This window comes from Eptesicus fuscus, chromosome 9 (genome assembly GCF_027574615.1).
Source record: "Eptesicus fuscus isolate TK198812 chromosome 9, DD_ASM_mEF_20220401, whole genome shotgun sequence".
NCBI classification, from domain to species: domain Eukaryota; kingdom Metazoa; phylum Chordata; class Mammalia; order Chiroptera; family Vespertilionidae; genus Eptesicus; species Eptesicus fuscus.
Genome location: NC_072481.1, coordinates 19,726,779 through 19,787,759, shown reverse-complemented (window position 1 = coordinate 19,787,759; position 60,981 = coordinate 19,726,779). Strand labels below are relative to the sequence as shown.

The window sequence follows — 60,981 nt, the reverse complement described above, 5'->3', positions numbered from 1 at the left end:
AGAACAGGCTCCGGACTCTGCGCTGGGGCTTCCGTCCCGCTTTCACCTCCGTGGGGAGAGGGCTGCAGGCGGACCCCGAGTCTGGCGGCCTGCTTCGAGGCTGGGGGCCGGTCAGCCTGACGCCCACCCACCTTTTGGCCCTAGTCCAGCGGCCGCCAACCTTTCGAACCTCACGACCACCAGTGGTCCGCGGGCCACCGGCTGGCGACCGCTGCGCGGCTGGTGCACAAGCCCCTCGCCTTTCTCTTGGGCAGAGGAGGCCCGGACGGGGCGTTAGGCGAGCTGTTGCTAGGGGGGCGAGGCCGGCGGTTGCTAGGCTCGGTGAGCTGTTGCTAAGCAACGCTGGGCGGGGCTCACGTTGCTAGGCCAGAGTAGGAGTCGCCTGGGACTCGAAGGGCTCCCCAGCTCCCCTGGGTTTTAGCGGAAGGCGCCCCACGAGGCCGCTCTCCCCGCGGCTTTCTCGGGCTTCAGCACCGGCTGGACGCCGCCGGCGCTGCGGGTCCTTCCGGTTCACGCCCTCCGCGACTCCCGGATCCTCTGGGCTCCGGAGCGAGGAACCCCGGGTCTTTGTGCACGTGTCTGTGCGATTGCTGGTGCCGCGAGGTGTGTGTGGGGGCGCTTTTGGGTTTCCATAGAAACTTGTGTGTCATCTCATTGCTTCCCAAGGTTTGAGCAGTTGCTTGTGCACATTTACATCTATCTGCATGTCATTAACATAGAGGCGGGGCCGGCACTGGTTTGGGCAACTATCCCTGGACAGTGGACAGGTTCCCTTTGCTTCTTACCCTGCTGGATGGGCACCAGGGCTGCGCATGCGTAAGCGGTTCTAAAAATTTTTATTTTTTTTATTTTATTTTATTATTTTCTTAATCCTCACCTGAGGATAATTTTTTTTCATTGCTTTTTAGAGAGTAGAAGGGAGGGAGGGAGGAAGAAAGGGAGGGAGAGGGAGACACACACACACACACACACACACACACACACACATTGGTTGCCTCCCGCAGGCACCCCGACTGGAGAGGAACTAACAGGGAATCGAACCCGCTGACCCTTCAGTGCGCAGGCTAACGCTCTAACCACTGAGCACACCGCCAGGCACATTTTTCTTACTAATGTTCCCAGATTTGGGTCAAGTGGGTAAAATGTAACAGTGATCACCGATTCCAGCCCTGGTCACCTTATTGAACCATTAGGATGAACCCATCGCGATATCACTGACCAAAGACATGCAGGCAATGGTTGGAATCCCAGTTCTGCCCTTTCCTGGCGGTGTGGCCTTGGGCACGTTTAGTTTCCCTCTCGCTGGCTCAGTTTCCTTCTCTGTGAGAGGCATACTAACCCCTGACTCATCAGGTTATGTGAGGATTCCGTGAGATGCCACCTCTGCATACACTTATTGCTGCTTCTGACACACAGTAGGCGTTTCATGGTAGTTCCCTTCATCCCTCCATAGAGCCCAGCTTCTCGCAGGGCCCCACCAAAGCTCAAGACCTGACAACTAACATCAGGATAAACGTTCACATGTCAGGGCAGACTGGATTCCAGGCACAGGATGTGGACTATGTTGGTTTGCTTGTTTGTCCTTCTTGGAGGCTGGATACCAGGTTGGTGAAGCATGGACCCTCCCGCCCATCTCACCACCACCACCACCACCACCACCACCACCACCACCACCACCACCATCACCACACGTGAACACATTTAACATACTTGTCTCTCTCAGGGGTCAACTGTTTCCAGAAACCTTGCATTCCTGTTTCAAAGGTGCTGGAGCTTGAGGCAGCTGCAGCAGTGGCAGCTGAGGTTGAGAGGCTTAAAGACCAAAACTGAGTCCAGCTGGCGTGGCTCAGTGGTTGGGCGTTGACCTATGAGGCAGGAGATCACAATTCAATTCCCCGTCAGGGCATGTGCCCGGATTGCAGGCTTGATCCCCAGTGTGGGGTGTGCAGGAAGCAACTGATCAAGGATTCTCTCTCATCATTGATGTTTCTATCTCTCTCTCCCTTTCTATCTGAAATCAATAAAAATAAATATTTGTTAAAAAGATCAAAACTAAGAAGGTGGTGACTGAGAAAGTCCCCTCCAGGTCTGAGATGTCTGGGATGGAGCAGGGTCGAGGGGGATGTTGGGGGCAGAAACTTTGCTTGGATACTCACATATCTGAGCCCTGGCCAGAGAGGATTGGGGGCCCTGGAGTCATTCCCTTGCCCTGTCTGGGCCTCGGTGTCCCATTTTGGACAATTGGGATTCCTCTGCTGTGCCTTGGGTAGGGGAAGGCAGAGGTCCGCTCAGGAGGGAGACCCTCCCGCTGCTGCAGGCGTGTAGCGGTGCCACAGGGAGGTAGGGGCTGTGAAAGCAGAGGCTGAGAGGGACCCCTTCGGGGTGGCTGGGATGAGCAGTGGCTCTCCTCCTGGAAGTTCTTATTCTTATTTGGACTCTGATGGTTCCAGCTGGCCTCTTGAGAAGCTGGGAAGTCCTTCTGGTCTAACTGCACTTTCTTCTCCGGCAGAAGCTCCTTCAGCTGCCCTCCTTTCTCCCAGTGTCTCTGTTACCTTGACAGCCTTGACTGCCGGGATCAGAGGGGAGGCAGGAGCAGTGCTGGTCTCTTAGTTCTCAGTTATGTTCAGATAATTAAAAGAAATGAGGTTGGCTCCTATCCCGGGAAGAAGAAGGTTGCTGGTGATGAGAGGGAGTGTAGGAGCTGGATTCTAATTGGTTGGTTGGCTTTCTGGAGGAGGGGGCCATAGCTTGCAGATGTCACTCATTGTCCTACGCTGGTCCACCTGCCAGTGGATGGCGATGGGCCAACTCCTTCTCTGGTAGCAACCTGTGCTCATAGGTAAGGGTTCCAGGGACAGACAGGCTGAGAGCCTGGCAGTGCCCGGGGCTGGCCTGCTTGTGTCCCACTCTGGGGGCCAATTAAGTCTCCATCCCTAGTGGCGCCGATTAACAGTTAATAAGGCAGTGAACACCTGCAGCTATAGAGGCGAATTAAGAGCAACAGTCGGCATAATACACAACCCGATAAGTGAGCAATTAACAACCGGAGAAAGATTAATAGAAGCAATTACGTCCTACTCGGAGCTCTGTAAATACGACTGTCAATGGCTGAGGGATTCGGTGCTGTCCCACCTGGCCTCACCCCAGGCCACAGCCTCTGCCGGGAGGGGAGCCTGCCCAGCTAGATGACTTCTGGGCCACAGAGCCATGAACACATGAGAAATGCACACACATGCAAACATGCACATAGACATACATATACAGACTTGCTCAGACAGTCCGCAAGATGCAGCCGCACAGATAAATACATTACCCACTCTCACCCACACTCCTCACGTTCACACAAATGAGTACACACAGCTACACATAGGTCCTGCCCGAAATACACACAGACATGCACGGGAAAATAGCCGGTGTCACAAAGAGACACTTCCCTGTTTTGCACAGAGTCAGAGCCGCATAGACTACCAGACACAGTGACAGCCACACGGACGCATTTGGACGTGTAGACACACACAGCTACCTGCTCAGAGGGTCTCCTATGCGTATGGCATCTGCCCTCCTTTGATGCCCACCTGGGAATCAAAGAGCCGTCCCCAGGTGAGAGTTGCAGCAGTGTGTGGGACTGAGAACTAGAGTGAGGGTGGGAGGGGCAGAACATGTGTGAACACACATTCAAGCATGCCTGCAGGCATGTCACTCTAAGCATATGTGTCCTTGCAAGAGTATATTTTACCAACATATGGGCATGCTCCTGTGTGTAAAGAGCCATGTGCCTGTACATCTGTGTCCCTGGGTGAATGTTTGTGTGTCATGATGTGTGCACGGGTAGATGTACCTGTGCTTGTGGCCACAAGATCTGTGACTATACATGTGGGTTTCTGGTTCATGTGCGATGCTGTGCCAGTGCACACGTGTGGGTAATTGTGTGACTGTACCTCAGAGAGGCTTCCTGTGTGTCCTGTCTGTGTGTGGGGGGCAGGTGAAGGGAGAGCCTACAAGGTGCTCTCAGGGAGCCTGGCATTCTGCGGGGGCCTGAAGCCAGGGTCTACCTCCAGGTACAGGGCCCGGGCACAGTCAGGGTCCTCTCGGCCTCGTTGGGCCACCTCATTGGTTTCCCTCACAGGGACTTCCAGCCCCTCTGGTGGGACTCAGTACTATGGGGCCTCAACAGGAGAGATGAAAACAGTTTCTGAAGAAATGGACCTGGAGGTGAATTTCTCCTAAAGCTGGGCCAGGAATTCACTGAGGATGGGCACTTCCTCTCAGGCCACAGCTCCAGTCCCCACCGGGCCTGAGTCCTGCCCACTCCTGCCTCCACCGCAGAACTGCCACGGAAAACCCCCAGACCCATGCACTTAGCCCGACATCTGGGACGTACCGTCATGTCCAAAAACCCCAGACCCGAGACAGTCATGCAGGCACGCATAGACAGGCGTGGATACAAACACATAAAATCCTACTCAGTCATACCCAGACCTAGTCACCACACACACAAAACCTCTCTCTTCCACACACAGTCTCTCTCTCCCTCCCTCCCTCTCTCTCTCTCTCTCTCTCTCTCTCTCTCTCTCACTCACACACACACACACACACCAGCACATCTACTACAACACACACTCACCTGTGCTCCCACATGCCCATACTCTCATCACTCTTGAGATGAGCCTAGTACCAAGCCTGGGGGCCCAGAGGTCCCCCACCTTCCCCAGCACTAGCCTAGCCAGATGGCGGAGGTCCCCAGGCCCCGTGAGAGCTCTCCATCACCAGCCAACTCGCCAGCTGACAGGCCTGCGCACTGAGCTCTGGCTCTGCCAGCGGGGGCGGGGGTGTGTTGATAAAGAGGTAATGAGGCTCACCACCACTCCTCACCCCAGACCCTTGTGGGGCGTGCCCCAGGGCCTCATTATTGGGCAGGAAGGAGCTTCTGAGCAGGGACACACAGAGACGCTGGGATTCACGTGGAGACACCCACCCACACTGACACAAAAGGGCCCACTTTCAGGCAGGGACCCCCCTCTAGCACTCACAGGCACAGGAACCTTCTCCCAGGCGTGAGCTGCTCACCAAAACCAGAGCCACCTTTCAGAGAGCGTGGCCGGGCCCCTCAGCCACTCTCTGCCCAGGAGCCCCAGAGCCAAAACATCTGCTGGTCCGCCTTCTTTCTGTTTGACTTTTATTCATTCACTCTTTGTTATTCATCATTCATTCATTCATCATTCATTCATTCATTCATTCAACCAACAATAAGAACATTAAACAAATCATTACATTCAGTTCAACAACCTGGCTGCCCTCTTGCCATCCTGGCATCCTGGCCTGGGGCGCAGTAGCTGGGGAAGGAGAAAGGGGAGCCTGAGCTCTGAGGGAGGATGGGGAGGGAGGGAGGGTAGGTCCCCTTTCCCTACCTTTTCCTCAGTCTCCAAAGCCAAAGGCAAGGTGCTTCTTCGGCAGCAGGAGGGAAAGAGCCGAAGCCCAGAATAATAGATAATAATAGCAACGCTTACTCTGTGCTTAACGTGAACTAACTCAGTTCATCCTCATAGCAGCTCTATGAGGCAGCGACTATTATTACCCTACTTGGGGGCACAGGGAGGTTAAGTAACTTGCCCAAGGTCACAGCTTGTCAGAACAACTCAAATGTTTAAAGAGCCTAGGGCAGGAATGCAAAAGGGGCTCCTAGCCCTTCCCCTCCCCCCCCACCACAACCCCTCCCCGACCCCTTCTATTCCTCCATCCCTGGGCTCTAGGGGGCTGCGTGAGGGGCCTGTATGCAGTCCTGGGGATGCCCCAGCACTCGGGTTCCTGCTTGGTCCACACCTGGCATATAGCCACCCCTCTACCACTCCTAGAGCTTCAGGACAAAGGACATGGGAAAGAGGCCACCCAGGCCCTGGCAGCTGGCTCGGGCCGTCTGCACAGGGAATTCCAGGGCCTGGGTTGGGGTGTGGTCCAGAAAGGGGCTGGAGCTCCAGGTGGGCACAACCCTGAGCCTGTGGACCTTCAAATTCACCCCGTGCAGAAGAGAGCCAAAGTGGTGTCATCTAAAGTGGGGGGTCCGGGGCAGGTTCCTGGGTTGCCCAGGTCTGAGAGTATTAGAGCTAGTAAGTGGCAGATCCAGGATATGACCCCAGGCACTCTGGCTGGAGTCGGCTCTTAACCAGACTAGGGGCTGCTGAGGGGGTCAGCTCTTAACCAGACTAGGGGGCTGCTAGGTTTTACTTCCCCACCCCCACTCCCAACTCTGCCTTTAACACATCCCATCCGTGGCAATGCTCTTTCCCCAGCTCCAGCAGGGTGCCAGGGGCTCTCCAGGGTGACCTGATTCTCAGTCTTGTCACCCCTCCTACCCATTCCCACCGACATGCCACCCCTGCTGCACCAGGGATCAGGGGAAGTGGAGGCTCCTTGGATTGAACGGGGACCACAACTGTCAACACATCCAGCTCCTGCCTCTGTTTCCCTTCCCCCAGGGATTCTGCTGGTTGGTCTCCAGAGGCTTTTTCACACAATTACCCAGGCTAGGAATTTTGATCTCTGGTGCCAGTCAGGCCCTTCTTATGCAAATATAGGCAAATGAGATGCAAACAGAGCAGTCCCAGATTAACAGAGAAATCCCCAGCAGCTGGAGGAGTCACCAGAGTCAGCTCACTGGAGCTTCCCGGAACCCTTCTCATCCAGCCTCTGTCCACTGGGATCTGTCTAGTTCTTCCCTGTCCTTCCCACCACTCTCCTGCTCCCCCCGCCCGCACCCCACCCCCGGCCTCCCAGCGGAGCTATCTGCTCAGACATGAGGGTCTCGGGGAACACCAAGGCCCAGGCCCTCCTAACAACCTTCTAGCTTGAGATTTCTGCCCTCACCCTCACTTTTAAGAGACCCAGACAAGGGCGGCGGTCTCGGGTGGGGGCGATGAGTGGGGCTGTGGAAAGGGAATTCACACAAGCACACATGTACTCATAGGCACAAGAATTGTGATGGGGAGCCCTGACCGATTTGGCTCAATGGATAGAGCGTCGGCCTGCAGACTGAAGGGTCCCAGGTTTGATTCCAGTCAAGGGCATGTACCTTGGTTGCGGGCACATCCCCAGTAGGGGGTGTGCAAGAGGCAGCTGGTCAAAGTTTCTAACTCTCTATCCCTCTCCCTTCCTCTCTAAAAATCAATAAAATATATTAAAAAAAAAAGAATTGTGATGGGGAGAGTCTCCCCTAAGATGCACACACGTATACACTCATTCAGACACAAGCCTCACACACACCACCACACAAATCTGGAAAAGCCCAGCCCCCCGTGTCCCCCAATACATCATCAATTAAGCCACAGACATCCACAGGCTGTAGTGGGAAGGCAGGCTGTGTCCTCATTCTGGGGGCCTGAAGGGTGGGAGGTACTGCTGGTAGAAGGACTCCTTTGGGTAAAGCTTACTCATTCTGAGTCTCACTCAGCACAGGTATCACCTCCACCAGGAAGCCTTCCCTGACTGCCCCCAGGCTGGGTTAGGAGCTTCTGTATTCTTAAGGACTCCTGGGATCCCTCCCAACCCCCACCAACACACTCTCACACACACTGAATGCATTTCTAATGACTTTCCCCCTCCAAAATTGTAGAAAATTTAGAAGAAGTAGAAAATGCTGCCCAGGACATGACTCTGAGGAAGAAGGCTGGAGCCTGTGGAAGAAGCCTGGACATGGACAGTGCCCACCGGAACCCCCTGGGGCAGGGGTTGAAGCTGGTGTCTATGCCCTCAGGTACTGCCTGGGGGAGTCTGGCCCACTCAACCAGCCCAGGCCCAACTTCTAAAGATAAGAGAAGAGAATCTAAGCCCCTAGTTGATTCTGCAGAAGCCTGTTGCCTTGGCAACCCCTTCTCAGAGGTCTCCCTCCCGGCTGCCCCATTTGGCTGCTGGTCCCTGTGCCAGTTCCTTAGGCTGGCCCCTCTGCCAGCCTGGTCCTGTCCTCCTGGGTGTGGGGCTGGGGGTGGAGCAGCTGGGTGGGCCTTGGGGGATCCAGCTGAGCACAATGGCCTGAGTGTGAGACCTGTGTGGGGCTAACTGTGCTGGAGGCTGCCTCTGTGTGTGTGTGTGTGTGTGTGTGTGTGTGTGTGTGTGTTACAGGGCCTGTGTCTGACGGCCTACACCAGGCTGTCTCTGTATACATCTCTGCCTGTGCCTGACGCTCAGCATCTCCATGGGTGACTTGCTCGCTCTCTGTGGATTCAGGTCCATGTGTGAGTGTGTATCTATGTCCTGAGGGAAGACCTAGCTGTGGCCGTTCCATGTCTGCCCCTGCGCATACCCCCCTACCCCCAGTGGGCTTTCCCCTAACCCTGCCCACTCCCACTTCCCAGAGCTGCAGGCTGGGAGGACAGGGGAGCTCAGGGTGAGCCAGAGGTCAGCTTCTGGCTGGGCCAAGGTCAGCTTCTTCCACGGTCTGCAGCCAATGTCACAGAAGCCCCAAATGTGCCTCTTTGGAGGAAATGGGGGAGGGGGACGCACTCCTGAAACTGTGCCATCTAAACCTCTCAGTTTGAGCATGTGCATGCATCTGCTGTAGTCGCTGTCAGAGGGGGCCTTCCCTCCCCACCCAGCCTCCCCTCTCCCGTTAATCACCAAGTGCTGTCACATCTGACAATCACTGCTGCGGGTGGCCCCTCTGCTCCTCTGCCACTACCGCCCAGCCCAGGCCAACCCCCTCTCTCACCCAGAAGATGCACCAGCCCCCTAGCTGCTCTCCCCTGGATTCTGGGCTCCGCTTCTTGCCTCATGTCATCTCCTCTGCCCCTATCCCCTCTCCATTCTGTGGCCAGAATGAGCTTTCTAAAACGTGAAACTTGGATCTTGTTACACCCCCTGCTGAGGACCACTGATGCCGAACTTTGTGCTCAGGGCAAAGCACCAGCTCCTCAACCTAGCCTTCCTGTCTGCTCTGCTCACCACCTGGGTTTACCTGTTGCCCTTGCATCCAGCCACACAAGCTACTAAGAGTTTCCAGAGGGGTCAGAATCCCTCCTTCCTCTGTGCCTTTCCACATACTGTTTCCTCGCCTAGAACCAACCCTCCTTTGGGTGAATCTTACTCATTCTGAGTCTCAGCCCAGGTATCATCTCCACCAGGAAGCCTGCCCTGACTGCCCCCAGGATTCTCAAGACCTCCTAGGATCCCTCCCAACCCCCACCAACACACCACAACACACACACACACACACACACACACACACACACACTGCATGCATTTCTAATGACTTTACTCCCCAAAATTTGTAGAAAATTTAGGAGAAACAGAAAAGTATCATTTGAAACAAAAAGGTCACCCACAATCCCCTCAGATTAACTTTCAGTTTATTTCCTTCCAGACTTTCTTTAAGTGAATTGATTAAATATTTTCTTTATACAGTTAAGAAATCCTCTATGTATACTTTTGTTTCTCGCTTTGTTTCACTTATCAGTATACAGTGAGCATTTTCCCAAGTTATAAAAAATTCTTCAAGGACATGACTTCTCATGGTTGCATAATATTCTTATATATGGATATATCATAATTTATTTAACCAGCCCTGTATTGCTGGACATTTATGTTGGTTGTGATTTTCCACAGTCATAAATAATGGCAATAAACATCCTTATGCATGGTTCTTTCCCCACATCTTTGGTTATTTCTTGGATGGAACTCCTAAAAGCAGATTAACAGAACCAAGGGGTCAATCCGTTTTCCGGAGCTGTTGACACCATGGCCCCGTGGCCTTCCAGAAAAGTGATTTTAATTTACCCGTCCATCAGTGGAGCCGGAGAGAGCCCCAGATTTCAGCCCTCACCAGCACTGGTGCTGCCTTTTACAAAAAAACAACTGTTTTCAGTTCAGTAGGCAAACCCACATCAGATTGTTGCTTTAATTGCATGTCTTTGATTACTGGTCAGGATAAAGCTTTTGTATCCCCTCGTTGGTGCCATGTACGGATCACACTGAGCTGTAATTATATTTTTACGTCCTGCCTCTCTCCCGACCTCAGCTCCGGAGGGCAGAGCCTGTTTGGGTCCAGTTCTCTGTATCGGGAGCAGGGACAGAGGCCCTGTGCCCAGAGGACAGCGTGGATTGAATGGAAGACTCTGTTTTCAGCCTGAGCGTTGACCTTGGGCAGGCCTGGGGTCGAGCTGAGCTCTGAGACTCGAACTTGCGAAAAGCACTCCTCCTCTCAGGGCCTCGGTGTCCTCGTACAGTGAGCGTGTGTTTGAGGATTAAACACAATGAAGAGTGGGGAGAGGTGTGTAAAGCGCTGAGAGCTGCGTCCATGCAGGGCGCTGGCTCTGCCGAGGCAGGAAAGGATGCGCAGGAATGGCCGCTCCCCTCCCAGAGACAAGATGGTGACCAGGTGCCTCCTGGTCTAGAGGTGGGCAGGGAGCTCAGAGTAAAGGGCATGGACAAGGGCTGTGTCAGTGGACAGGCCTGAGTTCAAGTTCAGCTGAGACAAGGGGGTTTGTGTCCTTGTGTAAGTCTGGGAAAGGAGCTGCTGGCTGTGTTTACATCTGCCAGCTGTTTGTGTGTTGTGGGCGGTTACCTACGTCCTTGTCTGGCGTGGTTGCATCACCGTCAGGGGTGCCCGCTGACCAGAGAGGGAGAGCGCCTTCGCCTGGTGGCACAGCATCTCTTCCCGAGATTGGCCCTCTGCCACGGGAGCCTCTTGGAGACAAACCCTGGCGGGGGTGCCCTCTCCCATTCTGGCTCAGGACATGTTCCAAGACAGACACGCACAATTTCTCTGCACATTACCAGCCTAATGATATTGTCATTTGGAGTCTGGAAATGAGGAGAAATCGGCTTTTCTTGGTAATTAACGTGAGTGATGGGCCTTAAGGTGGAGTGACAGCCGCCTAAGTGAGAATCAAACTCCCAGGAAAGTCAGCCGGGTCACCCCCGTGCCTTTGGGAGGGTGTGTGTCCCATCCCTGGCCGCTGCTTGGTCTCCCCTGGATAGGCCAAGCTCACCGCCCTTCCCACCGGTCATTCCTGTAGGGAATACTTTAGGGGCTGAGCCCTGATGGTCAGGAGGCTCCTCCTTGAGTCTGTCTATAGTCCTTCATGTTGCAGTTCAATTTGCTGTGCCATTGCCCTCATGAGAGCTGCCTTTACTTTTAGGGGATCCTGAGCTTAGTAGGGGTTTTGAAAAAAATCTCATTTTTTTTTTTGAAAGGAGAGATGAAAATACCTGGGTTAGAGTGGGTTGAAGTGAGGTACTGCAAGCATTGTGAGGGTGTTCAGGAAAAACCCTGGAGGGTGGGGTAAGGCTTGGCTCCAACGGACGGAGAGCTGCAGACCAACCCAGCTTCCTTTCTAAGTGAAGCATTCACCAGACGTACGACTCTTTCTCTGGGTCCCTGCCTCAGTTTCCCCACCATCCTCAGGGGAAACTGTTTTCATTCCATCCCTTTTTTTCTCTCTTCGTCCACTTTGGGTGCTGGATGGGGAGACAGAGTCGTCAGCTCCAGGCCCTGCCCACGAGCAGCTCTGCGCCCAGTGGGACGGGCGGGCGCTGATGCCAGCAGCTCCTGTACGGCGTGAACAGTCCAGCAGAAGGAGGAGGTTCCAAAGGGAGCCCCGAGGCGAGAAGGACGGGTGCTGCCTGGGGGAACTGGGAGGCAGAGGAGGCGCCTGGAAGGTTGCATTTGGTAACCAGGAAGGGGTGTTAGGAGAGCAATCGAGGCAGAGGGAACAGCATGGTCAGAGGCTGAGAGGAGAGACAGAGCCTGGCACGACGAGGCCGGACGGTCAAAGACAGTGAATGCTGAGGCAGGGAGTCCCAAGTGCTGGAGAGCCATTGAGGGTTTAAGTTGGGTTTGTTCTTTAGGGTGATCACGTGGGGAAAATATGGACAGGGGATGGGGGCAGGGCTGGCAGCTACTGTTATGGTCTCTGTGGTCCTGAACAGGGCAGTGGGTTCCAGAGGCGTTCGGAGGGGAGGCCAGATGGGACCCCAAGGCAGCCGTAGGTGGGATAGGTGGTTGCTGGTGGTCAAGGCCAGGAGCCCAGGATGAGTTCGGCCTAGTCTCTTCCACTCACCCTGAGTGCCCAGCGCTCCTGAGGCCTCCAGGAGAATGTTTAAATTCCCTAGAACGACAATCCCAGTCTGGCCCTACCTACCTCTGCTGCCTCAGCTCCCCCCACCATCCTGTGCTCCCCCCACCATCCTGTGCTCTGGCCCAACTGGTTTCTCCATTAGTGGTGAGCTCACTTGACCCATTCCAGCATTCACTACTGTCCCCCTACATCTTCCCTCCTCGCCTCCCCAAGTCTTCTGTACCTTCTCAGTGAAGCCAGCCCTGTCTGCCTTAGCTCCTCCTTGTCCCCTCAACCCACCTTCCCTCCCTTTCCTCTCTACCCTTCCCTTAGCAAAGGCCTGGGCAGACCATGCCATCAGCATAAACAGTGGCTTAAAGATCCTTAAGGGAGAACTGCAGGCTTTGGCCCAGGTCAGGCTGGAAGCGGCTCCCGTCCTTCAGGAGCGCTGACGGGGCCAGGCCCGGTGGACAAGCCGAGCCCGCAGCTATCTCACTTTGGCTAAAGGAGCTGTAGTCATTGCTCCAATTTAGGCACCAATTTGCCCATGTAATTGTTTGCTAATTGACCTGAAATCCTAATGTAATTAGTTGGGCCCCTTATCAGAGAGCCTGGGGAGCCAGAGGTGGTAGGGGGCCGCTGGAGCAGGGATGGTGGTAGAGGCTCGGGAGATGTGTCTGACAGAGGAGGCGCTGAGCTGTCGTCAGGGCTGAAACCAGGTATGATAGAAATGGCGGGCTGGAGGCCAGCCCTCGCCTTCTATCGCAGAGAAGGGGAAACTGAGGACAGGGAGAGGGAGGAAGCTCCTGGAGCTGGTGGCAGAGCTGGGCCAGATATCCAAGTCACTTGTCCACAGAGATCACAGCTGTGGTCTGGCCGTGGGTCAGGATGGCATGACCCATGGCTGTCTGTCCTCTGTTTCCAAATCTAAGAGCCCCTTTGGGGGGAGGCAGGCGAAGTGGGGCCGCCGTGGGGACCAGCCCGCCTTTGAGCAGGAAGTACAGTGGGGAGAGGGCCCAGGAGGGTGTCAAAGGGATTACGTTGGAGGTGCAATGGGGCAGACAAGAGGCTCTGAGCCTCTCCCTGGGGAATGACGTGGGTGTGGAGAGGGAAGATGGGGGACGAAAAGCCCAGCTTTTCTCCCTCCTCATCCACAGGCAGCTCGACACCCACAAGCCCGCCCCAGGCTTTCTGCCTCTGTCTCTCTGGAAAGGGTCTGGCAAAGGTGCTGGAGCCGGCTCATCCCGGCCTGTGAGAGCTGACTGTTAAACGTTTAGGAATTTTACCAGCCAGCTGACTCCACCTGGGTAGTTTAAATGGGCCATTGTGGGAGGATTTACACCCTGGAAATTGGCAAATGCCACAAATAAGGCTACTGCTCCCCACGCCCCACTAAAGCCAGTTGCTGAGCGGTTCTCGGCAGTTCACCCAGAGACCATCTGAACTGTGATGAGATTTGTTAGGGCTGGAAAGTCCTGTTCAGGTGTTGCCTCTCCAAATCCTAACACCAGGGGGAAACTGAGGCTCAGAGGCCACCTAGGAAGTCTGTGGCCCTCCAGACTCTCAGTCCAGGCTCCCCACTCGCCAGGACTGAGAACAGCAGAGGGTGGAGGGGTGTCACAGAGTGACTTGAGGATTCCGCCTCAAGCTAGAGGAAGGAAGCACTAAAGGTGGACGGGCTGGCCCTGATGACCAGGATGGGGGCAGAGGGAGCCCTGGGGACCATGGGAAGGCAGGTAGAAAGGGCTCCTGTCAGCCACCGCGCCTGTTTCCCTGGCTCTCTCTCAGGCAGCAGAGTAGTTTGGCAAGCGAGGAGAGGCGGTGGGCCCAGGCAGGACCGGGAGAAGGGGCAGCTAGAACCAGGGCCATTCTGGGGATCCTGTTTGAGGCCCGTGGTCCCCACCCCCTACTCTCCATCTGCTGCGTCAGTTCCCAGGGTTCCATTCTCTCTGATCCCTATCTTTATCCAGATCTCTCCTGTTTTCTGGTCACCATCCCTGGATGTCCTGAAGGCACCTCGATGCAGCATGTCCAAAATAGAAATCATTGACTTCCCACGAGCCTTTCCCCCTCTGAGCAAATGGCACGCTCCCCCTCAGGGCCTTTGCACCTGCAGTTTCCCTGTTTGGACAGCTCTTCCTCTAAACATCCCTCACCCCCTTTAGGTCTCTGCTGAGACGTCACCTGCTCAGAGACATCGGCCCTGATCCCCTCACTCCTGCCCCCTGGCCCGACACCATTTTCCTTCTTTGTACTCAGTCATACTAACATTTCATACATTTATGGATGTGTGGGCCTCCCCTCCGCCACCGGAAGCAGCTCTGTGGTCAGGTTCTAGGAGTTCCTGGGGCCCCAGATTAGTATATATTTGTTGAATGAATGAATGAATGAATGAGCCTCTAACCAGTCCCCTTCTCCAGTCCTGACTCCTCAAATCCACCTTCTAGTTGCTCCAGTTGTCTCTTTCCTTAAACAAACTTGACCGTGATTTTTTTCCTGTCCAAAACCCGTATCTCTGTTGCTTTCCGAATGAAATCTACCTCTGGTTTAGCTTCAAGGCTCTCAGTGGTGTATTTCCAGCCTAACCTCTGGCTTCACATGTCCTCCCCCAAATATCACCACACACACACACACACACGCGCGCGCGCGTGCACACACACACACATGCACACACACGCACGCGCACACGCACACACACACGCGCACACACACACACACAAGCACAGGAGCATGCACAGAGCCTGGATATACTGTTTCTCCCTCTGTATGTTCCCATGGGGAGGCAGCTCCTGGCTCTTGCCCGCCTCTGGCTGTGGGACGGCACGTTATGGGAATGACTGGGAATAACCGGATTTGGGGGCTTTCCCCTCCCACCCCCTGCTCCAGAGCTTCTGGGACACGGGACGCAGGGTGACCTCTTCCAGGCCCCCAGGGCCCAGCGGGGGCCTGACAGCATAGAAGGGACTTCGAGTGACTCAGGCTGCCCCTTCTCACTGAGACTTCTGAGCCTCAGCCCACTTCGCACCAAAGGGTCCAAAACTCAGGGAGGGTAAGGGTGTTCGAGTGAGTGTGAGATGTGCACATGAACTTGCTCCATCTCTGGGTTAGTGTGTGTGTGTGTGTGTGTGTGTGCATTCCTGGGTATGCACCAGTAGGCTTGCCCCCAGAGCCCGGGGTCAGGAGCCTGTCCCCCACTCCTGTGTGTGTTACATGTGTTTGGGAATGTGCCCAGGTGTGTCTGAGTTAGGGATCATGCGTGTATGTGCAAGTGAGGAGTCGGCACTGCCTGGGGACCAGGCGGTCCTTTCTGTGCTCTAACTTGAGCCTCCTGTGCAGCCACATAGACACCAGGCACACAAACCCACCAACCCACTTGCACACCCACGCAGGTTCCCAGCCCCACAGAGACGGACTCATTTCTACAAAAACATGCCCATGCAGATTCACAGATGCCAGCGCCCGTCCACATGTATGCGCAGACACAGGGACGCACCCTCACACCCCTGCGCACGTCCCCTCGGTGACACAGACGGCGAGCATCCAAACACGTGGACACCTGCAGACACAAGCAGGGCCTGGAACACAGCACACCGACAGGAAGCTATACAGACTCACCCTAAAAATACACACTCGCAGATGCAAACGCTTGGCCACAGTGAGCACGGACGCGCCCGCATGCTCTTGTGGACGTTCACGCAGTGACAGACACCCCGAATGCTGGGCTCCCTGACACACTTCCAGCCCGCCCAAGGGTGTCCCAGAGGCACAGTCACAAAATAGTCACCCGGACACACCACACCCGCAGGCGCGCAGTGGCAGACACTCGAGAGCTGCGCACACACAGTCGCACAGGGCAGACACACTTGGGCCCCAGCTACCTTTGAAATTCAAATCTGCAATCCCTTCAGCTGCTCTGCAGCCCCCACTCCCTGTGGTCCATGGGGCCCTGCGCCCTCACCCACCACTCCTGGCTCAGGGGACTCATTAGGGTCACCAGGTCCTAGAGAAACACATTTCAGGGCAGACCTGGGCAGGACGCAGGGCGCGCGCAGCCTCCGAGGTCCGGCCCTTCGTGAGATGGGAGCCGTGAGCGGCACTGCGGGAGAAGGGGCCCCGTGCTTCCTGCTGTGCCCGGGTGGCCAGGCGTCTCTTGCTCTCCAGGTCAAGGCAGGGGCAGAGCTGACCAAGCTGGTTGGGAGTGGAGATCATGGCCAAGGTCTCAGCCTGGGGAAGGGGCGGGGCTGCCTGGAAAACATTAGTTCGAAAAATCTCCAAAGACGAGAACCACAACGTCACATGTACATACTCAGCACGCTAATCCACACCCCTTGTCTAAGCCATATATATAGATGACACCCAGGCTCACAACTACCCACAGACACACACCAAGTGGTATCACACACCCCCCCCAAACTTGAAGGCTGCCCACATCCCCAAGCACACACAGGGGCACACACCAGAGGCTGGCACAGATACATACCAAACACTGACACACAGAGACAGGCACACACAGGCCTGCAAATGCCATCTACCCTGACTCACACCCCTGCCCAGAGGCACAGACACACACAGGCCTGAAAACACTTTCTCCCCCCCACCCCACGCACACAGGCACGCACACACACATCACATTCAGGCTCAAGCACACACTGAACACAAAGAAACACCACATACTCTGGTTGTACACGGACTCCAACAACAGGCAAATGCATGCAAAAGGCCCACACCCTGCGTACAAACACACACGCGCACTCAGAGCAGAGATCCCCAGAGCCAGGCCCAGGCTTCTGTGCAAGGCCTAGGCAGATACACACAAAACCTGCACACAGACACACCACAGACTTCCCCCACACACTGACGCACACAGCCACCCACACCTGTACCCGAGCTCAGCCCCACTCACTCCCACTCTGACACACAGAACACTGGCTTGGCGATGCACCCCGGGGCCTCTCCCTTCCAACCACAACGTTCAGGAGCCTTCTCTTCCCACCCCTGTCCCATCCACAGGCCTCGCCCCCAAGCCTGGGCCCCCTCAGAGGTCAGAGTTGTGCCAGGGTTGGCAGTGAGATAGAGGCATGATTGCTTTACTGCCAGCGTGAGGTCGAGTGTGTTCAGGGAAGAGGGATGACCTCCTGAGGTATGTCAGCGTGCAGGGGTGTGACTGAGGAGTGTGGCTGTGCCTGCCAGGGAGGTATGTGGGTGTCAGTGATCCTAGTGTGAGGCCCTTCCCAACACCCTCAGAAGTTCTGGTTGCCTCCCCCCAAATCTGGGGGTCTAGCCCCAGCCTCTCCTTGCAGGAGCCAGGCCCTGGGAGCCAGACCCCCTTACGTCTCTCATCCTGAGGGAGCTGGTTTCCTCTGGAATAAGTTGTTTTCCAGGGTTGGCATTTGGTCTGTCCTCAGGGGGTGGCAAGGAGGACGGGGATGAGCCAGGACAGGCAGGGTGCCACTGAATGAGGGGGGCCACGGGTTCTGGCTCTGCCTCTCTCTAAGCACAGTTTTCTCGTCTGGGAAATGGGGAAGGGTGACCGGATTACTTTAAGTGGTTGTTCCGAGGGCTAATTGTGACAATAAGTTAAAAGCAGCTGGCACAGTGTCAGACTCACAGAGAGGCTCAGGAGGATGAGCCGGTCCCTCTAGACCTCTAGGTCACCCCTGCCTGCTATGTCCATTGTGTCCTGCTTGGCACAGCCCAGCCCAGCACGATCCAGGTGGCACAGAGCCCAGGGGAGAGAACCCGGGGCATCCCAAATAGTGGGAACACACTGGGCCCCCACTGCCAGTGTGCCCAGGCCTGCCAAGTGTCCCAGGCCCTCTCCACCAGGCAGGAAGCTGAGATGACAAAGACTACCCCCCCTCCACCAGGCAGGGAGCTGGGAGCCCCTCGTCTGAGGCACCCCTGCGTGTCCACCGGCCGGGGGTGTGGAGACGGGGTATGGTGCTGTCATTTCTGGGTGTCTCGAGTGGTGGCCAGGGCTCCTGGCCCTTCAAGCCTGCAGCAGTGGGGTGTGGGTTAGATCTCCGGGAGAATTTACCAAGGGGAATGCCTGGCTGCCTGCTGTCAACATGGAGGGGCTGTGTCTGACCTCAGCCTGAAGCAGGAGGTGACAGGACTGATAGATAAGCCAGACAGGTTGGCAGTGTGATAGAGGCCCAGCCCCTCACCAGCATAATTGCTTTACTGCTGGGTGAGGGGGCTGGGCCTCTATCTCACTGGACCAGAAAAATGGAGGGTGCAAAACAATAAAAAAAGAAAAGAAAAGAAAAATGGAGGTGGTTGTGTCCTGGGGTTGAATGTGTATGTGGTTATTTATATACCCGTGTATCCCAGCGAAGTGTACACGTCTGTGGGCCAGCGACTGTGTAAGTGTGTGGATATGGGTTTGTACATGCATCCGTGTAAGTGCGTGTTTACACAGACAAGGAAGGCAGGAAAGGAAGAGGGTTTCCAAACAGGAGAGGAGGTGCTGCAGAGAAGTGGGTCCAGGGTGCGTGCACACACACACACACACACACACACACACACACACACACACACACACACACACACACACACTGTCCAGGTCACACCATGGCTCCTGCTGCTGCCTTTGCTGCATGATCTCAGCAGATAACTCCTGCTGGTGTGTCTCTCTCCTGGGGCGAGGGAGGGGGTGTGGGGGTGGAGAGGGGCAGCGGGGAGGGAGTGGCCAGGGAACCCTGGGAAGGCCTGAAGGTCAGGGACCCATTCTGAGTCATCGCCATGACCCGAGAATCTCGAACAGCCTGCAGCCCTGAGTAAGCCTGAAAGGGCGCACGTTCACGCAGGTGACACCTCCCTGGGTCTGGCACTGGGAGAAGCACTGAGTCTTTGTCATCTCATGTGACTCAGCCAGGTCTGCCAGGTTAGGATCTTTACTTCCATTTTACAGACGGGAAAACCAAGGCTTTGAGAGCAAACGTGACCTGTCCAAGGTCACACAACCAGTGAGGGACACAGGCCGATGTCTGGGTCTGTGTGATTACAGGGCCTGAACTCTTTTTAAAAAATATATTTTATTGATTTTTTACAGAGAGGAAGGGAGAGAGAGTTAGAAACATCAATGAGAGAGAAACATTGATCAGCTGCCTCCTGCACACCCCCTACTGGGGATGTGCCCGCAACCAAGGTGCATGCCCTTGACTGGAATCAAACCCGGGACCCTTCAGTCCGCAGGCCGACGCTCTATCCACTGAGCCAAACCGGCCAGGGCGGGGCCTGAACTCTTGCTGCATCGTCACAGGAGAAACTGTGAAACACTGCTTTACTGGACAAACTTCGGCCAGGGATCACACACTGGGGGCTCTGGGGGCGCAGGGCCGTTGTTTGCCTTTCACCATGCATGCAGCCAACAAATACTTGTTAGTACCTACCACGTACCTGGCATAGTGCTCTGTGCCAGAGGAGCCGACTGCGAATGGATGGACAAGGTCCCTGCCTTTACAGAACTCACAGTCCAGTGGGGGAAACAGATGGCGTAGGTAAATAACACATTTTCAGAGTAGTGAGTGTTAGAAGAAACTACAAGGCCATGGGAGGAGCAACTGGGTGCTCTAGGAATTTAATCAGGGGAGACATCCTAGAGGAGGTGATGTTGGAACTGAGATCTTCCTGATGAGGGGTCAGCCATGGGAAGTGCTGGGAGAAGGGTTTGGAGTTTTCCAAGAACAGTAAGGAAACCTGTGCTACTCAAGTCTAGTGTGGGGTGGGATGAGGGTGGGGAGGGCGATAACTCTAGAGAGGCTGGTAAGGGTAGTGGGGAGCCATTTGAAGGGCTTAAGAAATGGTGCTGATTTACACGTTAAAAAGATAGCTCAGTGGGCTCCAGGAGGACGGATTGGGGTGGTGAGGAAGAAGCGGGAGCCCAGAGATTAAATAAGGGAGAGTTTAGGCACCAGAGGATGGTGGTGGCTGGGACTCTGGTGTTGGCGGTGGGGGTGTGACGAGTGAATAGATCTGGGATGCTTGGGGAGACAGAGGCGCGGGATTTGCTGATGGCCTGCATCCTCACTGGCACGGATGCCTAGAACAATAGTAAACACTCAGTATTTTTTTAATTGAATGACTAAAGACACCTTTTCAGTGCCAGGCTCTTATGCCCACCCTCCAGTACAAGGCCATGCATATTAAGATCACTCCGGACCTTAAAGATCTTTTCCACCCTTTGCCCTACGGACCAGGGGCCAGAGGATGCAGGTACTGACCTTCTGGGAAGATCCGGGTAGGCAGCGTGTAGGCCTCCCTTCTCTCCCTAATCTACATCACCAAGGGAGTGACAGACACGCAGCCTGGGTTGCCCCCGGCTTCCCGGCATCTGCAGCAGGAAGGATGGAAGCTAGACATGTAGGACTTCCCCAGGCACAGAAGGACAGTCCACCTTTTCCGGAATGCCCCTCCCGCATCCGTGACATCAGAGCAGTGAGGGTTTGTCATAGGAGCTCTGGGACAGACCTGGTAGAAGACCATTACACAAATTTGGGTGTCTTTGGGGACATGTTGGGAGCTCCTGAGAGGTGCCCGGGGTGGGAGTGGGGGGCTGAAAGGAGATCTTTGAACACAGAATTCTGGGTGGGTGGGTGCCTGGCTGAGTGGCAATGGAGGGCAGGAATTGAGGGAGGGGCGCTCCTAGGTCCCACCAGCTGGAAAGAAAGCTCAGGCTCTGGGCAAAATAAATCACTGGGCAGGGAAGAACATTTTCTCATCTGTTTAAAGGGCAATGAAGCATAGCGGTGGCTGGCCCAGTGGGAGGCAGAGCTGAGGTCAGGCGGGTAAGGCTGGGGTTGCTCCCCTCTTTGACCTCCCATCCTCCCCTGAGCTGTCCCACTGACATCTGTGCTGCCTCCCGACTGGGCCCCTGGTGGCTGTTACTGCTAACAAAAACACGAATTAATTGGCAATAAAAAATAATTCCAGCCCTGGATGGTGTGGCTCAGTCAATGGGAGCATCATCCCGTGCACAGAAGGGTCGTGCGTTTGATTCCCGAACAGGGCACACACCTAGGTTGCGGGTTGGATTTTTGGCCCCCGGCAGGGTGCGTGCAGGAGGCAACCAATCGATGTTTCTCTCTGTCTCTTTCTCCCTTCCCCTCTCTCTAAAAACCAATGAAAGAAATGTCCTTGGATGAGGATTTAATAATCTTCTATAATAATAAAAGCATAATATGCAAATCGACCAAACGACTGAACAGCAGAACGACCGTCCTGTCCGGACGACCTTCTGGACGACCACACTAAGACATGCACTGGCGCCAGGCCAGCCAAGGCGAGTGCGATGCGATTGATGGGGGGTGGGGGAGTGGGGGGGCAGGGAGCACCATCACCCCACGATCACCCCGCAGAGGGAGGCCCAGGCCAGCCAAGCGATCGCACCCCATGCCTGTTGCCTGCAGAGGGAGGTGACCTGGTGGTGGCGGATGGGGGGGCAGTGCTGCACAGATGGCAAGCAGTGGCAGCGGCGGGGCCAGCTGCCGGCAGCTGGGGAAGGAAAGCCCTGATAGGCCCTGATCACCGGCCAGGCCTAGAGACCCTACCCGAGGGGTCCCCGATTGCGAGAGGGCGCAGACCAGGCTGAGGGAACCCCCCTCCCATGCACGAATTTCATGCACTGGGCCTCTAGTAATAATAATAATTTAAAAAGACCTTTTTCAGAGGTGTAACTGTTGCTAATCCATATCTTTTACCTTACTGAAGCCATCAGTTAAACCCAGGTGAGATCATTTATACCATTTCACAGATAAGGAAACAGAGGCTCAGAAAGCTAAAGGGACTTACTCAAGATCACCTAGCATGGCAGTGTGAGAGCACAGAAGAGAGCCTGACTTCTACTTGCCCTGTGGGATTAGACCCCTCCCACCCACCAGAGGTTCCAGAGGGCGACCCTATGGGGGAAAGGGCTGGGGTCATTGTCCTTTGCCCAGTCTGTGCGGGATGTCCCTCCACTCTGCCCAAGCCCTTTGTGCTTAGCTCTGGCTGGTGCCCTTTCCCGTGCCTGGTCTCTGCTCCAGGCTCCCTGGAGGCCCCTCCTGGGGCTAAGACTTGCTCTTTTCACCCCCGTCTGGGCTGTTGGAAAAGTAATTTTTCTTCAACCAGCTGGATTTGAATATGGAAACAATTTGTAATTACTCTGAGTCCTCCTGGGTGGCATCATCACCAGAGTGAGCCTGGAAGGGCAGGGGCTCCTGGGAAAGGAGGTGGGGAAGCCCTGATGTGGGGATGCACTGTTGGGAGGGGTTCCAGAGGTTTGCCCTAATCTAGCCTGCTTCTGCACAACCCCTAGGGGTCCTGCTCTCTCCACCCAGTTCCCAGAGCCCTCCTGCCTTGCTGATCTCCTCACTCTGCCACTGTGAGCCCCTGGTAGGTGGTGCTGTCTCTGTCAGTCCTTCCCTCTGTCTGACCACCTGTCTTTCCTAGGGCATACTTTTTTTTGTGTGTGTGTGTGGCTGAAAGAATGGGGTCAAGAAATCAAAGGACTAGCAAGGAACAGAGAAACAGACAAAATGCTGCTATCTCTCTGGACCCAGCCCCTCCTATTACCTCGCACGCAGCTGGATTCTGGGGGGAAGGGGAGGGCCTCAGGGATCCAGCTGCATCACATCTGCAAGAGACCTGCCGAGTTTCTCTGGGCTCTGGGTCTCTAGTATGCTGTCATGAATATTCATAAAGAGGGAGGCAGCTCCCTAGGAGTGGAAGGGGCTAGAGCTCTGTAGGATAGAGTTCTGGAGGCTTCAGAGGGCCTGCTCCTACATCCTTGTGGGTACCCCATGTCTCAGACATTCTCCCCACCTTTGCCCACCACATTAAGGCCTCAATCCCAGCAACCGCATTGCCCCTCACAATGCCCAAGTAAGGAGGCCTGGCATCTTCCCTGCCCGTGGGGCGGCTCTCAACACACCAAGCAGATAGCAAGCTGCCTGGCTTGGCTTTCACAACAGGGGCTGAGCCTCAAAAGCCAGAGACCTGGGGTGTGTTTGGGGGGTCCAGAAGGACGCAGGTGCCCTGCCTGCCAGCGCTGGGCCCAAGGCACAGGCCTCCTTGGGCTCACGCTGGGAAAGGAAAGGTGCCGGCCCTCCTCCCTGCCTCACACAGCCTCATAAATCCCCTTAAGGTGACGGGTGATATTCCTTCATCGCCCCTTATTACCTCCTTCCATTAAAGTCGATAATCTCTCACAATCATTCACAACAAATGTCACTGAGGCTGCTGGATGGGGGAGGGACTCGGGGAGGAAACAAGGGGCTTTTTCTTTCTGCCTCTTCCTGGTCCTACCCTGGGAGAGGTGGAGTCTTCTCATCCTACCCCCGTCTCCAGGGAGACACAACTCAAGGGGCTTCAGTGGAGAAGTGGGGTTGGGATTGGGCGGACTGGGGACTTCCTTCTTCCCACGTTTGGTCCTTTCCTGGCCAGAGAACCTTTAAAAAGTAGGGTTCCATCTCACCCTCACTGCAAAGTTGCCTCCCTGCTGGCTTGTCCTCTGACCAGAGACATCTGATTAACCTACGTGTCTTTGGCCAAAGTGGTGTGTCCCTGGTCTGCCCATCTTCCTGGTGGCAACATGCCCAGGCCACAAACCACCCAACCAGGGCCCAGAGCCACAGGCATTTTCCTGGGTGCTGCCTTTACCATGCGGCCTCTGGCCCAACCCAACTGTCCCTGGGCACAGTGCCAGGATGGGGAGGGGGTGGGTCTGTACATTTCTGCTGCTTTTACACAAACAGATGCAACATGGGGGCGCCCCTGGCACAGGGAAAGGCGCTTATGGGAATAGACAAGGCAATCAGGAAAACATGTAACACACTGCACACGTGTAGCATCCCCATGCCTAGGGACATGCAACATTGCAGAGTTTACACCACAGTATGCACCGAATATACCACACTGCAGTGTACATACGTGGCTCCTACGTACAAGTGACTCACAGCACTCAGCACATATGTGGCACTTGTAAGCTTGCACACAAATAGCATCTCTACATACAATAACAAGCAACACGAATTCAGGACCTGAGCATATGTAAACACACCGTGCATGTGTGTAGCAGTTGCATGCACAGAGCCAGTGAACATTGCAGTGCACACATAAGGCACCTGTATGCATAAGCATATGCAAAGTTCAGCGCACATGAGTGGCACCTGCATGCACCGGGACATGCAATTTGCAATGCACATGGGGGCGGGGGTGGAGGGTGAGCAAATGCTCCAGTCCCCAAGGCCCCTGAGACCCTGGCTGACTGCGATGCCTCGAGCCTAGGGGATCGCTGGAGGGGCGCCGCGGATCGCCTCGTTCTGCTGGTTGGGGAGGCCCTGGGCGGGGCGGGGGCTTACCCTGGGCTTCTCCCGCGCCGGCGCCTGGGGCTCAGGGCGGGGAGGGGAGGGCGCGCTTGGCTCGGCTGGCGCTGCTCCCCCTGTAACAGGAGGCGGCGTACGTCGCCCCCGCCCCCCGCCCCTTCTCCCGCGGCTCCTAGCGCCCGGCGCGGCGCGCGCCCCCTCCCGGGTCCGGCCCGCGCAGGCGCCGCGTCCCGCCTCGGCCGTCACTCGGCCTGGCGCGCGCTGCGGGCAGCGGCCGGAGCAGCCGGAGGAACCCGGTTCGGCAGCGGCGGCGGAGGCGGTGGCAGAGACAGCTGCGGCGGCTCTCGGAGACCGAGGAGGATGCGGCGCCGGCTTCCAGAGTCCGGGGCTGCAGCCGCCGCCCGCAAATAGGAGGCGGTGCGAGACGCGGACGGTGATCCGGGCGGGGGAGCGGGGACCGGGGGTGGGGGGCGGCGGCAGGAGCCCGCGCCTGGCCGGGCGCCCGCCCGCCCGCCCCGCGCTGCTCCGCGGCGCCTTTTCTGCACCCGCCGCTCCGTGGATCGGGAGCCTCGGCCCTCCGCGCGGCTGCTACGAGCTGCCCCGCGCTCGGCCAGGCCCCCGCCTTAGGGATGGCAAACTTGTGCCCCTGGGTCGCCTCCGCCAGCGCCGGCCCCCGCTCCTGCTGCTGACGGCGCCCAGGTGAGTGCTCGGCCCCAGACCCCGACGCGGGCCCTCCCCGAGCCCTCCCCGCGGGGTCCGGAGTTTCCGCACTCGCCCGGACTCGGGGCGCTCCCCTACCCATCTCTGCTGATTTCTCCCCTGCCCGAACTGACTTCATTCGGCACCTACCTACCACTCCCCTCTCTTTGAGAACTTACGAGCCTGGGGCCGAGGTCCCCTTGATCTCTGCTGAGTCCCTTTCCTGTCCCCTCCCCCTTACCCATCTTTGCTAAAGCGCCCCCCCCCCCCCCCAATCCTGACCCAGACCTTACCCCATCGCTGTCTCCAGTCTCCCTATCTCTGCGTGGATCCGGGCAGTGCGCCCCCACCTTCATCAGAACCCCCTGTCCAACCTACAGCTCGATTATGTCACTCCCTTTAATCCCCCCTCCTCGTCTGGATGCCGGACCCTGCTCCTCTCCTCCATTTCATCTCTGCCCGGAGTCCTTCCTGTCCCCATCTGCCCCGCATCGGTGCCCGACCATGCTTCCCCTCTTATTTCTGTCCGATTGCCCCTGCCCCCCCACATCTGTCCGGTGTCCCGCCACCCCTCGCCAATCTCTGCTGCAAGTCCCCTCCCCCTCAGCCTGACTTGGGGCCGTGTCCCCCACGTCTGCTCAGACCCCCCTCCTCTCCAGCCAGGATCTCGACTGGCCCTGCATCCCTGGCTCCCGTGTCCATCTTTGGCTGGAGTCTGTCTGTCCGCCCTCCATGCCTCTCCTCCCACCCCCGGGGCATAGAGCCAGGGACCAAACGCTCTCTCCCGCAGCCCCGGGGGCTGGCAGGGTGGGCGCGGGAGGGGGCTGTAGGCTTTGAAGTTGGCGGCCACTCCCGCAGTCGGCTGGGTCCCAGGGAAGTCCTCCCCGCGGCGGGTGTGGAGCGGGCGAAGGGTCTGGCGCTGGCGGGGGGAGGGGCTCCCGGGCCCAGAGACACTGCCCGCCAGCCCGTCTTGCCAGCTGCCGGCCGGGGCCCCGGGACGTCCTCTGGCGCCCCCTGCCCGCCGCCCTGGACCCACCACCCCCTTTTCCATTAGCCGGCAGCCCCAGATTTCCGCAGCCGGAGCAGCAGCGGTGGCTGCGGGATTAGCGCTGGGCAGTCCCTGTGGAGCGGCGGTTGGGCGAGGCTGGGTGCTCCCTTGTGCTACCCCAGCCCAAACTGCTCTGGTCCTTCAGACCGTGCACTTTAGGGGGTTTTGGGGGTGGGGAGAAGGCTCATCCTAGTAGCAATTCAGGAGTCCCCTGAGCACAGACCAGCAGGACTGGCCCCTGGATGTGAGATGGGCTTGTCTGGGCTCGGGCAGTTGTCCCCAGGGAGCCTCTGTCTACCCGAGGGCGGTCCCCACCAGGTGGGAGGTGGGCGCGTAGGTGGACTCTGTCTTGCTTGGGCATGGGGTAGGCAGGGGGGGAGTCCACTGGCCCCCTGGACCAGCAGCCACCTGGGGAGTGTCCCCCACGCTGCCACAGTGGTGGGGGTCAGTGTGGACTCTGTACAGGGTATGCCCAGGTGGTGGTGGGAGCATGAGAAAGGTCTCCCCTGGACCAAGATTGACGGAGATTTCCCCCTCTTCGTCCCTTCTCTTTTTCTCTTCCCCTCGTCTGCACCCCCTTCCCTCCCCCACTTCCCCCACACTCTTTAGGAAGGAATAGGTCCAGGTAGGCAACAAAGTGAGGTCCTGACTAGTCTCTGCCCTCTTTCCTCCCTTCCAACCCCAGGTAATGGAGCCGAGTAGGTAGTTAGGAACTCAGCTTTTGGTCAGAGGACCTGGGTTCCAAAGGTGTGTGACCTAGGCGAGCCACACAACCTTTCTGAGCCTCAGTTGGCCTTCTATAAAATGGGTCAATGATAACTGCCTCATGTAGTTGCCGAGAGAATGAAGTTAGATTGTTTGTATAGAGTGTCTGGCATCTAATAGTGCTCAATGATAATAGGTGTGCTGGGCTGTTTCTCTTCAAGGCCAAGGTCAGGGCGCTGTCTACCCCACTCCTAATCCCAGAGGAGAAATGCAGACTAGGTCCTAGTGCCTTCACTACAACCCGCAGGCTAAGGAAGCCAGAAAACACCTCAGCCACCCCACGTGGGTCCAGGGAGCCTTGACTGTTGTTCCCCTTCCTCATCCATCCTTTAGCGCCCTGCCGGGCCGCGCAGGGCTCAGCTCTGCTCAGGGTTGCTGGGGTCCTTGTTCAGGTGTAGAGGCTGGCAGGTGAGATAAATACAAAGAAACCCAAGTCAAGGTCCCCAAAGATAGGCTGCCTTTAGGGGGGGGGGGCCCACGTGGGAAATCAGTCACAGAGGAGCACATGGGGCACAGAGACGTCTCCGCCCCCCACTCCCCAGGTCAGATGCCATCAGTAACTTTCCAGGGCAGGTAGCCCTCCAGATCAGAGTTAGGGGGCCACCTGACCCGAGGGCCCCAAGACTTGGAAGAAGCCTGGCTTTGGCGTGAGTGAAGGGCTCTGATGTTCTGTTTGGCTGGAAGTCCTGCAGGCGGTGTGGCCAGGCCTGGGTCCCACCTGGGAGTGGCAGCCTCCCTCTTGCCCTGGCAGCCCTGACATTGGGGAACAAAAGCTTTCGGTTCCTGTAGCAACGGCGGCTCCAGCTGCTGCAAAGTTCCGGGGAGGCGGGCGGAGGGCGGCTGAGTCACCGCCCCCTCCCCCGCCGCCCACGCGGCTCCGCCCCGGGGGACTGGGGGCCGCCCCTCAACCCCCTCCTTACGGCGTGCTGGAGGCTCCCAGGAGCCCCCCTCCGGGACAGAGAGACCCTCGCGCGAGAGGTGGAGCGACTCTCTGCCAGTCTGGAGGGAGGGGCTGCCTGGGGGGCGATCCGCCCCCTCCCTCCGGTTCTGCCCACCAGCTCCCGAGGCTGGATGGAGGGTGTGCCCCCTCCTGGATGCCAGAGCTCAAGGAGAGGGGGCCCTTGAGGACCCCGCCCCTCCCGGTCTCCCTCCCCTCCTCCCCCCGCCCCCGCAGGTGCGTGGGCAGGGGACTCAGCGGCCGGGACCGGGGGTCTCTGCCCGCGCGTCGGCCTGGGTTCGCCCGCAGCGAGCACCGGGGAGGTGGAGGGTGAGTGACAGGCGGGCGAATTGGAGCTGCCGGGTGGATAAATTCGACCGTCTAGCGCTCCGCCGCGCCCCTCCCCCCATCGCGGCCGGGGCTCCCGGTTCCCGGCCACCCAGCTTCCCCTGTTCCTAGCTGGCCGGGCGGAAAAGGGTCGATCCTGGGGGTCCCTAGAGACCCAGTCCTTGACTTGAGGTGCCCCACCCCGCCGCTCTGCTGCCCACCCACCCCGAGTCCTGTCTTGGTCCTTCCAGCCGCTGCCAAACCCTCTGACTCCCTCTTTGGTGCAGAAGGGAAGCCCGAGGCTGGGCAGGCCTGTGGGGTCTGGGAGCCAGCGGGCCTGAGTGTGCTTGGGCAGAGGATGGGATTCCTAGGTTTGCTGGGAGGCGGCAGACAGACGGTGAAGTTAGCCTGAGGAGGGTGGGGGTGGGGTGGGGGTCCCTGAGACTAAGATACTCCCTCCAGCCACTCACCCATCTCAGCCCATTGAGGTCCTGAGGGAGGAGGCCTTTTGATTATTCTCTCCATTAACTTCCAGACCCAGGAAGTGCTTCCTCAGAGCTGACCTCATTGCCTTTCCTGTTTAGTTAGTTCTTGTGCATGGAGGGTTGTGGGCTTACAGGTGGCAAATTGTGGTTCAACCCAAAGAACCTTCCCAGAGGCAGCAGTTGACCTCAGCAGGAAAGAGGGGAGAGTTTGTGAGGTTCTGAGAAGGAGGGCAGGAGCGGGAGGGAACTTGTGAGCCCTCTCCCTGTGCTGGCCTCTGTGAGGCTGACGGAGAAGGTGCATGCAACCCGGAGGGCAGGGATCCGTGCTCAGGGAGGCCAATCATGGCTAATAACGACTTAGGCGCCTGTGAGGCTAGGTCCCCGCCCAGGGGGGCTCTCTCTGACCTCGCCTGGAATTGGGCTCCTTGCATTATTTTGTGTGTGGAGAGGGATATAAAGAGGGGCCCCTAAAAAGTCATATGCCGCAGCAGGAACAGTGAGGCTCATACATACGCAGGGTGAAATTCTGGAATTGGTGTGAAGGGGTGTCTGAAGGAGACTGCGCAGAGGAGGGGTTTGGGCGGGTTAAGAGGTGCCTCAGTCCTGGAGAAGCTACACTGTGGCTCTGAAGGATGTGGACCTAGTGCTTCTTGGTGGGTCTGGACTATGGCATAGGGCGCAGTGGAGGCCCCGGAGGTGGGGGAGCTGGGACTAAGGAGTAGGTAGCAGCGGGGACCCAAGAGGCTTCCAGGGACAGGAAGGAGCAGCAGGTCAGCTCCTGCCTGACACTTAGCTGTCATATCCTGAGCCTCAGAGATCCCAATACCTGTGTGTGTTCACACTGGAGAGTACATTGCCTCTCTGCCTCTGTGAACAAACGTTTGGCTCTTTATACCCTCCTACATGTGAATGTGCACAGTCCTGTGTGCGTGTGAGTTCCCACATCAGTGGTCTACACTCATCTATGTGCATATGGATCGTTGTACACGCAGAACACCTGTGATCACCTGTCTAAATATGCATCCATGCTTTTGTGTGTATGCCTGTCGGGTCCAGGGATGTTCAAGCTCATGTGTGTTGGTGGTGTCTGTGTGGGGAGATTTCCCGCCTGCTCTAAGTGGGGGAGGCGAGGCCAATTATAATGAGCTCCCACCTCCCCTCTGCTGAGCCCCAGCTATGGCCTGAATTTTGCAGCCTGCTTAAAAATAATTGGGGGCAGCGGGGGGGATTGGATGTCAATCATTATCAGCTGCTGGCTTTGCTGGTGCTGCAGCAGGCTGGGCGGGCTGAACAGTTTGGGACAGGGATGACGCAGGGTGGGGAAGACCAAGAGTCTGGTTCCTTGTTCTGGGGCGGGGGACAGTGGGGACATAGCCTTGTCTGACTTCTGCTGAAAAACTCCAGGAGGGTCTCTGGAGGAGGGTGGGGTAGCTCCTCCCCAGTAAATGGGGCTGCCTAGTGCTTGCCTGCCCCCACCCCTCTCATTTGTGACTAGGGCTTGGGCCTGGCTCAGAATTGTAGCATGTGGGATCTGGCGCAGCGAGGAGCTCCCATCTATACAGGGATGGGAATTCTGAGGTTCTAATTCCTGCCCAATCCCCCAAACTCCAGCCACGATTTAGACTCCTGAACAGCTGAGGGGAAATCTCTCCCTGGGGAGCAGCTTTGTCTCAGGGAAATCTAGCCATACCTGTGAATATTCCTGTTTGTGATTCAGTTCCCAGAGATAACGGCTTGTCCATCAGGCCTGAAGCCTGAGCAAGGAAGGGGACTGGGCAAGAGGCTATTGGTGGATGAGAGAGAAACCCACGCTGGGGCCGCAGGTCCTGAACTCCAGTTCCAGCTTGGCCACTCTTGTGTGATCTTGAGCAGGCTGCCTCCCCTCTCAGAGCCTCATCTTTTTTCCTCTAATGTGGAACAAGCAGGCTCCAGGGGCCCATCCAGTGCTGTGAGCTATGCTGTGGACACGGAGGAGGAGGCAGTGTGGATCGATTTGGGGGCAGGGCTGGAAGTGGGCCTGAGCAGGCTGTGGGCAGTGACTGTGTCCTGGCTAGTGAGCGGGGCTCCGGCAGGGGTCCCGTCACCAGCTCTTGTCCACTCTGGCCTGACTGCCTGGTGTGTCTGTCAGGGTTGGACGTGGGTCCTGTTGCCCTCCCACACCTAGAGGATATTCACACTTGCTGGGAGCTCAGCTTAGGGCAGCATTTGGGGGGGGGGGCGGTGAATGTGGAAATCAATGAACTCTGGTTTCCATTCTTAGGACCCTGAAGACTCATGTGATTTGAGCCAGCCTTGGGGAAATAGCAAGGGACAGAGGTCATGATTGGGTGGTGTGGACTTTCAGGCCAGGGCTGTGGGAGCTAAGAGCAGGGAGATGGCATGGTGGCCTCACCGGGGGTAGGCCCTGAGCCAGGCGTCGGAGGATAACCCAAGACGGGAGGGGAAGATGGGTTTGTGGGGAATTATTGCACCCATTTTGCAGATGCCACTCCTCGTTTCCACCAGGAAATCCACAGCAGCAATACTGCTGATGTGCATACGTGTGATGTCCTCCCAGGGGCATGGCTCGGGTTGTACACAGTCTCTGGCACACTGGTGGTCACGCCACCCCCCCCCCCCCTTTTTTTCCTCCCACTCAGTAAAGCAAGGGAGTGAGAATGACCTTGTTCCAGGAATAACCTTGAATCGCTTTGATTTATAAAAAAGCAAATCATCCAACATTGCTACTTTGACAATTACTGCTGGATTACGCATGACACACTGTGACTGGGAGCAACAGTTCTGGAGAATACAAGTTGGGTGGTGGGGGTGGGGCTGGATCCTACTGTCAAGCTGAGATGCTTGTGGTTGATGGGACTGACCGAGGACCATAGGATAACAGTAACAATGGCAACGAATGTTTAAGTGCGCGCGAGATTCCAGGCACTCTCCCCTGTCTTCGTTCTATAGGTAAGAAAGGGAGGCTCAGAGAGGCCAAGTCCCTTGTCTGAGATCATACAGGTGGTCTTAACCACGAGGCCCACCACCTGCAGCTCAGCCACAGGAGACTCAGAGCTCATGTTGGCTGTGCCTCGAGCCACTGACACGGTCTCTCTCCACAGGGCAAGGGACATAGGATGACCCCAGCCTGTCCCCTCTTACTATCTGTGATTCTGTCCCTGCGCCTGGCCGCCGCCTTCGACCCCGACCCCAGTGCCTGCTCCGCCCTGGCCTCCGGCGTGCTCTACGGGGCCTTCTCACTGCAGGACCTCTTCCCGACCATCGCCTCGGGCTGCTCCTGGACGCTGGAGAACCCCGACCCCACCAAGTACTCCCTCTACCTGCGCTTCAACCGCCAGGAGGAGGTGTGCACCCACTTCGCACCCCGCCTGCTGCCCCTGGACCACTACCTGGTCAACTTTACCTGCCTGCGGCCTCGCGCGGAGGAGGCGGTGGCCCAGGTGGCGTCGGAAGTGGGGCGGCCGGAGGAGGAGGAAGCAGCCGGGTTGGAGCTGTGCGGTGGCTCAGGCCCCTTCACCTTCCTGCACTTCGACAAGAACTTCGTGCAGCTGTGCCTGTCGGCTGAGCCCTCGGAGGCCCGGCGCCTTCTGGCACCGACAGCCCTGGCCTTCCGCTTCGTCGAGGTCTTGCTCATCAACAACAACAACTCCAGCCAGTTCACCTGCGGCGTGCTCTGCCGCTGGAGTGAGGAGTGTGGCCGCGCTGCGGGCAGGGCCTGTGGCTTTGCCCAGCCGGGCTGCAGTTGCCCTGGGGAGGCTGGGGCCAGCCCTGCCACCACCACCCCTCTAGGTCCCCCTGCTACCCACACCCTGTCCAATGCCCTGGTGCCCGGGGGCCCACCCCCATCTGCTGAGACCGATTTGCACTCGGGGAGCAGCAATGACCTGTTCACCACCGAGATGAGATATGGTGAGTCTGAGCAGGGCCTGGGTGGGGTGCCTGTGTCCAGGGGACTGATGGTGCCGCCTGCTGGTGCCCATCCCGGCAGATCCATATAGCTGTTCACCCATGTCCCCTCTGTGCCCAGCCTTGTCTAGATGTTGGGGTCATCAAAATGGGTTAGGGTTACACCTCCCCGTTGAAGAGTTTGCAGTCTGGGTGGATGAGGGGGGTCACCGATCAGACAGTGGTTATGATAAACCCAGGGAGGGGACTGCCTAAATGGGCAGTCAGGGAAGGCTTCCTGGAAGAAGTGAAAAGGAGCAGCGATCTGAAGGTCAGGTGGAAGCGAGCCAAGCCAAAGGAAGGCGTGGTGAGGGCATTTCAGGCCGAGTGAGCAGCGTGTGCAAAGGCCCAAAGCTGGGCGTGGCTGTGGAAGGCCCTGGCATGGCAAGTTGACCAGTGTGCCTGGAGGCTGGAGCCGCAGGGAGCCGGGCTGTGTTCCTGCCCACATGGGTCACTGATAGTTGGCGGTGGCCCCAGGGTCGGGGCAGAGGGAGCTGCAGAAGAATGTGCCTGGGTGGAGAGGCCCGAGCTTCTAGGCCGCCTTGGAGGGCTGGGCTGGCTCAGCTCCCAGCATCCACTGTCTCCCTGCTCTGGGCCCAGGTCTTCTGGGACTGAGGCCTCCAGCTGCTAGAGCTTCCTGCTGACTGGGCAAAAGCCCTCCGAGCCCTTGAGTCCTGCCTGCTCCTGCTCCCACTCCAGCTCCCCTCTGCCAATCCTTCCTCCCGCTGCTTCAAGGCTCCAAACTCCTCAGCTGGACCCTGCGTGCCTACTGACCAGTGCTGGGCCGGGGCCTGGCCAGGGGCCTGGCAGGGAGTTGGGTGGGAGGGAGGCAGATCTGGGATCTGATTCTTAGCTCTGGTACTAATGGAAGTTCCCTCCCCTCTCTGGGCCTCAGTTTCCCCATTTGGGATCATAGGTGTTGCCCGACTATCATGAGGATGTCACTCAGGGATGTAAGTCAGAAGGGGCATCTGGATCAGACAGAGAGGACCACAGGGAAGCAGTGGGGCTCGCGGGAGGGCTGCTAGGAGTATTGGAGGAGTAGGCTCTGTCCCCATCCCCGCTTTGGAGGCCAGAGGCATGGAGTTGGGCACCGCCTTTGACTGTTACCTGGAGTGGACCCCCCCTTTTTGGCACCAATTTCTTGTCCGTGAAATGGGGAGATCTCCCTGAATTAATAAGAGGGTGTGTTTATCACGACAATCCTTTTGGGGAGGGGCTTCTCAGCCTCCCCCATGAGACATCTGGCATCGTGCCCAACTTTGGCAAGTGCCCCATGGCCTTGCTCTGGCCTCTGTCCTAGGCCAGCTTGGCCTCTGAACGGTGGTCAATGAAGCTGTCCCAGTGACAGCTAGGCCGTGGGCAGGTTGCAGGCCCCGGAGGCCGGCCTGGGATTTAGTGCCTGCAGGAAGAAATTGAATTTCCCCTCTTTGTCGAACATCTGTGGAGAGTGCCAGGCATATATCAGGAGGTTTATGGCTCTCCCTGCCTGGCCGCCGCTGCCTGTCACTCTGTGGGGGCCGCCCCCCTGCTCAGCAGAGGGTGAGTTCTTTTGTCTGGCTTTCCCTGTGGCCCATCGGCCCAGTGGTCTGTAGTGGAGGGAGCACGGCGCTGCCCTCCTGGGCAGGCACCATCTGGGCAGGCTGCCATGTGAAGCACGGAGCCAGGAGCAGCCAGCTGGGCTTGGTTGGAGCCGGAAGCAGGGGTTGGTTGGTAGCGAGGGTGTCTTTGGGGATCAGGGGGGACTGGTTATAGGAAGGGCACCATCATCCCAGCCTCTGCCGCAGCCTCTGGGACGGAGGATGGGTGGAGGTTGGATGCTGATTATCCTTGGACGCGAGGCCTGGTATCCTTGCTGAGCAGGGAGCCCTGGGCTCCCAGCTGTTCCCAAGCCTGACTCTGTTTATGCCCCTTGTCCTGCTTGGCATGCTTCCAGGCTGCTCCGTGGGCTCGCCTGCGGGAAGGCCCTGCGGGGAGTTGCAGGGAGTGATGGGCATCAGCCACCCTAAGTGGGCTCACACAGCATGCTGGGGCTCACAGCTGGGCCGGCACAGCCTCTTTCTCTCCCCTGGTAAACAAGAGACTCTTCCTCTCTGCCAGCTCCTCCCTCTTGCCACTCTGGGGCAAGACTCAGTTTAGTCCACGTGGCAGGGAGTGTCTGAGGGCCAGTGATGTCATCAGGGCCCAGGGCACTCTGTGCCTGGTGGCAGCACAACCTATGCCAAGCCCGTGGCCTCATCTCCACGCTCCTCTTCACCTCCTCCCCACTGGCCAGCGGGACACATGTACCAACTGTAGGAGGACCGGCTGGCACACAGAGCTGCCAGATTGAGAACAAGATTGGTGGGGATGGTGGTGCAGCCAGGACCCTCCTCCGGGCCCCTTTGCCAGGGACTGGGGCCGAGAGCTGTGCTCCCCTCCTCTGGCACACCCCGAGTAGGGTCAATGGCAAGGCCAGGTGGGGTGGGGCTGTGGGTCCTGGAAGAGCGGTGAGGCCTGGAACTGGTAGGCAGTGGCGGAGCGGAGTGCCAGGGCTCGCCTCAGAGCTGAGTGCGTTTGACAAGAGGGTACAGGCGCCTGTTAATTTCACGCAAACTGCCTTTGATAGATCTCTTGTTATTTTTGGTGAGTTGAGCCATAAATTTGTGCCATCTTGCTGCTGCAATCTGTTAAGTGGGGGGAAAGGAAGAAAGGGAAGGCAGGCAGGAAGGAGCTTGGGAGAGGATTGGAATGGAGGCTGGTAGGAGCCGGGGCAGGAAGGTGGGTTTTAGAGGTGGTGCCAGCTGCAGAGTCCAGCTCCGGGGGGGCCGGCCACCAACCTGCAGTTCCTGCCCACCGACCCTCCTGTCCTGAGGAGGCATCAGCCAATGGATAGCTGTGCAAAGTGACACCTGAAAGAGAATGTCTTTCACTCTTAGCACCCCTCTCCCTCCTCTGCCACACTCCCTGCCTCCCCGCAGGGGCCCTGTCCCGCCCTTGTCTCCCCATGGTCTGGGTTCCATTCCTAAGTCATGGCTACAGGGTGGGTATGGGGTCTCCTGAGCATCCTGCCAGGGAGGCGAGATCGGGCTCAAATCCCCTTTCTGCCACTGCTGCTGTGTGTTACTTCCCTGATCCAGCCCCCAGTGACTGTCCTTAGTGGCCCAAACTCCTCAGCCTGGCCTTCTAGCCCCACCCCGGACTCAGCTGCCACCTGCTTTTCAGCCTGCCCTCTGATTCCCTCCTACTCCTTCAACCAGGGCTCCTCACTGGCCCCTGAACGCCCTGCTTTCTGGCCTCCCTACCTTTTCTCGGGCTGTGTCCCTCACCTGGAATGCCCTCTGCCCTTGTTTATCCCGAACTTCCGAACCCTTCTAAGCACAGCTCAAGCCCCGTCTCCTCTGACCTGGCTTGCCCAGTCCTGGATTGGCCTTTCTCCTCTCAACACTCAGGCCCTCCTCTTGGCCAGCCTGGTCGGGTGGCAGGAAGTGGGGCCCGACCTGCCTGTTTTGGGCTCAGACCTGGGGGAGGCAGAGCCTCTCTCTGGGTGGGGTGGAGGAGACCTCGCACATGCAGTGCGTTTCCTGGAAGACCCTTCCAGCCCCGACCGGTGCTGCTGGAGCTGTGTGTGCTCTGTCGCGGGATGCAGAGTGGGGCACAGACTCCCCCCCCCACACCGGCCCCGCACATCTCAGCAGGGGCCGAGCCCCAGCCCATCCATCACACACGTCTTCATGTCTTTATCAGAATGCAGTTGGTGCCAGGCCGTGGGCTGCCTCAGACTGAATGAGATCCAAGGTAGACCAGACACCCCTTCTGCCCTTTGGTAGGGGAGAGTGACCACTAGGGTACTGTGTGGTCAAGGCCACTGGCTGAAGTTGCCCAGCCCAGCTTCAGTTCCTGACCCCACCACTGATTAGCTGTGTGACCGCGGGCAAGTTTCTTCACCCCCGTAAAAGGGGGGTGGTAGAGCGGTTCCACGGAATAACAGGATTAAGCAAGAGAATGTGGGTAAGTGCTTAGCACAGTGCCTGGCACATGGTTCGTCCTTACTGAATAGTTGACTGTTGTCATCATTTAGTGTCAGGTATGATGTACATGTGCTGATGTCCAGGGGGAGGGAGAGTAAGGGACTAAACCACAAAGGGATGAGAAGGCAGTTTAAAGAAGGTGATTCTGAGTTGGGTTTTGAGGAGTGAGTAGGAATTCGCTAGCTTGTGACATTTTCCCTTAAATTGACAGGCTTTTAGAATTCTTTTTATTAAAAAGAAATTTCATATCATAAATGGAAAAAGTGCATCACTTCTTTGAAATAGAAGATACCCAAAAACAACCACCGTGTGAACAAAACGACGTTATCGAATTCTAGCGAAATGCTTGTCCCTCCTCTCAGTTTATTAGAGAAATGAGCATGTGCGGGGGAGGTGTTCAAATCTTCGTCTTTCATGCACTAGGAAGGATTAAAAGTAAGGTGACCACATAATTCATCATCTAAACCGGGACCGTGTGGAGGTTATAGAGGGGGAAGAGGTGCTGTTAATTACTTCCGGGCAACGGGTGCAACCTGGACTATCCCAGGCAGATTGGCAAAAGTCACCCCAATTAAAAGAGACCTGGAAAGGGGACACATTCCTCTGTCCATGATCCGGCGCTACTTCATGGCACTTTTGTGAGCCACCCCGAGTCATTTCCTGTTCATGCTTTGTGAAACCCTGTAGGAGAAAGGGCTTTCGAGGTAGAGGAAACAGCCTGTGCGAGGGTGTGGAGGTGTGGGCGTGCCAGGTATGGGGAGATGCACAGGCTGATGTTACTGGACAGTACTACCTCCCCCACAGTGGTGGGAAATGGGGCCAGGGCTCTGACTGCCATCTGCAAACCCTGGGACCTCCCCCTGTTGGCCGAGGGCTTTAAGTAAGGCAGCGAGGAGTTGGGTGTCATGAGGGAGGCAGCGTGAGTCAGATGTGGTCTCTGCTCTCGAGGAGCTGCTGGCCACGTGGGGCTGGTGGCAGGGACCCAGCTCTCTCTGCTGGGAGGCTGGACGGGGAGGAAGTCATTGGAGGGGGGTTGGCACTGTGGCCGGGTTTCTGGTCTCAGAGGGACACCCAGCCTGAACGGTGGAGGGAGAGCCTAGAGGTTTCAGAAGCCACCTCCCTCTGCCCTGCACCCCTGGGATTCTGACGCACTGTGGGGTACAAGAAGCACTGCTGGGGCTGGGGAGCCGCCTGTCACGCAGGTCAGTTGGTGCCTCCTCAGGGCTGCGGGGTCAGCCTCAGGGAGGATGCCGAGCGCCTGGCGACGGCTTTGTAAATCGCACCGCTCTCTCTGTGGAAGTGATTATTACCGTGGTTATTTTTAACAAGTTCCTGACAAAAGAAGCTGAGGAGGCTGGACTGTGTGGACTTTGGGGGACAGAGTCTGCAGTCCTGCTCAAACGGCAGAGAGCTTGTGCCCACCCTGCCTGCCAGTGCCAGAGGCGAGACCAGAATGGCTCCTGGAGGGATGGGTGGAGGAGCCCTCAGAGATATCTGGCCCATGTTTGCCGAGTGCCTGTCTTGTGTCTGGCTGCTCAGAGCTAGGTCCCCTGTATAAGATGGGCAAGGGAGATTGAGACCCTCCCTCAGGGCTCACGAGAGGGATACGTCCCGGATACTCAGCTGCAGCAGGAGGCAGCCTGGGGTCCAAGTCACAGAGAAGGGACCAGCATACCCAAACCCCTGTGTGGTCAGCCTGGGAAGGCTTCCTGGAGGAGGTGGCACTGACATGTAGAAAATGTTGGCAGACTGACGTGGGAGAAGGGAGGGGAGCATTTGTATATACAAGGGAAAACAAGAGGGGGTGGCAGCTCCTTTTCATGAGAGGTTGTTATACTCTACGTGAGCCCTATCTCTTGTTTCCTTTTATTCTCACAATGCACCTGTGATAGAAAGTGTCATCTTTATTTTCAGTTGAAGATTTTTAAGCTCAGAGAGGTGAGGCGACTTGCCCAAGGGCACACAGCAAGACTGTGGCAGAGTTGGGAATCAGACCTACATTTGCCTTGCTCCTACATCTATGTTCTTCCCACTCTCCACATGGCCTGCCAGTGTGTTTGGCTGCCTCATGGGGAGGGGAGAACAGGACTGGGCAGGCCAGGAGGGGCCAGAACATGCCAGGCTCAGAGGTTGACCCAGTGGCTGTAGCCCTGGGAGCCACTGAAGGTTCCTCAGCAGGGGAGTGTGTCTGGAGCCAGATTCCTAGACCAGTGGTTGGCAAACTGTAGCTCGCAAGCCACATGCGGCTCTTTGGCCCCTTGAGTGTGGCTCTTCCACAAAATACCACGGCCTGGGCGAGTCTATTTTGAAGAAGTGGCGTTAGAAGAAGTTTAAGTTAAAAAATTTGGCTCTCAAAAGAAATTTCAATCGTTGTACTGTTGATATTTGGCTCTGTTGACTAATGAGTTTGCCGACCACTGTCCTAGACAATCACTTTGGAGCCTGCAGAGGAGAATCAGGCTCACCTTGGGGGGTGGGGGAGGGGGTAGATGTGCAGAGGAACAGTTAGAGAGTGGTGAGAAACAGGATCATAGAGGCAAGTCTGAGACTTGCCCCTCAGACTTGGTGGGGCGAGGGAGTGACTTGGGGTCCCCTGGGAATTAGGAAAGGTGTCTCGGAGGAGGTCCAAGTGGAGTTGCATTTTGTCAGAGCCAGCGCAGTTCAGTGGAAAGAGCGCGGCCTCTAAAGTCAGGCCTGGGTTCGAATCCCCATCAGCCTCTCTCCAGTGAGAGGCTTTGGAGGCTCGTTCCTTACTAGGGAATGGGAGAAGCCGTCCTAACGAGGAGGAAATGAGCTGATGAAGAGGGCACGGCGACTGGCACGCAGCAGTTGTGTCGTAAGGGTTATACCTTCTTCAGAACAAAGCAGAACCGGTCAGGAGTTGATCCGGAAGCCTGTCCCAGGCAGCAGGTCTGTCTGTGCCCACGTTAGGCAGCCAGGTGGGAACACTGATAGATGGCGGGTCTGTGAGCATCGGAGTCCCTGGTCCAGTAAGGCCTCAAGCTCACTGGGTGGGACACGTGGGAGTTTTAGGGGTGCTCGCACTCCTTCCTAGGCCCCTCCTTGTCTTCTTGGCTCAGCTTCCGCGCAGACTCCCCCTGTTCTGGGCCCAGAGCCAGGCTGGCCGGGGCCTGCACGTGGTAGATGCTGAATAAACGTTTGTTTCGGTAGGTGACACCTCTCGCCCTATCTGTCTTCTTCCCCCTTAACTGGCTCTCACATGTGGGGGAAATAAATAGCTGGCCACTCCTCCGAGGAGGGTGGGATGGGGGTGGAGGGAGGGCAGTCGGTGTGGGCCCCTGCTGTGTGGCCTTGGAGTTCCTTCCCCTCTCTGGCCAGCCCAGGAGGCTAGGAGAGGGACTCAAGCTGGACCTGGGACATGTTCTGATTTCCAATTGGGGTGGGTTCTAGCGAACACCACCATCATGTCTGGTTCTCTTGCGGGGCTGGCCTGCACACGGCTGGCGAGTGCCGAGCAGAGGACTGGAGACCACGGGAAGCAGTGAGTCCAGGACAAGCCGGTCAGGCTGCTCTGTCACTTTTTCCTGCTTGATGGTCTTCCCGGGTGCCAGGCTGGTGGGGAGTTTTTGTCACAATGATGGTCAAGACACCAAAACAGAAGCTGGATAAGGGGATTCTTGGCTCAGTTTGCAACAGATTGAAGGCTTCTCTAGAATGCTTATTCATAAATGGGTGTCAGGTTCATTAATAAATAGGTGGATGGCTGCTGGGCAAAGCTGATATAAATAACTGTTTCCAGTGACCCTGCCATGAGGTGGGGGGAGGGAGCTTAGGAGCAGCGTGTTTATTGATATTTCCCTGGACCGGATTCTGTGCGGGTGTTCACTGCGGCCAGGGAGATGGCTCACACACAGCTTTCCTTCAAACGGCTCGGGGGTGGGAGGAAGTTCAGACAGTCAGAAGATGGAATCATCTGGGAGGAGAGGGCACACCGAAGAGGGGGCCGCCCATTCTGCCTGGGAAATGGGGGACAAAGAAGACTTCACAGATGAGGGATCATTTGAGGTGGGTTTTGAAGGTCAAGTAGGAGTTTTCCAGGCAAAGAAGGTCGGGAACAAGCAGTGGAGGTTTGAGAGGAGATGATGATCCTGTTTTGAACATGCTGAGTGTGAGCCCTCCCCCCCACTGTCGGGAGACCTGTTCAGGAGGCAGCAGACTAGACAGGAGTGAAGGGGAGGGGGGAGAGGAGCTGTCTGGGATAATGGCTTGGCAGCAGCCATTCAGAGGGGTTAATGAAGCCTGGAGCAGGGACGCAGAGTGTGCAGTGAAAACAGGACAGTGTGGATGCCTGAAGCAGCAGGAAGATGGACCAGTAGGCAGACTGGGCCCGAGGAGCCAGAGAGGCAGGAGGAGAGCAGGAGGGTCAGGGGAGGGAGTGTTTCGAGGCAGGAAGAATCAATGGGGACAAATGCTGCCCAGGGGTCAAGTGAGACGAGGCCTGCGACGTGTCCATAGGATTTAGCAGCAAGGAGGCGTGGGTGACTTTGTCAAGAATGGTTTCAGCAGGAAGATGCGGTCAGAAGCCAGACTGCAGTGGATTAGCAGGCGAGGTGACATTTGAGCCAGGACGTGAGTGGCAGGTGAGAAACTGGAGTGCCAGCTGTGACCCACTCCTTGATGGCGGAGAGGAGGAGGAGGGCCGTGGCCGGAGGAGGATGGAGGGCCAAAGGAGGTCTCCCCGCAGAATGGAGGAGGCCTGGGCACATTCCTGGGCTGCGCTGAGGAGAAAATGCTGACGGAATGCTGAGGGGAGAGGGGAAATGGATGGAGCCCTCCTGGGAAGAGTGGAGGAGTGGGAGGCGGGACCAGCCGAGGGGCTGGCCTTTGTGAGGAGAAGAGCTGCAGGAAAGTTGGGGGGTGGCGGGGTGGGGCAGGACGTGGGTGTGAGGGGGTTCTCCTGTATTATAGCATCTGCTTTGTCTGTAACGCGCTTGTCACCGAGGGAGTGGGTGGACATGGGCTTGAGGAGAGAGGTCAAGGTCTGAGACAGCCAGCGAGGTGGGGAATGGGGAAGGCAGGGAGCCGAGAAGGGCTGCTGAGAAGCCTGGGTGCCCAGCGGATGTGCAGCCTGGATCTGTCCTGGTGCCAGTTGGCACAGCTGTGGGTCTCTTCAGCAGCCCGGGGGTGGGTGTGGAGAAGGCGGCTTGTCACACGGCTCCGGGGTGGGGGACTGGCTGAGCGGGTGTGGTGGGAGGGCTGGCTGAGCAGATTCAGAAGCTGGCAGGCGTGGCACCAACACCTTCTCAGTGGTCCCGATGGAGGTAGGGCCCAAAGGGAGGCCAGGAGGCCCCTCAGATACTGTTCAAAGGGAGGAGGCCCAGGGACTGAAGGGTGGCATGTGTGGGTGAAGAAGAGGGGGAGATGATAAAAATAAACCAGACAGTTCCTGCCTCCTGAGCATTCGCCATGTGCCAAGCAGTGTGCCGAGGGCTTCGGGGCCTGCTGTGAGGGAGTATTCGAATATTGTGTCATATTGTGTGAAAATGAGGTCAGAGAGGCAGCGGCACGTGCCCAAGGTCACACAGCTGGGCAGTGTCCACACCCCAGTCGGGATCCAGGCCTGCCTGACTCCGAAGATGTTTGTGGGTCCGGAGGCAGAGAGGGTGAAGTTCGGGGGACGATGCAGAGCAGGTTTGAGGACTGGCAGCTGCCGTGGAGCGGAGGGCCTGGCGCTGATGAGACTGGAAGCTGGGCCGAGTGGCCACTGAAGGCCCCCTGGACAGCAGTTTCCTCCGGGTGGCCACTCTTCACGCCCGGCCGGGAAGAGCTTCTCTCTGATGCAGAGCCTGGACTGGGTACCAGGGGCCGGGAAGAGCACAGCCCTCTCGGGTTCCCTTAAACACAGCGCCTGTTGTGTGCTGACGAGGCTTTTAGAAACAGGAGGGGGCCTGGGGTTGGGGAGAGGAGTGCCTTCTGGTCTGCGGGCAGCGTGGCTGAGCCCTGTCCCCAGATGCTGTTCCAGTTCCACTTGCCCAGCAGCCTCTCCATGAGCTGGGTCTTCCCCCTTTGCACTCACGTCTGCCCATCCTGCCACCCAGCCTGTGGGCAGGGCCTGGAAGAGCTGCTGTCTGAGCAGGAGGAGCCAGCTCTGGAGCACGGAGCCCCCAGCCCCTCCTCCAGCGCTGGTGGAGCTCCAGGCCTAGAGCCCTGTGAGGCCGGGGCCGAGGCAGCATTGCCTCTGGAGGGCCTGCTGCTCTCCTGGCCGGAGGGGCAGTGGGAAGGAGGGTCTCCTGGATGTGGGCACCTGCCCTCAGCCCTTGAGTCTCAGGGGAACTGCCTTCTGACCTGGGCCTTCAGGTCAGTCCAGTGCTGCGTGGGGAGCCAAATCCAGGCCCAAGACCCAGCCCTGGCTTGGGGTGAACCGTGACCCCGAGGCAGGCTTGGGGGTGGTCACAGCTGCCTGGCTGGGTGTTTGTCAGCCCTTGGAGTCAGCCGTGTGAGGGGAAAGAGCTTGGGTTTCAGGCTCACCAAGTTGTGTGGTCTTGACAAGTCACCTCTCCTCTCTGGTCCTCAGTTTCCTCATCTCTAAGCAGAGAGGGGGTCCCTACTTCCCTGGGGAGGATTAAAGAGATGGGTGCGGATAGCGCTGGGCATGGAAGTCTCCCAGAGCTCATTAAGGAGTGGCCACTCCCCTCGATGCTCCCCGGTCTGCCTGAGGCAAGAGGAGGAAAAGGAAGGTGTGAGGTTATGGGCGAGTCCTGTGTGGCCTCCTGAGCCTCAGTTTCCTTATCTGTAAAATGGTGGTGGTGGGGCAGGGGGCAGGACTTGATGCTCTCTCAGCATCGCCTGCAGTTGGTTCCAGACCCTCAGGCTGAGGGCGAGCGAGGCTGCCCTCTCTGTGCCCCTCCGGCAGGACAGAGCTGGCCTTGGCTAAGCCCCTGCCACCACCTCCGTGTTCCAGGTGAGGAGCCGGAAGAGGAACCAAAGGTGAAAACCCAGTGGCCAAGGTCTGCAGATGAGCCGGGGGTATACCTGGCACAGACAGGTAACGCGGGCCCGCCTCCCTCCCTCTACGGCGGGGGCCCGACTGTGTGGCATCTGGTGGCATGTGTGCTTGGCATGTGCCCGTCCGTGTCTGTGTTCTGGAGATCAGTCGCCTCTTTCTGTCACGTGAGGCCTGTGGGCAGGGCTGGGTTGCCTCCTGGAGGGCTCGTCACGTGGGGTCAGGGCCGGAGGATTCCGATGGGACGGAATGCTTGGACGGTGCCCGCTGCCGCCGACGCTGTCCCTCTCTTGTAGGTGACCCTGCGGCTGAAGAGTGGTCCCCGTGGAGCGTGTGTTCCCTGACGTGTGGGCAGGGTCTGCAGGTGCGGACCCGCTCCTGTGTGTCCTCCCCCTATGGGACCCTGTGCAGCGGGCCTCTGCGGGAGACCCGGCCCTGCAACAATTCAGCCACTTGCCCAGGTATGCCCATCCTCCCCGCCCGGTCTGCCCGCGGGGTGAGGGCCCGCCTGGGACTTGGGCAGGTTCATCTTCCTTTCATTCAGCAAATTTGATTGTCCCCCACGCTGTGCCCAGCCCCGCCCAGGGCACGGGGGACACAGATGGAGCAGACCAAGGCCCACACCAGTGGGCTGGGTTCTGGGCACATCACTCCCCAGATGCCTGGGGCCTGGTCGTCAGCTTATCTCTTTACCCTCCTTGCCCTTCGTGTTCCCTGTGCGCTGACCACACCAGCACCCCTGCACTTTCCCACTGCCCTGTCTTTCCTTATTCTCATCCTATTCCCCACCCTCCCCACCTGGACTATCAAAATTCAGCCCGTCCTTCAAGATCTAAGACAAATGCCCCTTAAAAAAAAAGAAAAAAAGAAAAAGAAACCTTCCCCGATCATCCCTTCCCGCCTCTGACTCCCCACCCCACTCCCCAGGGAGCCTCCTGGGGCGCCCCGGAGCCTTCCCTGGTTCAGCATGGAGTTGAGTGTGCATGTGCCTGCTGGGAGGGGGAGTCCTGGGCTGGGGCACCTTCTGCAGTCCTGCTCCTCGCGCCCCGAGGGGAGTGCAGTGGTGCCTCGGCCCGGCTAGCTCCTGGCTGTGGAATTGAAGCAGGGCTACCTGGGAAGGGGTCTTGATACCTGGGAAGGGGTGTGGCAGGAGCTTGCAAAGGGCTGGGGCAAAGCTGTGTTCTGGAGTGAGCTCTTGTGTCAGTGTCCGTGTAGAGGTTCACGTCTATTTGTGTGTCCATGCGCTTGGGGTCAGAGGGCACGTCTGCTCCAGGCCTGCTGTGTTGGCTTCTTGCTCTGGGTCTGGGGGAGGGGAGGGTGGGGGGATAAAGTAGGGTAGGGTACGTGTAGATCTTGAGTCTTTTCCTGGTCTTCCCTGTGCTCCCAGGAGAGGACCCCCCTCCTCCCCTTCTGGGCTGATCCTAGGCTCCTGTCTGGGTGTCCTGTGTGACTTGGGACTGTAAACTGTTGTCATCCACACCTCCCCGCCCCCCCCCCCCCCGCCAAAGGGTGGGGCCCAGGACAGAGCCAATGAGGAGTGGTCGCAGAACTGCCGGAGCTCCTGATTGGTGGGTGGATGGGCAGTGGGCGGGGCCAAGGTGCAGCCTAGCCCCCAGCCACGTGCTTCCTTACAGTGCACGGCGTGTGGGAGGAGTGGGGGTCCTGGAGCCTGTGCTCCCGCAGCTGCGGGCGGGGGTCCCGGAGCCGGATGCGGACCTGCGTGCCCCCCCAGCACGGCGGCAAGGCCTGCGAGGGTCCTGAGCTGCAGACTAAGCTCTGCAGTATGGCTGCCTGCCCGGGTCAGTAGCGCCCAGGGGCTTCCAGGCGGGCGCTGCCCAGCCGGGTGGGGGTTGGGGTTGGGGTCGGGGTCGGGGTCGGGTTCGGGAGACTCAGAGGAGGCAGGCATGTCCCATGCCCTGCCTCTGGGGGCCCCATGACCAAGCATGGGGAGACTGCCAGCGTGGGAGGTGACCTGGCCCAACCCAGTTGGAATTGGCACATGGTGACCCCATCCAAGGGGGGTCTGCTTGCCAGTGCCCTTCCCCCAAGCCCTGGGCTACCCTTGCTGTTCATAGCACTTCGGTGCTCACGGCCTCCTGGGCTGTGAAAGGACACCAAGCTGGGCCTGAGTTAGAGAAAGATCAGTCCGAAGGGGACCCGTTTCCCCAGCCAAATGAGAACGTGTGCCTCCTGCTGAGTGGAGAGGTGCCTTGTGTCCCTGGAGCGGGTGAGAAGCAGGCGGTACCCGGCCCAGGCACCTCCTGCTCCCTCCAGCCCCCTTTCACCTTCCGCTCCCCCCTCTTCATCCACCCCTCTCTAGTGGGTTTGGCCTGACTCAAGTACCAACGCTTAGCAGGCCCTGCCACCTCCCTGCGGTGCTCTGGTCCCCACGCCCCTCGCTCAACGGCCACCCCTGCTTGTGTCTCCCCATGCAGTGGAAGGTCAGTGGCTAGAATGGGGTCCCTGGAGCCCCTGCTCCACGTCCTGTGCCAATGGGACCCAGCAGCGCAGCCGGAAGTGCAGTGTGGCGGGTCCGGCCTGGGCCACGTGTCCGGGTGCCCTCACGGACACCCGCGAGTGCGGCAACCTTGAGTGTCCTGGTGAGTGCTTGCACGGATGGCAGGTGGCCATGCTGGCCCGGGGGGCCCCGGAGGCCGCTCAGTGCACCCCCTCTCCTGTAGCCACAGATGGCAAGTGGGGACCGTGGAACTCGTGGAGCCTGTGCTCCAAGACGTGTGACACAGGCTGGCAGCGTCGCTTCCGCATGTGCCAGGCCACGGGCGCGCAGGGCTATCCCTGCGAGGGCCCCGGGGAGGAGGTGAAGCCCTGCAGTGAGAAGAGGTGTCCAGGTATTGCTCGCAGGACCCTGGGGGTTGGGGCACAAGCACGTGGGCCTGGCTGAGCCCCGTCACTGTACCCGCAGCTTTCCACGAGATGTGCAGGGACGAGTACGTGATGCTGATGACGTGGAAGAAGGCGGCTGCTGGCGAGATCATCTACAACAAATGCCCCCCCAATGCCTCAGGTGAGGGCCAGGCGGCTCCCCCGCAGGCCCCCACCCCTGTCACTCCTGCTGCCCCCTTCTGGGTTTCCAGCTTCTTGGATCATCCTGAGGAGCAGGAGGAAGTGGGTGAGAGCTCAGCTCCCACACCCAGCCCTCTGTCCTGTCCCCTGCAGGGTCTGCCAGTCGCCGCTGTCTCCTCAGTGCCCAGGGTGTGGCCTACTGGGGCCTGCCCAGCTTTGCCCGCTGCATCTCCCACGAGTACCGCTACCTGTATCTGTCCGTGAGTGTTCCCTGCTGGGCTGGGGCCACACGAGATCTACCCCAGACGCTGGGAGGGGGCGGAGGGAGTTTAATTCTCACACATGCCCATGTGCCTTGGCATATGTATGCTGTGCTCACTTCTGCCAGGCTGTGCCTCTCCTTGTCTGGCAAACTCCTACTCATATCTCAAGGCCTAACTCTCAAGAGTATTCCCTTATCCCTGGGCCTGCCTCTGTTCCTACAGCTCTTCAGTCATTAAGTGTAATGAGTGCCGTCCTGTTAGACCGGGAGCTCCTGGATGGCCAAGGGACAGAGCTGAACTTATTTTTATGTCCCCAGTGCCCAACTTAGGGCCTGTCTTGGGATAAGAATGTTGTCAGTGAATGTGGCCTGTGTGTACTTGAAACTTGTATTTGAGAGAGAGAGAGAGAGAGAGAGAGAGAGAGAGAGAGAGAGAGAGAACGAACGAACATGAATGAGCTACACTGCATGTGCACCTGACCCTTTTGGGATGGGGGACACCCTATTCCTGTATCATGCTTTTCATCTTTATATGTACATCTGAGCACCTTCCTTCACTAGCTATTTCTCTTTTAGCCTTTTAAAAGCACCTTTAGAGATTCTCTCTATGGGTCTCTTTCTCCAACTCTGTCTCTCCATGAGTTCCTTTGAGCATCTCTGCCTCCCCCTCCATCCCCCAGGCCTGCAACTCCCCCCCCTCCCTTCCCTTTCCTCCAGATGCAAGGAGTGGGCGGACTGGAGTGGGATGGGCCAGGGGTGGTCCCAGCTCCCAACACTCCGATGACAGTAGCCCACCTGTCACCTGCAGCTTCGGGAGCACCTGGCCAAGGGGCAGCGCATGCTGGCGGGTGAGGGCATGTCACAGGTGGTGCGCAGCCTGCAGGAGCTGCTGGCCCGGCGCACCTACTACAGCGGAGACCTGCTCTTCTCTGTGGACATTCTGAGGAACGTCACTGACACCTTCAAGAGGGCCACCTATGTGCCCTCCGCTGATGATGTGCAGGTACCTCCCTGCCTTGCTGGAGGGAAGGAGGACCGAGGGTGCAGAAGCGCCGGACTGAACGAGTCTGGGCCCCTATGGCAGCGTCTGCTGGGGGTGGAATTGTGGCTGTGATGGCGACGCTCTGGTCCCTGGGGCTGGGGCTTCCTGACAGTCACTGCTCGCTCCCCAGCGTTTCTTCCAGGTGGTGAGCTTCATGGTGGACGCGGAAAACAAGGACAAGTGGGATGATGCTCAGCAGGTGAGGGGCTAGGCTTCTGGTTTCCTCCCCCATGGATCACCTCCATCTTGGACCCTTACATACCTCCTGTCCCCAGGTGTCCCCTGGCTCTGTGCACCTGCTCCGGGTGGTGGAGGACTTCATTCACCTGGTGGGCGATGCTCTCAAGGCCTTTCAGAGCTCCTTGATTGTCACGGACAACTTGGGTACAGGAGGCCGGTGGGGAGGGTGCTGGCTGTGGAACCCAGGCCCCCGTGGAGGAGGGATGGTTTCTGAGGCTGCTCCTGTCCCTCTCTCTTGGGGCCCTGTCTTTTCCATAGTTCACTCGTATTTGTATTTTTCTCTCCATGTTCCTTCCCCTCCTTCGTCTCTGTGTTGTGTGTCTCTGTTTGGGGGTCTCTGCACCTCTGGTTGGTACCGATCTTGGTGTCTGCATCTGCTTTCCTGCTGTGTGTCCCCCACATGTCTCTCTCCTTTTGTGTCTGTCCTCCATGTGTCCGTCTGTCTCTGCTGTCCCCCGCCCCGCCCCCCTGCAGTGATCAGCATTCAGCGAGAGCCAGTCTCAGCAGTGTCCAGCGACATCACATTCCCCATGCGGGGCCGCAGGGGCATGAAGGACTGGGTGCGGCACTCTGAGGACCGCCTCTTCCTGCCCAAGGAGGTGCTCAGCCTCTCCTCCCCAGGGAAGCCAGCGGCCTCTGCAGCATCCAGCAGCCCTGCCAGGGGGAGGGGCCCAGGAACAGTGCCCCCTGGTCCAGGCTACTCCCATCAGCGCCTCCTCCCGGCAGACCCCGAGGATTCCTCCTCCTACTTCGTGATTGGTGCTGTGCTCTACCGCACCCTGGGCCTCATTCTGCCGCCCCCCAGGTGAGTCCCTGGGAAGGGTGGATGGGGCTTCCGAGGGACCAGGGAGTTCCAGCTGAGAGAAGGTGGACCGCGCCTGTGCGGGCCACAGAGAGATCCAGCTGCACCCTCCTGCAGCCTCAGGGACCCCTCGCCTGGCTCTGGATACAGGTGCTTCTCAAAGGTGTCTATGAAGCTCCCGGAGGCTTCCCTGGGGTTCAGGGGGTGTTGGACTGAGCTCCAGACCTCACCCGAAATCCTGGGCCCCCCTGAGCTCTGGGTCTCTCCCTGGACTTGACCCCTGGTAGCCCCCTCTCCCCATCCAAAGCACCTTCGGGGTTCCTGACTGGGTGTGGGCACCCGCTGGCAGGAGCTGACCTCAGAACCTGTCCCCAGGCCCCCACTGGCTGTCACATCCCGGGTGATGACAGTGACTGTGCGGCCCCCTACGCAGCCACCAGCTGAGCCCCTCATCACAGTGGAGCTCTCCTACATCATTAATGTGAGTGGGGGCTCAGCGGGAAAACCCCAACGTGGGCGGCCAAAGGCCTATCTGATGGGGAGGTGGTGTGCACAATGGCAGGCTGACCCTCTGGCCCGTGGGGCCTGTGTGGCAGGGGGCGTGGTGGTCAGGGTGGTGAGCCCCCAGCCCACACTGCGCTCATGTCTTCTGCTCCCCAGGGCACCACAGATCCCCACTGCGCCAGCTGGGATTACTCCAGAGCGTGAGTTGGGCAGGGGCTCTGTGTGGAAGGCCAGAGGGCTCCTTGGTGCCATCCTTGGCCTAAGGGATGAAGGACTCTCCGTGGCCTGCCGTGTGGGTGTGGCCTTGCCCGGATTCACCTCTTTGGGCAGAGGCCAGTGGGATGGGGGTGGGGCCATGAAGCTGGGCTGGGGCTCATTCCCCCTCTCCCCCCACCTAAGCGATGCCAGCTCAGGGGACTGGGACACCGAGAGCTGCCAGACCCTGGAGACCCAGGCAGCCCACACCCGCTGCCAGTGCCAGCACCTGTCCACCTTTGCCGTGCTGGCCCAGCCGCCCAAGGACCTGGTGAGTCGGGGGTGCCGCCTGTGACAGTGTCGGAAGGGACCGGGTGACCCCACATGGGTGTCTGAGCAGCTGTACTTCTGGGGCTGCAGATGGAAGTCTGTGCCCTTGGGACGGTGCTCACAGTGATGGCATGTGCCTGGGGATGTGTGGCGGTGGGCATTTGTGAGTGTGAGCACACGTGTGCGTATCTGGTTGAATGCACAAGAGCGTGGGTGACTGAGCATAAACATGCCTCCACGTGTGTGACTGGGTCTGCTCTGTGTACCTGTGAGGACCGTGGTGAGTCTCCTTCTGTGTGTGGCTGTGACAACGGCACAGGCGCCAGTCCCTACCAGGCAGGGAGTGGGGGTGGAGGTGGAGGGCACCCCCTTCACTGCGGTGACCCATCTGAACCTCCGATCATCTTCCCCAGACCCTGGAGCTGGCGGGCTCCCCCTCGGTCCCCCTCGTGATTGGCTGTGCTGTGTCCTGCATGGCGCTGCTCACCCTGCTTGCCATCTACGCTGCCTTCTGGAGGTAGGTGGGATGCTGGGGAGATGGGATGGGAGGTGACCAGTCATCCCAGGTTGGGCTGGGACAGCCAGCTCCTCTGTCTCTGCCTGCTGTCCCCTCAGGTTTATAAAATCTGAACGCTCCATCATCTTGCTCAATTTCTGCCTGTCCATCCTGGCGTCTAACATCCTGATCCTGGTGGGCCAGTCGCGGGTGCTGAGCAAGGCAGGTGCAGGCTCACGGGGTATCAGGGAGTGCGAGTGGGGTGAAGGGGGTGAGGGTAGGGAGTGTTTGCAGGTGATGGCGCGTGCGTTTGTGTGTATGCACCTAAGTGATGGATGTTTCTATACACTCCAGCTGTGTGTTGGGTGAGGGTGTGGGAAATTGTGTGTGAGCATACGTGCAGGCGTTGGAGAGGAGGGGGTGTGTACTTGAGTGATGTCTGTGTACATCTGTGAATGTCTACGTGAGTCAGGCGCCTGTGTGCACATGTGTGGGCGGGTGACGTTTGTGGAGCCTGAGCCTTCTCATGTCTGGACATGTAAGAGCCTCACAAGGCCTTTGGTGCCATCTGCCTGTGGATGACCTGGGCTGGCTGTCCCTTATGCCCCCCTCGCCTTCTCTGCACAGTGCCAGCACTGAGAGTGCCAGGTGTGGGGCCACCCGGCCGTGACGTGGCAGGTGCTCCTGTCTGTCCCCCTCCCTGCCAGCCCCATCTGTGTGTGGGCAGCCTGCCCGACCGCCTCTCGGATGCTGAATGCTGTGTGCATGTCACCAGGCCTGTGTCGTGCTGTGTGTGGGTGCAGGAAGACGGGGGTGCCTGGCAGGGCTCTGTGGGGGGGGCGGAGCTCGGGTGGGCAGCTATGGCAGCCCAGCGCGGGGCGTGGGAAGCCTGGCGCCTCCCACCCTGGCTGCTGCTCAGGGCCACTCCCTCCTCTTCCCTCTCCTTGTAGGGTGTGTGCACCATGACAGCCGCCTTCCTGCACTTCTTCTTCCTCTCCTCCTTTTGCTGGGTGCTCACTGAGGCTTGGCAGTCCTACTTGGCTGTCATTGGACGGATGCGCACCCGCCTTGTTCGCAAGCGCTTTCTCTGCCTGGGCTGGGGTGAGCAGGGCCTGTGCTGGACTCTGCCAATGGGCGTTGGGGGCAGGGGCAGCAAGATAGGTTCAGCTTCGGCCACGGCCCCCTTCTGTGGGCACGAGAGACACCTGGGCTGGGGTCTGGGCGGATGAGCGGTCCCTGAGGGCTAGCCGTCTCAACCGGGCTCCTCTTCTCCCCCAGGTCTGCCTGCCCTGGTGGTGGCCGTGTCTGTCGGCTTTACCCGCACCAAAGGATACGGTACATCCAGCTAGTACGTGGGCAGTGGGGGTTACTGAACCTGCTAGGGCCCCAGACTGGGCCTCCGGCCTTTCCAGGCTATACCTCTGGCCCACACCTGCTGTGGGGCTTTGGGCAAATCCTTCCCCATCTCAGAGCCTCAGTTTCCCTGGTTGTAAACGGATGTGCTGGGATTGTAATATCTAAGAACTATTTAGTTCAGGGGTCTGCCTTGTTTGATCCCCAGGGGGCTGGGGCTTGATGGTCTTCACTTTTGCTAGAGGGGAAACTGAGGCTTGGCTAGAGCCAGTGGCTCCTCTAACCCTGTCTGGGGCTCGGCCTCATTGCTGATGTGGGCCTGGCAGCTCTGCAGGCTCTGAGGGATGGCATTTTAGGGTGGGGAGGAGCCTGCTTGGGTGTCTGATGCTCTCTCTCCCCCCAGCTGCTGGCTCTCCCTCGAGGGGGGCCTGCTCTATGCCTTTGTGGGCCCTGCAGCCGTCATTGTCCTGGTATGTGCCCCACTCAGTGTCCCGGGAGGGGTGTGGCCCCGGGGGTCGACTCCTCTCTGCACTCCAGCTCCCACCTGGGGCTTTCCCTGCCAGGAGGGCACCTGGTGATCCTGTCTCCCTCACCCCACTCCACGGGGCCCCCAGGTGAATATGCTCATCGGAATCATCGTCTTCAACAAGCTCATGGCTCGAGATGGCATCTCGGACAAGTCCAAGAAGCAGAGGGCCGGGTAAGGGGGCGTCTCTGTGACTTGGCCTTGTGGGAAATGGTGACGGGAGGGAGGGCTCTGGGCACTCTCGGAGTCAGGGCTTGACAATGCGACTGACCGGGGCTCCCTAACCTTGGTGCGTCAAGGGTGCAGGCAAGGTGGGCACTCGGAGTGCTCAGCTGCAGCCCCTCGCCCACCCTAACCCACCTCTCTCTCTCTCACCTGCCCTCCCCTCCTACCCTGCTCTGGGGCTCACACTGCCCCTCTCCTCCCACTTCCCATGTGTCTCCCCCCTTCTCCCGTGTCTGTGCTGCCCCCGAGGTCGGAGCGGTGCCCCTGGGCCAGCCTGCTCCTCCCCTGCTCAGCGTGTGGAGCGGTCCCCAGCCCCCTGCTCAGCTCAGCCTCGGCCAGGAATGCCATGTTAGTTGTGCCCCACGGGGGGCGGGGAGGTGGGTGGGCAGTGACCTTGGTGGGGGGAGGAGGGATATCAGCCCAGTGCCCTGGAAAGCTTGGTGTCCAGATGGCAGAGGGTATCGGGAGTGAATGTCTGTGCTTCCTTGGAAAATGCTGGGTTCCTGTGCCCACCCTCTGCTCCCACCCCTGTGCTCACTGCCAGCTTAGGTTTTATCCAGGCCCAGCTGAAGACCCCCTTACACCTCCACCTGCAGAAGCTTATAGTCCTTAGAATTCTTGAGGCCATAGAACCTTAGAATTAGAATGATAGAATCTTAGAATAAGACAGTCGGAAGCTAAGAATGTTAGCATGTGAATCACATATAGCCTTATCGTCTGTCATGGAATCTGAAAGGTAGAATTTTAGAGGTATTGAATCTCAACCAGTTGGGAGATAGAGAATCTTGGAGGTAGGGAATTATGTCACTGAGATACCCCTGTCCCTGGTAGCTGAGAATCTTAAAATTTCAACCATGCACAAATCCACAAGGGCCTCAGGGCCAACCTCCTGCCCAGGGCCAGGAATCCATCTCAGCCTCCCTGACCGGTGGGGTCCAGCTTTATCTTGCCCACTTCCAGGGTCAGGAGCTCACTGCCCCTGGAGGCGGTTGGCACCATTTCTGGGAAGCTCCGTGGAGTAGGAAGCTCGCTGTCCCGTGGGCTGCCAGCTGCCTCTCTGACCCAGGCTGTCAGAACTCGCAGATAAAAGCCTGGGCTTCGGAGGCAGCCAAACTGGGTCTGCATCCCAGCGTGGTCTCTCTGCCCAGCTGGGCGCACTCCAGTTTCTTCATCTGTAAATTGGGATAATAATCCCTGTGGCTGTTTGTTGGAGTTGTTTTGATTACAGTGTGAACTAATGTATGTAAAGTGTTCCGTGTAGGGCCTGGCAGAGAATAGGTGGTTAATCAATGGTAGCTCTTATGACTGCGATTAGGCCCTCTCTTGGCCTTGGCTCTGCCCCCGGGGGCTGTGGAGACCACGGCGCCTGCCCCCACGCCAGGCTGAGCAGCTCCCCACCGCTCTTCGAAGGACAGATCTTGGCCCCTTGCCCCTCTTTCTGCCTTGTCCAGAGCTGTGTCCCCGCCTTGCCTGACTCTCCCACCTGGGGTGTTCATGAGGCAGAGGGGCTGGGTATGGCATGGCACCTGGCCCAGAAGGGCAACACTGCCCTCCTCCTGCACCCAGTAGGGCAGTTGGCACTAGTGGCTGGATGCAGGGCCCATCTTCTGCCTTTTCCCCTCTGCCCTCCCCTGTTAAGGAGGCGAGGCATGTGTGGGTTTGGCCCTGATCCCGGCTTTTATCCCCAGGCCTCTGAGCAGGCACTGGGGGCCTGGGGCCCCCTCCTTGGGGAATTGAAAGGGAGGGGAGCCTCTGATGCACTGGCCCTGGCCCCCATCTTCTCCCCACAGATTTGTGCTCTGTGACATCCTCTGTGGCTGTGCCTGTTTAATCTTTCTGACTGTGTGTCTCTACCTGCCTCAGTCTCTCACCGTGTCTGCCATCTCTCTCTGTCCCTGTCCTCTTCTTCCTCTCCCGGAATCTCTGGGGATGTGGCCCAGGCTGTGATTTTGTACAAATTGGAGCTGAAAGTCACAGCAGTGTCTCCCTTCTCCTCCTCTCCCTCCGTCCTATTCCACCTTCTCCGCCTCCGTCCCCTGATGCTGCCTCTGGCTGTGGCTCAGTCCCATTGTGTCTGTGTGTCTGTCCCTCCCACCTCTCCGGGTCCCTGCCCCGGCCCCATAGTTCTTACTTTCTGTCTCTGTTCTGTTTCTCCGACCCCAGCTCCTCAGCCCGTCTCTGCTTTGGGACATTACTGAGGCCTTGGAGGGTGGGGCCCTGTCACTCCTGGGCAGCTTAAGGGCCCCGGGCTCAGGGCAGGCCTGGCTCAGCTCACCCTGTCTGCTGGTGTCACCCTGACGGACCCTCTGCTGTGTCTTCAGGGCCTCACTCTGGAGCTCCTGCGTGGTGCTGCCCCTGCTGGCGCTCACCTGGATGTCCGCCGTCCTGGCCATGACAGACCGCCGCTCCGTCCTCTTCCAGGCCCTCTTTGCTGTCTTCAACTCCGCCCAAGGCTTCGTCATCACGGCCGTGCACTGCTTCCTGCGCCGAGAGGTGGGCTGGGCCTCCTGTCCTCGGGCACCCACCTCGCCAGGCCGGCTCTCGCTTCTCCCCATGTGCAGACAGAGAGGATGGAGGCCCCAGCCAGGCCTCCAGCTGGGCAGCCCTGGGTGTGGAAGCTGAGAGCCTGGGGCAGCCTTGTCCCCGGCCTCCTGGGCTCCTGCTCCCCTCAGCCTTTCCCTAGGCTGGATGTGCTTCTGTCCTTCCAAACCGCCTGGGAGCCTGGGTGGGAGGCACGGCCAGCTGTGGCCAGCAGCCCTGTGGCGGCCTCAGGCCAGCAGGCACCCACTGCCCCCAGGTCCAGGACGTGGTGAAGTGCCAGATGGGCGTGTGCCGGACCGATGAGAGCGAGGACTCCCCTGACTCATGTAAGAACGGGCAGCTGCAGATCCTGGTGAGTGACGAGGCCTGGCGGGGTCGGTTCTGAGCACGCCCCCACCCCCATTTCCCTGCTCCCGGCCCCTCACCTTCCCCATCCATGGCAGGGAGGGGACAGAGGCCAGGTTTGGCTCAGACTCAGCCACTGACCACTGGGTGGCATTGGGCAAGTCTTTCTCTCGTTCAGTTTTTAAACCTGTCAAGTGGGTTTGGAGTAGACATGTCTGGGGTCCCGGGGGCTCTGTTGGGTGTGCCCTGGGTAGCACCTCTGGGTGGGTAGGGAGGGGACTGAGCCCCCCCCCCCACCCCGATACATTGATTCTCTCTCTGCCCACCTGCTCTGTCCCTCTCTGCCTATAGTCAGACTTTGAAAAGGATGTGGATCTGGCTTGTCAGACAGGTGAGTCTGCTGGCACAGAGCTGAGCATGACCCCCCGGGAAGGCCAAAGAAGGGAGGGCCCCCAGCCCCACTGTGAGAGGCCCTGAGAGGGGTCTGACTGTAGAGTTTAGCTTTCGGGTCAGGCAGCCCTTAGCGGATTCCAGGCTGTGAACACACTTACTGTGTAACTTCGGGCCGTTTTCCTCTCTGAGCCTTAAACGGCTTAGGAGGCATCAAGTGCCTAGCAGGGTGCTTGGCACATAGTAGCTGTTACAGTGTAGTCTTATTTCCAGGATTCCTACCAGATTCCCTTTCCAGTTCTGTCTCCTGGAGAGGAGCTGCCCAGGGAGGGGGAGGGAGAAGGCCCTGTGACAGCCTCAGGGCTGTGGGGTCAGAGGTCAGGAGCCGACCTGTAGGAGTTGGGCCTTGGCTTTGTTCCTTGCGCTGCCTTGCTGTGGGTCTGTGGGCCAGTTGGTGTGTGAGAGAGTACCAGTCACCCAGCCATCTCGCCGGGACTGTTGGCTTCTCTATCTGAGCTCAGGGGCTTAGTACTGACCAGTCTGGGAAGGGGCATCTTGGGGTTCCTCCTCCCCAGAACTTACCTCCCTCCCACTCCTGCCCCCAGTTCTGTTCAAGGAGGTGAACACTTGCAACCCGTCCACCATCACGGGCACCCTGTCCCGCCTGTCCCTAGATGAGGACGAGGAGCCCAAGTCCTGCCTTGTGGGTCCGGAGGGTGGCCTCAGCTTCTCAACGCTGCCTGGGAACATCCTGATGCCCATGGCAGCCTCGCCAGGGCTGGGGGAGCCGCCGCCCCCCCAGGAGCCCAACCCCGTGTACATGTGTGGGGAGGGCAGCCTGCGGCAGCTGGACCTCACGTGGCTACGGCCAGGCGAGCCAGGCTCCGAGGGCGACTACATGGTGCTGCCCCGAAGGACTCTGAGCCTGCAGCCTGGCGGTGGGGGTGGAGGCGGTGAGGACCCCCCAAGGACCCGGCCCGAGGGCACCCCCCGACGCTCCGCCAAGGCGTTGGCCCATACGGAAGGCTACCCCAGCTTCTTATCCGTGGACCATTCGGGCCTGGGGCTGGGCCCTGCCTATGGGTCTCTACAGAACCCCTACGGGATGACCTTCCAACCGCCACCACCGACGCCCAGCGCCCGCCAAGTGCCCGAGCCGGGAGAGCGCAGCCGGACCATGCCCCGCACTGTGCCCGGCTCCACCATGAAGCTGGGTTCCTTGGAGGTGAGGCTCTGTAGGGCATGGGAGGCTGGCCACCAGGTGCCTGAGACTGTCTGAGTCCCGGGCAGCAGCCGGGAAGGGACAGCCAGCAACCTCCCCAGAGCAGCATCTTTGTACCACGTCGCTGTGCATCTCCTCCTCTGTTAGTGCCCACGGCAAATCCAAGGGAATCCTGCTCCTCTGAACTCCCCAAGGGGGCTTGGACTTCACGCTCTGAGGGTGCCCTTTTCTCACTTGCTTTAGTGCCTGCTTTGGGGTGAACGGTTAGAATGGATCTTTCTTGCTCAGGCCAGGCGCTGAGAGCCTGGGCCTCCTGGTCACACAGATCTGGGTTCAGATCAGAGCGCTCTGGTCAGCAGTGAGATCTTGAGCAAAATCTCTCTCTGAGCCTCAGTAGATCTCTCTTAGCATTCACATCTCTGAGCCTCAGTTTCCTCATTTGTAAAGTGGAGATAACAGAGCAGCTTCTTTGTGGATGGAGTTGTGAGGACTAGTTGATGGATATAAAACATTTATCTCTGTGGGGCGGGTAGAAAGTGCTAGATGATTGGGGATTACTGCCAACATCATCCCTGAAATCAGCCTCAGCATGGCCCGTAGGCCTGTGGCAATTGACCCTCCCCTTTCTAAGAAAATGTAAGCCCCGCTCTCTGCCCCCCTGCGTGGTTTCTGTGGATGCCCCACTTTCCCTCTGGCCTCCTCAGACCTGCTCCCTGCACAGAATCACTGGGAACAGGCAGACGGTAGTGACATAGAACTCTGGAACATTCTAGAACTCTAGTTGGAGGGATGAGGGGACTGTGGGTAAGGAAGGGGGCAGGAGTCAGGGCTCAGACACCGTTGGCTGCTCATGCTCGGCCTCAGAACCCTGCTCCCCATCCTCCGCACGGAGGAAATTAAGTTAGCATCGAGGAGCTTCACAAGTTTAGATTTTTTCCCCAAAATGTTTCTTGAACATTTGGTGCCTGCTCCTGTTACAGATGGCAAAACAGGAAGGCGTAACAAAGACAAAACCCAATCCCGGCATTGGGGATGGGGGTGAGCTCAGCCTCATGGTTTCGGTCTGTGGACACCTGCCTGTGGTTGGACCACACAGGAGGGGCCAGTGTTGGGCTCCCTGTGTGGGAGGTGGCAATAAATGTGGCGGCATCTTCAGGGGTCAAGGATGACTTCCCGAATTCTGGTGTGCGTAACTGCAGTGGGGCAGAGCTGGGGGGAGTGGATTTGCGGTGGGGGGATTCCGAATTCATTCCGTTGGGCACAGCTGTGGGTATTGGGAAGGGAGAGGTGTGCTGCCCCCAGAAGTAGAGGCGTGGCTGGGAACAGGGGGACACACACGTGTGCGTGGTGAGGGGCAGGAGAAGGTCCAGGGCAGATGTGCAGGGCCTAGTGCTGGGGAAGCCAGGGTGGCCGGTGGAGGGAAGCAGGCAACCGGGGGAGTGGTGCCCTGAGGGCCGGTGTGGGGAGCATGTCTGCGGGCCTGGACTTGGGAGATCTGGATGGTGTTTTAGCGGCATCCTTGAGGGCCTCGGGGCAAGCCCCTTCTCCTCTCTGGACCTCCGTTTCCCCCGTGTAACCGGGGAGAGTTGGCCTTGGTTTCGTGAGTGCTCCATGCCAACATTCTAAGACGCTGAGGCCTCCTCCTTGGGTGGCACTGGACACTGAGTGGGTTGTTAGGGCCCTGGAGGTGGATCTTGGGCACATGAGGGCCAGAGAGGCCAGTGAGGGGGTGGGGAGGCCAGGGAGGCAGGGCCTGGTTTTTGAGGAAAAGGGGCAAGGAAGGGTTAAAAGAAGGACTAAAAACCCTCGTCCTGTGTTTGCTGGACAAATGGAGGGTTCTGGGCAGAGGGGAGCCCGGGGCTGGCAACGAGAAAGGGGCAAGATGGGCAGAGGGGTAGAATCCAGGGCACAGAGGCAGGAGCGTCTGCTCTGTGGTCCCGTGTGGGGATCGTGTCCCTGCCACCTTGGAAGTCTGTACTGGGACATTGGCCCAGGTGCGGTTGCGTGTCTGCGAGTGTGCCAGTGTGTGCCTCCTGTGAGCGTCTGCCTGCATGTGTGCACCGCAGGGGGGCCTGGGGGCAGAGCGGCAGCCCTGTGGCAGGGTAGTGTCTCGGCTCCTCATCTCCTTGTCCCCCAGGCCTCAGGCCCTCTTCTCACAGCCCCAGGGGCTGCCTTTTAAGGATCCTGAGCTCCTAGGCCCAGGCAGGGGGCAGCCCCTGGGGTACCAGGTTTCCGGTCGGTAAAGCCCCTGCGTGTGGTAATAAACTTTCCTCTCCTTCACGGCCTCCTTGCTCCTTCCAGAGAAAGAAGCTGCGGTATTCGGACCTGGACTTTGAGGTAAGTGCTGTGTGTATGTGTGTGGTGAGGGGGTGGGGGTTGTCCCCGGAGAGTCCACTCCTGAAATTAGCCCAAGCCCCATTGCAGAGCCTGACCTGTGGGATCCTCCCAACACCCCCTCCCTGCCCAATCCCGTAGCTCTGGGTGAAGAGAGATCCAAGCCTTGTCCCTGAGGGGCCAGCAAGAGGCAGGGATGTGGGGACCCAGGGTGCCGAGTGCCCTGAGTGCGGGGCTGGCTCACGGTGCTGTCCCGGGGGGCGGGGGGGGGGGCACCGCCTCTGACGCCCTGTGGCTCCCAGAAGGTGATGCACACCCGGAAACGGCACTCGGAACTCTACCACGAGCTTAACCAGAAGTTCCACACCTTCGACCGCTACCGCAGCCAGTCCACGGCCAAGGTGAGGGTTCCTCCTGGGGCTGCCCTGCCCGAAGCTCAGGGCCCAATCTGGTGCAGTGGCCCCGGGGGTCAGACCCTGACCCATGGCCCCCGTTACAGAGGGAGAAGCGCTGGAGTGTGTCCTCGGGTGGGGCGACCGAACGGACTCTGTCCAGCGTAAGTCCCCCTGGGCTGGGTGGGGGTGAGTGGGCTCTGTCCACCTCCCCTGCCTGGACAAACTCAGCCTGCCTCGCCAAGGGCCTACCCGTGCCATAAGCAACAGTTCTGGGGTTGCACGGGGATAGGGAGCATTGATGGGGGCTCCTCCGGGGTCTTCAGGAGGGTGGGCAGAGCACAGATTTGTACCCAGCTTGGGCACCTGATTGCTTAGTGACTTTGTGCATCACTGGCTCTCTCTGGGCCTCCTCAGTTTGCTCTTCTGCACAGTGGGTGAGAAAGTATTGTTCCATCTCCATGGGCCCCTCCTGCTCCCTCCACAGGAGAAGCCCAGTCCGGGGGAGCGCCCTAGCTTGGCCCAACAGCGGCGACACCAGAGTTGGAGCACCTTCAAGTCTATGACGCTGGGCTCACTGCCCCCCAAGCCCCGAGAACGGCTGGCCCTGCACCGGGCAGCAGCCTGGGAGCCCACAGAACCACCGGATGGTGACTTCCAGACAGAGGTGTGAGTGCCACGCCAGACTGCCCTCTGCGAATAAAAAAATATATATCTCTCTATTTTCACACTCCACTTTGGAACTACCCAGGAGCCAGCGCCCCCTCCCCTCTCCCGAGGGCTGGGCAGGACGGTGCGGTGGACTCAGCTGGTCTGGGGGAGCCAGACTCGGTGTCGCCTGGGGGGCCAGGGCCCTTCCCTGTTTCTTAGAGGCCCCTCAGGCACTGGAGCCCCATCTTTGCCCCAGCCTGTCTGTCCCTGTCCTGGGCTGGGGAGGGGGAGGGGAACTTTGTTGGGAATAAACTTCACTCTGTGGATTTTGCTGCGGAGCTGTTTGCTTCCCTCCGGGGAGGGCCCAGCCCTGGGAGCCCAACAGCTTTGTTTATCTCCCTGGTTCACTTCGCTTGGTCTCATCAAAGTGTGTGATGGGTCAGTCCAGCCCTGACTTGGAGTGAGGGGCGTCTGGGCTCTGGCCCTGTCTTTGCCCTTGAATCCCTGGGCGACCTTGGGCACACCCCTTTCCCTGTCGGGACCTGGGGTAAGCAGGTTGGGAATGTGGGGTGGGGCCC

The 60,981-nt window shown here is 58.5% G+C and overlaps 1 protein-coding gene across 1 annotated transcript; it reads left to right on the top strand.

Moving 5' to 3' along the window:
- Window positions 1-25,011: 25,011 nt before the first annotated feature.
- On the top strand, window positions 25,012-60,710 carry ADGRB2 (adhesion G protein-coupled receptor B2). Its single transcript, XM_008157026.3, has 31 exons — window positions 25,012-25,048; window positions 31,712-32,519; window positions 43,488-43,571; window positions 43,826-43,990; window positions 45,164-45,328; window positions 45,965-46,129; window positions 46,211-46,378; window positions 46,453-46,554; window positions 46,707-46,813; window positions 47,624-47,818; window positions 47,988-48,056; window positions 48,133-48,241; window positions 48,572-48,902; window positions 49,275-49,380; window positions 49,560-49,603; window positions 49,803-49,929; window positions 50,342-50,445; window positions 50,544-50,646; window positions 51,375-51,525; window positions 51,703-51,772; window positions 52,181-52,247; window positions 52,392-52,477; window positions 52,778-52,876; window positions 54,850-55,021; window positions 55,326-55,421; window positions 55,766-55,805; window positions 56,410-57,029; window positions 59,328-59,363; window positions 59,663-59,761; window positions 59,860-59,916; window positions 60,240-60,710. Exons 2-31 carry the CDS (start codon window positions 31,727-31,729, stop codon window positions 60,423-60,425), a joined length of 4,716 nt encoding a protein of 1,571 aa, XP_008155248.2. The 5' UTR covers window positions 25,012-25,048; window positions 31,712-31,726; the 3' UTR covers window positions 60,426-60,710.
- The last annotated feature ends 271 nt before the right edge of the window (window positions 60,711-60,981 follow it).

Coding starts and splice junctions, on each gene's coding strand:
- ADGRB2 (XM_008157026.3), top strand. CDS start 31,727: ATGACCCCAGCCTGTCCCCTCTTACTATCTGTGATTCTGTCCCTGCGC. Junction 32,520..43,487: donor CACCACCGAGATGAGATATG/GTGAGTCTGAGC, acceptor TCCGTGTTCCAG/GTGAGGAGCCGGAAGAGGAA. Junction 49,930..50,341: donor CCCAGCCGCCCAAGGACCTG/GTGAGTCGGGGG, acceptor CATCTTCCCCAG/ACCCTGGAGCTGGCGGGCTC.